Source organism: Erinaceus europaeus, chromosome 1 (assembly GCF_950295315.1).
Source record: "Erinaceus europaeus chromosome 1, mEriEur2.1, whole genome shotgun sequence".
In the NCBI taxonomy this organism is placed as follows: domain Eukaryota; kingdom Metazoa; phylum Chordata; class Mammalia; order Eulipotyphla; family Erinaceidae; genus Erinaceus; species Erinaceus europaeus.
Window position 1 is genome coordinate 8,304,682 of NC_080162.1, and position 72,089 is coordinate 8,376,770.

The 72,089-nt window shown below is 39.0% G+C and overlaps 1 pseudogene; it reads right to left on the reverse strand.

Moving 5' to 3' along the window:
• Nucleotides 1-27,360: 27,360 nt before the first annotated feature.
• On the reverse strand, nucleotides 27,361-31,657 carry LOC103113546 (small ribosomal subunit protein eS12-like; annotated as a pseudogene).
• Between the last annotated feature and the right edge of the window lie 40,432 nt (nucleotides 31,658-72,089).

A 72,089-nucleotide genomic window follows, 5' to 3' on the forward strand; every position in this document is an offset into this window, starting at 1 on the left:
AACCATCACCAAGCCTGCATGAAAGAGGTATTAAAAGACCTCTTATAAACAAGACATCACCATAATATATGCCATATATCAGAGCAAAAATTGTTGAATAATGGCACTACAATACATTCAATCCATAATATCAATAAATGCCCACGGCTTAAACTCACCAATCAAAAGGCTCAGAGTGGGAGGATGGATCAGAAAACATATCCCAACCATATGCTGCTTGCAAGAATCTCATCTGACTCAACAAGACAAACAGAGGCTTAAAATGAAAGGATGTAAAACTATCCTACAGGCTAATGAAACACAAAAAAGACAGGAATGGCCATTCTCATCTCTGACACAATAGATTTTAAATTAAATAACATAATAAAAGATAGGCGAGGCCATTACATAATGATTAGAGGATCAGTCAACCAAAAAGATTTAACAATTATTAACATCTATGCACCCAATGAGGGACCATCTAAATAAAGCAAACACCTATTGAAAAGACTACATAAACAATAATACAATAATAGAGGGAGGTTTTTAACACCCCACTCTCACACTTAGACACATCAACAAAGCAGAGAATCAAAAATGAAAGAAGAGAATTAAATGAAGAGATGGACAGCCTAGACCTTCTGGACATTTTCAGAGTTCTTCACCCCCCAAAACAGAAATACACATTCTTTTCAAATACACACAGCACATACTCAAGTATATACCACAGGTTAGGCTACAAAGACAGTATCAACAAATTCAAGAACATTGAAATCATCCCAAGTATCTTCTCAGACCACAGTGGAGTAAAGCTAACATTTAACAACAAACAGAAAATTACTAAAAGTCACATAATTTGGAAACTCAACAACATGCTGCTTAAGAACCGCTGGGTCAGAGAGTCACTCAAGCAAGAATTCAAACGTTCCTGGAAACAAGTGAAAATGAAGGCATAAACTATCAAAATATTTGGGACACAACTAAAGCAGTACTGAGAGGGAAGTTCATAACCATACAATCACATATTAGAGAACAAGAAAAAACTCAAATAAACTACATTACTGCACACCTTAAGGACTTAGAGGAAGAAGAACAAAGGAACCCTAATATAACCAGGACAGAAATCACTAAAATTAGAGCAGAAATAAAAAACAGAAAAAAATAAGCCATTCAAAAGATCAATGAAGCCAAATGTTGGTTAAACAAGACTGACAACCCCCTAGGACGACTCACTAAAAAAAAAAAAAAAAAAAAAAGGGAGAAGACTCAAATAAATAGAATTGTAAACAACAGAAGAAATATCACAACTGACACCACAGAAATCCAGAAAATCCTGTGAAACTTCTATGAAGAACTATACACCACCTAGCTAGAGAATCCGGAAGAAATGGAAGAATTTCCTAGAAACATATGCCATTCCAAAACTGAACCAAGAGAACTATGAAACCTAAATGCACCAATCACAGACAAAGAAATTGAAACAGTTATTAAGAATCTCCCCAAAAACAAAAGTCCTAGACCAAATGGCTTCACAAACAAATTCTACAAAACCTTCAGGAAACAGCTAATACCTATACTTCCAAAGCTTTTCCACAAGATAGAAGAAACAGGAACACTCCCTTCCACCTTCTATGAAGCCAACATCACCTTGATAGCAAAAGCAGATAGAGACAAAACAAAAAATGAAAACTACAGGCCAATATCTCTGATGAACATAGATGCCAAAATATTAAACAATATCTTGGCCAACCAGATACAGCGGCATATCAAAAAGATTGTTCATTATGACCAAGTGGGATTTATCCCAGGGATGCAAGGCTGGTTCAACATCTGTAAGTCAATCAATGTCATTCATCATATCAATAAGAGGAAAACTAAAACCACATGATTATCTCAATAGATGCAGAGAAAGCCTTTGATAAAATCCAACACCCATTCTTGCTCAAAACACTACAAAAAATGAGGATAGATGGGAAATTCCTCAAGATAGGGGAGTCCATATACAGCAAACCTACAACCAACATTATACTCAATGGACAGAAGCTTAAAGCATTCCACCCTCAGATCAGGGACTAGACAGGGCTATCTATTACCACCGTTACTCTTCAACATAGTATTGGAAGTTCTTGCCATAGCAATCAGGCAAGAGAAAGAAATCAAAGGAATAAAGAGTGGAAGGGAAGAAATCAAGCTCTCACTATTTGCAGATGATATGATAGTATACATAGAAAACCCCAAAGAATCCAGACAAAACTACTGGAAGTTATTAGGCAATATAGAAAGGTGTCAAGCTACAAAATCAATGTACACATTAAGTGGCTTTCTTTATGCAAACACTAAATCTGAAGAAGATGACATCCAGAAATCACTCCCATTCACTGCTGCAGCAAAACCAATAAAATACCTAGGAATAAAGTTGACCAAAGAAGTGAAAGACTTGCAGGGAGTCAGGCAATAGCACAGCAGGTTAAGTGCACATGGTGCAAAACACAAGGACCAGTGGAAGGATCCTGGTTTGAGCCTCCAGCTTCCCACCTGCAGGGGAGTCCCTTCACAGGTGGTGAAGCAGGTCTGAAGGTATCTGTCTTTTGCTCCCCCTCTTTGTCTCCCCTTCCTTTCTCCATTTCTCTCTGTCCTATCCACCAACAAAGACATTAATAACCACAACAATGTTAAACAACAAGGCTAACAAAAAGGAAAAATTAAAAAAAAATTAAAAAATACTTGTATACTGAAAATGATGAGTCACTATTCAAGGAAATAGAAACTGATACCAAGAAATGGAAAGACAACCCATGCTCATGGACTGGAATAATAAATATCATCAAAATGAATATTCTTCCCAGAGCCATATACAAATTTAACCCAATACCCAATTTAACCAATACCCAATTTAACCCAATACCAATACTAAGCTTCTTTAAGAGAATAGAACAAAAAATACAATCATTTATCTGGAACCAGAAAACACCTAAAATTACCAAAACCATCTTAAGGAAAAAAAAAAACAGAAATAGAGGCATCACACTCCCAGATCTCAAACTGTATTATAAGGCCATCATAATCAAAACAGCCTGGTACTGGAACAAAAATAGGCACACAGACCAGTGGAACAGAATTGAAATCCCATAACTAAACTCCCACACCTATAGACATCTAATCTTTGATAAGGGGGCTGAAAGTATTAAATGGAGGAAGGAGGCTCTCTTCAATAAATGGTGCTGGGAAAACTGGGTTGAAACATGCAGAAAAATGAAACTGAACCACCTTATCTCACCAGAAACAAAATATACAGAGAGCTCAGAAAACTTAGCAACAAAAAAATAAACGACTCCATTCAAAAATGGGCAGAAGATATGAACAGAATATTCACTACAGAAGAGAACCAAAAGTCTAACAAACATATGAAAAATTGCTCTAGGTCACTGATTGTCAGAGAAATGCAAATTAAGACAACATTGAGATATCACCTTACCCCTGTGAGAATGGCATACATCAAAAAGGATAGCAGCAACAAATGCTGGAGAGGCTGTGGGGACAGAGGAACCTTTCTATACTGCTGATGAATATGTCAATTGGTCCAGCCTCTGTGGAAAGCAGTCTGGAGAACTCTCACAAGGCTAGACATGTACCTTCCATATGACCCATTAATTCCTGTCTTGGGGATATACCCCAAGAACTCTATAATACCCAACCAAAAAGAAATGTGTATGCCTATGTTCATAGCAGCATAATTCATTATAGCAAAAACCTGGAAGCAATCCAGGTGCCCAAAAACAGATGAGTGGCTGAAAAAGTTGTGGTATATATACACAATGGAATACTTCGCAGCTATTAAGAACAATGAACCCACCTTCTCTGACCCATCTTGGATGGAACTAGAAGGAATTATGTTAAGTGAACTAAGTCAGAAAGATAAAGATGAGTGTGGGTTGATCCCACTCATCAACAGAAGTTGAGAAAGAATAACAGAAAGTGAAACTCAAAGCAGGATTTGACTGAATTTGAAGTAGGGCACCAAAATAAAAAACCTGGGTTGATGGTGACAGAGGATGTTCAGCTTCATGGGGTGGGCAGGGGAGAGAGGGGGGGATGGGATGAGTCACACAGTGTTTTGGTGGTGGGAATGGTGTTTATGTACACTCCTATCAATTTAATATGAGAGGGGAAAAATGATTGAATGTCTCAAACTTTTTAAATCACAGACTGAGGCTTTTTATTACATAGGCTGAGTCTTTGATATGTTGACTCTCTTTAAAGACCTGGGAGAACAGAAGCAACCGGTGGCACAGCTATATACAAATAATGTCAAAGGACATAAATTATGGTGATGTTGTGTATGATACAGAAAATCCTAACAAAGGGATATTTCAAAGTTAACCCAATTTACAATAATGTGATTATAGCAATAACTATCTATTGTCTTCTTATATCCTAAGACAGCAAGAACCTCGCACTTCCTCTATAGAGCCTATATTTCTTCAGTCCTGGAACCTCTAGGGTAGGGCTCACTTTCTTGCATGCTTCTCTCAAGTCATACCAAGTGATATTGCATCTGATGACACCAACCTAATCAAAGCAACAAGTGCCACCTCAGCATGCTTCACTTCAGACTGTGTCCAGAGACATAAGGCATGGAATGTCAACCCTTCACCCTTATTACTTGGGTGAGACCTTTCTTTTCATAGTATTCTCTAATTCTATTCCAGGAGGTTCACTTCCTAATAAAGTCCCAAAACCTAGGTATAGATTAGGTCCTGTAAGATAGAACATATGTTCACATATACCCATAAATTAGGGCAAAATAAATACCTGAAAGCAAAAATACACAATAGTCTGTAGTGAGTCAGTATCAAGTTCATAATGAAATAGTGTCTACTTAGACTTAGATACTCTCCTCACCTACTTCCTATTACGGTTCTCTCACTCACTCCAAAACCAACCTCATCAAAGCAAAGACTGCAAAACTTCAATAAGGGCAAGAAACTGGTATACTTAAAGATGACTCTTTAGTCACTATTTGGCCACCCCATCAGCTGGGGCCCTAGTCAGGGAGTCTTGAGTTTCCCAAACAGACATAATGGGCCTAGACTTCAAATAACTCCCCCTCTCCATTGTTACTGGTCATGCCTATCAGGAACAACACAATAGATCCCTTTGTGGGCCCCCATAGGACCTTGCCCTCAACTTGTTTCAACAATGGTAGAGAATGTTCCATCCTGTGAAGGTAGGCTGGACAATATACACTATGCTACACCTGAGGAAGATGGTTCTGGATATTGGGGCAGCTTGGAATGTTCCTACTTATGACCACAGAACGTGAGCTCAGATCTACATGTATGCAGATCACATAGGCTCCTAAACTGAATATGGGCCTCAGATTGCATCAAATTGATGGGGTTTACAATGAAAAATTTTTATACATCTTTCCCATATTTGGGAGCTACTCTCTTCCCTGATCCAACTTTCTTGTCCTTCTTCCAGCAATGACCTCATTTCCCCAGGCAATAATTAGGATCCACCTGCATATTATATATCAGGCTCAGGCAAAACAAACAAACAAACAAAAATCACTAGTATAGCCTTTTGAAATATAACTAAAATATTCCAAGAGCTATATACAGAACAGAGACCAACTGAGTTGGAGCTCAGTGGCTTAAAAGCCTCTTCTGTTCTTTTTCTTCTCTGTAGGCTATATGAGTCCAAGGGCTTTTCAACTATTAGTAGGCTTCTTAGCTTAATCACTGACTCCTGACCAAGAGATAAAGCAAAGTGAGGGAGAGATAATCCAGTATTTATGCAAAGAGACTCTCACAACTCCACTGCTAGGCCACTGAGGTATAGCTATTCTCCTGAGTTTCCTGGTTATCTCTCTGTCCCCTAGTGTCATCACAGGGCCTCCCTGCCGCTGCCCCAGATTCTGAGGGCAGTAGCAACGGAGACTCACAGTTGCATCTGGCGAGTCTTAGGGGGAGTCCTCTCCTCCTTTCAGCCATCTTTTTGTTGGTGAAACAGACTGTAGGTCATGTTTCAACTGGTAAATTGCTGGACTGTTACCAGTCATTAATCTCTCCCTAGGCTCCTCTCTGTGCATGAACCATACCTGTTTACACTCACCCCTGATTTGGTCCTATCTTGTGGTGGTCCCAGGTGGTCTCCTTTGGTATTCCTAGTTGACCTGGGAAAGGAGAGGAGAGGAGAGAAACACAGCTGCTGCTGCTCCGTACCCCTGCCTCCAAAGTTATCTTTTCTCCTTGGAGCAGACTATGATGAGTATTTGTTTCCTCCAAAATCCAGTGTAATGACTATATATTTATAACTGATGTAAAATATGCCCTAAAATCGAGACCTTCCCTTGATGTAAAATTTCACTGGGCAAATAGACTAGCTGTAGATGTGATTCAGAATTTAAATATATCTGTCTCTTTTGAAAGATAGTAAGAATTCATTATCATTGATTGCATGTTTATGCAAGCCAGCGTATTTATATGGAAATTGTAAAGATGGCCACAGTTAAGTCAAGTAACTAAATACTTAAGGAGATAAAAAACACAAAGCCAATAGAACAATAAAACAAATCTACACAGGCCAAAGGTGTGAGTGTTTGTGTGTGTGTGTGTGTAGGCATGTATTGATATGAAAATTAATATAGATGTCTGAATGTGTTCACTAGAAAATAGGAGTTAATCAATAAAGCAACTAATATAATTTTGAATAACCTACTCAACATTTTTTAAATTCATTTGACCAGAACACTGCTCAGCTTTGGCTTATGGTGATGCTAGGGAGTGAACCTCTGCCTGTAATGTCCCAGCCATAAAGTCTAGTGTGCCCACTGCTGGGCTATCTCCCCAACCCTCCGCACACCATGTTTGAATCTTCGAATTTATGAATCTGTGAATTTTTGAATCTTGGAATTTTTGAATCTGTGAATTTATAACCTCATCTTAAAAGTTGCATATCATCACGCATGGCACAAGTCATTAATACATTTTTTTTTAATTAGCCTCTCTCTATCTCTCTAAATCCAAACTTCCAAAGGCTATATGCATGTGCTTTCTGTAAAGCTTTAACATGAGTTCATCAAGATCCAGCTAATGTAAGGCAAATGAGATACAAATTAATTTTTTTTTTTCTTTTTGAGAGAGATGCAGAGAAAGAGACAGAGAAACACCAGAGCCCTGCTCAGCTCTGGCTTATGGTGACACAGGGGATTGAACATGAAACTTCAGAGCCTCAGACATGAGAGTTTCTTTGCATAACCATTATGCTATCTACCCCTGCCCCCAAATTCATTTCTTAATATTACATTATTGCCATTTGGGAAAGTTAAAAAGTTTCAAAGACGTTAGGTATATTATTTTCCCAATTTATTTTACTTTTTTGCAGAATAAAGAACTATAAGGGCCAAGAGGTGGAGCACCTCACTAAGTGGACATAGGACAAATTGCAAGGACCCACACAAGGATCCAGGTTCCAGCCCCAGACTCCCATCCTGTAGGGGAGAAACTTCATAAGCTGTGAAATGGATCTGTAGGTGTCTATCTTTCTCCTCTCTCAGTTTCTATCTGTTCCATCCAATTTTGTGTGTGTGTGTGTGTGTGTGTGTGTGTCCTTTAGGAGCAGCGGATTCATGGTGTGGGCATTGATAACCCTGGAGGAAAGAGAGTGTGTGTGAGAGAGAAAGGGAACTATAAACAGGTGTGGCAGATTTTCTAGTTTACAGAGTATCTTTTTTTTTTTTTTTTTCTTAAAGCTGGAGTTTTGTGTATGCATGACTTCACTATTCCTCCTAGGCTCATTTATTTTTTTAGTGGAGTTTTTGACTTGTTACTAAATTTATTTGCTTCTTAATTATTCATCCTTTCCTTGATGTGTGGTATGTAAATATATTTTCTTTTGACTGCCTCTAAGTTTTGGTGATGTTTCCTGTTATAAATATTTTTTAGTCATCTTGTGGGGTCTTTATGGTTTATAATATAGTTGTTGGTGAGTGGATACAATTCCTCATCTCCCCAAGTAGGTGTCTGCAATGCCCTCTCATCTAACAGAGGCCACTCTCCACTACCAAACTCTCCACTCCATCACTTTCCCCTCCTTCCCAAGAGGCTTTTGTTTTGGATACAGAACACTAAACCCAGTCCAAGTTTTACATTGCTTTTACCCTTTCTGCCCTTGTTTCTTAGGAGATTCTGGTAATTGTTTTTCTTTTTGGTTTATTTCAATATGATTCCTTCATGTTCCAAACAAGATGAAGCAAAAAAGGATGACTTTATCATTTTTAAAAGATGAAGAATATATATATATATATTCAAAACTTTCTCTAAGAAAAAGAGCATTTTATTATTATTTTCTTTTTATAGTTTTTAAAATTATGTATTTATTCATTATTAATGGATAGAGTCAGAAAAACTGACAAGGGAGGGTAAGATAGGAGAGAGATACCTACAGCTCTACCTCACTACTTGTGAAGCTGTCCCCCTGCAGGTGGCAATCAGGGGCTTGAACTCAGGTCCTTGTGCACTATATTTTATGTACACTTAACTAGGCGTGCCACCGCCTGTCCCCCCACTCAAATGTTCTTAGCCAATCATCTGTCATTTGGCATTTGAATTACTTCCAAGTTTGAGCTATTATGAATTGTGCTGCTATGAACACTGTTGCAGTTGTACAGAGATCTCTTTGGATAGATGTACGCCCAGGAGAGGAACACTCGGGTCATGGAGCAGGTCTGTTTCTAGATTTCTGAGAAGTCTTCAGACTATTTTCTATAAGTGTTTGACCAATTTACATTTCCAACAGCAATTTAGAAATGTTCCTGCCCCCCACCCCACCACAGCTACTTTTATTTTTTTTTAAATTCAATTAGAAAGCAAAAGAAAAAGAAAATAATTATGAAATGACTTCACCAAATATTGGAGCCTCTCCTAGTATCATGGAACTCATGTGCCAGGGCTCAAATCTGCCCTGTGCACATGGCAAAGGAGGCATGCTACCTATTGAGCTCTCTCTCCAGCCTAACATAATATCTTTTAAAAAAACACATTATTAACTTTATTTGTATTGGATAGAGACAGCCAGAAAATGAGATGAATGGGGAGATAGGGAGAGAGAGAGAGACACTTACAGCCTTGTTTCACCACTCGTGAAGATTTCCCTCTGCAGGTGAGGACTGGGGGCTTGAACCCAGGACCTTGCACACTGTAACATGTGTGTTTAACCAGGTGTGCCACCATCCATCCTCCTACTGGAATACCTTAATGAAAACTTTTCAACAGTAATTGCTGAGTTTCAATTTTGTCTTGTTTGAATTATCTATTCTCATATATAAGTAAATGTATTTCCTGTTGTGTAGTTACACTGTATTAGATGTATGTAGTGTGACTTTTACAACAACTGAGTAACACAATAACATATTTCTGTTATAATTTATTTCCAAATATTAAGTATATTAAAATATAAAGACTGTTTACTAAAATCTAGATGATTGCTCAATTACATACTTGAATTGAATTGCTAGAGGATAATGATTACCAGTGTAGATTTAACTTTACTAGACATTAAAGTACAGGGAGAGTTTGTGGACTCTGGGATTTAGAAGCAAACTAGGGCTTAGTGTCATATATGTTAAATATTGAGCTTAATATAGTGAACATTTCCTAGTATAGACTAAAAGTTCAGAAATATCAAGAAAATGTTCAAGAAAAATATCAAACAAATGCATAAGATCCAGTTATTCCACTTCTAGGTATTTGAAAAATTAAAACAACAACAACATGAAGGAATATATGTGCACCAGAGCTTTCTTCACAATTGCTTAGAGTTAGAAACAACCTAAGTGGCCATCCATAAATGAATGGATTATATTAATACTACTCAAAAAGTAGAAGAAATCTTGACACTTGGAATGTGATGGATGAGTTTAGAAAGTATTATGTTTAGTGAAGAAAGTCACACAGTGACAGATATCATATTATTTCACTTAGAATAAATAGAGAAAGAGATAAAATGAGAGGTCAACTAGGAATACCAAAGGAGGTCACCTGGGGCCACAAGGCAGGACTAGAATGACTTCAGAAACCCACCAAATCACTGGTGAGTGCAAATATATATGGCTTATGCACAGAGAAGAGCCTAGGAAGAGATTAAGTGGTAACAGTCTGGCTAGTTTACCGGTTGAGGCACCACCTCCAGTTTGTTTTACCAACAAAAAGACTGCTGAAGGGAGGAGAGGACTCCCCTAAAACTCATCAAATGCAGCTGTGAGTCTCCATTGCTACTGCCCTTAGAGGCTGGGGCAGCATGGGGAGGGCCTGTGCTGACACCGGGGGACAGAGAACTGACCAGGAAACTCAGGAGATGGACCTTGCTAGACCTTGGTGGTCTAGCAGTGGGGGTGTGTGGTGGGGGCCTTTCCATGTTGATCTCCTTATGAGAACATAGTGAATAGTTACCTTAGAATCTGCAGACTATAAACAGGACTTGTTTAGAAACTCACAGGGCCCAGCAGTGCTGCTCGGCTTGTCAGAGAAGCTGAATTGAGCCTGGCGCTTTGGATCCTTGGGGTCTCAGAGTCTATTTTCATAACCACTGTTCTATCTCTCCCCCACCCTGCTTTATCTCTTGGTCAGGAGTCAGTGATTAAGCTAAGAAGGTACTTATAGTTTAAAAGTCCGCAGGCTCCCATAGCCTACAGGGAAGAAAAAGAACAGAAAAAGCTATTACAGCCACTGTGCTCCAACTCAGGGAGTAAAATAATATTGAAACAACTGTTAATTTCCACAGCTGTGAACCCTTTAATTGCCATACTTGGACACAAGTCAATCCAGGCAAGAGTGATCAGTAATTTGAAAAGTACTGAGAGAGGGACCTCATAACATACTATATAGAATGGTTAAACAAACAAGAAATATTGGAGAAATGAACCAGGACAAGAGTCCAGATGAAAGCTCCCAAAGGTTGAACCACAAAATAATGAGGTCAACATCCAAATACTAGTTAAGGAAATAATCACAGGAGTGAGTAAAGAGTTTGAAAGAATTGTCATCAGAAATGCAGAAACAACAAATGAGACTCTGGAAGAAAACACTACTTATCTCACCAATTCCAGTTCAGTTTCTACTTGTGTTTTCTCTTCTGATCTTGTTTTTCAACTTCTGCCTGAGAGTGAGATCATCCCATATTCATCTTTCTGTTTCTGACTTATTTCAATTAACATGATTTTTTCAAGGTCCATCCAAGATCAGCTGAAAATGGTGAAGTCACCATTTTTTATAGCTGAGTAGTGTTCCATTGTGTATATAGACCACAACCTGCTTAACCACTCATCTGTTGTTGGACACCTGGGTTGCTTCCAGGTTTTGGCTATTACAAATTGTGCTGCTAAGAACATATGTGTACACAGATCTTTTTGGATGGGTGTGTTGGGTTCCTTAGGATATATCCCCAGGAGAGGAATTGCAGGATCACAGGGTAGGTCCATTTCTAGCCTTGTGAGAGTTCTCCAGACTGTTCTCCACAGAGGTTGGGCCAATTTACATTCCCACCAGCAGTGCAGGAGGGTTCCTTTGACTCTAAAAATTGTCCAGCATTTGCTGCTGTTACCTTTTCTGATGTACGACATTCTCACAGGAGTGAAGTGTTATCTCAGTTTTGTCTTTATTTGCATTTATCTGACAATCAAAGACTTGGAGCACTATTTCTTCCTCTGGTAATCCAAAAATGAGTATATTATTTCTTTTGATGTCATCCCATAGGTCTCTGTTGTTGTTTTCAGTATCTCTTAATCTCTTTCTGATATCTTTTACTTCTTTTTTAGTTGTCTCTAACTCATCCTTGATGTTACTAATTCTGTCTTCAGCCTCATTTATTCTATTCTCTCTCCCCTCTACTGTTTTCTGGAGTTCATCTATTTTGTTACCCTGTTCTGATACATTTTTAGCTTGTTCAGCTAGTTGTGTTCTTAGCTCAGCTATTTTGGCTTTCAGCTCTCTAAAATTAAAGAGAAAAGAAGATACACGCCATTGGCCTACAGACACAGGAAGAAATGATCCACTTCACTTATTATTAGAGAAATGCAAATTTTACACCTGAGAGAATGCCTTACATCAGTAAACCAGGAAATGACAGGTTTTGGAGAGGTTGTGCAGAAAAGGGAACTCTGCTACATTGCTGGTGGGAATGCAAACTAGTACAGCCCCTTTGGAAGACTGTATGGACAGTTTTTAAGCAAATAAAAATGGAATTGTCTTATGATCCAACAAAACTTCTCTTAGGCATTTATCCAGTAGACACTCAAACACTAATTCGATAAATGTACCCTGTGTTCATAGCTGCATTATTTACAATAGTCAAATAGTGGAAGTGGTCTAAATGCCCATCATCAGATGACTGGCTGAAGAAGTTACGGGATATATTTCCAAGAACCACTGCTCTGCAATCAAAAAACATGATATTGTGTCCTTTGGGACAAAATGGATGGAATCATAGGTGATGATGCTTAGCAAAGTAAGTAAAGTGATGAAAGACAACTACCAGATAGTTTCACTCATATGTGGAATATAGAGATTTTATTTATATGAACTTGCCAATAAAAACATTCAAGCAAACTGTAAAAAAAAAGAGTTAAAATGAATAAAGCTAAAGCAAGCTTTTAAAATATGAGAACAAAATGGTGATTGGCAAAAGGGAAGGACAGGTAGGAGGCTGTAAATCAGGGAACAAGGACCAGCTGTGTCATATGGGAAGTAGACTTCTGGTGGCAACAATAATGTGGCATGTACCAGTGTTGAGTTATTAGGCTATACATCTACACACTAGAGAATACTACACATAAGTGTTACTTCAATACAAATAATTACAGCACTGGGATTCCCTAGAGAATTAATAATCTGTTGGGGATGGACATAAGGCAGCTCACCCAATAGACCACCTACATATCTAAGTGAGGAGCCCAGGTGAGCCACCACATGCCAGCATTACACAAATCAGACCTAACTGGTACTTGGTAAATACTATCGAAATCCATTTTTGATCGTAAGTGTTTTTATATCTACTGACTTAAAAAAGAACTTTTATATTTCTATAAATATATATAATATTGGAATTAGCAAGAGGGCTTTCTATTTCACCAGCCACTTGACAGAATCAAGACTAAAGAAGGGTATGTGGACTTAAATAAATAACATGAAACCCTATGGCTAAAGGCAAAACCAATGCTAGGAATCAGATCCCCATTATATGTACTAGTGACTACAAAAATGTGCTTTCTCTGTAGTAGCATTCTACAAGGAAATACTAAAATCCAGCTCTCTTGTCCTTCATCTAAAATGAATAGAGTTGAGTTCTTTCTGTAATTTTAACCTTGTTATAAAAGACGTTATATTAACTCAAGTGGAAGTCTGTCAGCCTTGAGAGGAGAGCCTAAGTGAAACACATTCATTGCGACCACATTTGAGGTATTAATAGAAAAATCAGAACAGAGAGGTAGGGAATTTAAAAATCCATCATGTGGGGAAATTAGACTCAATGGGAAGGTGGGAACAATAAAAGCCTCTAAAAATCACTGAAAGAATAACAACAAAAGAAAGGCAATTTGGGGACTTGAGAAAACTTATTCTTTGGTAGCTAATTTGTAAAAATATAAAATTCAAAACAGATGGCGAGGAATAAATGTCTTTGCTTCCTTTTCTGCCTCAAGCTTGTCAAGACCTTTGACCAATTTCCATATTAAGATGAATTACTGCTGCAGTGTGTAGTTAAATTATACATATTCTTTAAAGTGGTAATATACTAGTGTTCTTTAAACATTGTTTAAATACATGTTTTTCTCAATCAAGTAATTTCTTTCAAAGCCTATACAAGTACTGTCAGAGTTGTATTTATGACATATTTCCAAAACTAAAAGCAAAGTGTTGTTGATGTCAGTACAAACAAAAAATAAGCAAGTAGATAAATAAATAAAAATTATGCATTGTATTTTCTGAATCTTATGTTTCTAGATTGTTGTTTCAGAATAGGCTCTAACCTCTGAGGGATAATATGCAGGTCTTAACAATGTTTGTGTCTGCATTTTATGAACGAAAAAATCTTTCTGTAGTAAAATAAAATAACAAATCCATAATTGAATCTTCTTTTTTTCATAATTGAATCTTTAAGGTTAGCATTTGGAGAAACAAGGAGATTTTCTGTTGTCTTCTAATTGCTTTATTTTTTTAATATTTGATGTTTTATTAATGCTATATAAGTTAAAAAGATGTACCCTAAAAAATTGGTTGGCTGGGGAAAATGAGAAATTGACGATGTTTAATAAGAGAATCAACATAATTATTATGTCAAATTAATCAACTATTTTTTTCTAACTGTTTTCTTGTTATTTAAGAATTCACCCTTTGGCCTGGGTACTCTGGATCTTCCAACAACAAAATGAATAAAAATTAGCCCAACTTTTTTTTTTTTTATCAAAGTTATCACTAAGACTTGGTGCTGGCACTAGAATTCACTGCTTCTGGTGGTCATTTAAAAACAATCTTATTTATATTTTATTAGTGATTCAATACTTATTGGCCAGGTTATAAGATTGTAGGGGTATAAATCCATAGTCTTCATCACCAGAGTTATGTGTTCCATATCCTCCACTGAAAAGTTCCCTATTCTTTATTCTTCTGGTTGTATGGACCAAAATTCTCTTTGGGGTGCAAAAGGTGGGAGCTCTGACTTCTGTAATGGCTTCTCCACTGGACATGGCTATTGGCAGGTAAATCCATACCCTCCACCTGTTTCTGTTTCAGCCTGTTTGGCTCTGGAGAGGTAAGGCTTTGGGACACATTGGTGATGTCATCTACTCAGGCAAGTCAGAATGGAATCCTAGTGGAACTTGGTGACTAAAGGTCAATAACCTGGAAATCAGGACAAAATATTTAATAAACAGGAACCATAAAGTAGGGATAGAGCAGTTGAAAGCAGGGACCTTAGGGCAGAAGGAAGTTAGGATGTCTTTTTAAGGAATATTTCCAAGATCCTATAGCTTAATATCTAGCATGGAGGTGGACAAGAAATATTGTTTGGGAAGATGGTGTCAGAGTTGGGAGTAGAATAAGGAAGCAGGAATAGGGTAGAGAATTACTCACAAACTGTTTACCACAATGATCTTTTTGGGGTGTCTCTCTCCTTCTCTGGCAGGGTGGCCTCCAGGGGAAAGGTAATGGGCTGGTTCTTTCTCACTCACGACAGGGGTGACATGAAGTAAAAGACACCAGGGGACTCTCAGTGTGCCTAGAATCTGAGTGCTAGAATCCCAGAATCCTAGAGTCCGTTTATTAGCAAAGTGGACATGAGTTAAATAGAAAAGCAATGAAGTTAATTATTCTTGAAATATGACAGGAATTACAGGTTTCTTAACAGTCAGCATGCCCCTAAGGTAGGGGGATGGTATGACATAACACAAGCAACTTAATTATCCAAAGGTATTTGAGAGAAGCATAGGGGTTAAACCTGTAGGGTGAGACAGAAAGAAGATGGATATCAAAAGGCCATATAGTTTGGCATTTCTCTTGTCTGGGGTCTGAGGTGTGTGATGAAGTGTGTGATAAGGTGTGTTCTTCTGTGATCAGAAGGTGACTTTGAATAAGTGAATCTGCGGCTATGTGGCCTGTGGTTAATGGAGGGAAGTACTGGGGTATCTGTGGGCCTGAGAGTCAAGAAGGAAAGAACCAAGTCTGAGTTTCCCCCCTTATGCTCACCTAGGTTGAGAGAGACTTACCAAGAGGTTATCTTCTCAGACCTCCATCCAAAGATGGGGGTGGTTCTCCCTAAGCTCTATCAGGCTTACACATGTTACCAACATGATCTAATATGGGGTCGATATCTAATCATATTTAGCACAGGAACTTATACAACTTCTGAGTTCCTGTCAGATTGAGCACACAGTTCATAGTCATAGCTAGGAACATTCTAGTCTGTACTCATTTTAGGGATCATCCTTCTTTGAGTGGCAGAGTAGGATGACCCAGTCTCCCTTCGGAGATACCCTTACTATTTCTTTTCTTTTTTCTTTTTAACTTTTTTCTTATCTTTATTTATTTATTGGATATAGACATTCAGAAATTGAGAGGAAGGGGAAGACAGAGAGGGAAAAAGAAAGAAAGACACCTGAAACCCTGTGTCACCACTTGTAAAGCTTTCCCCCTGCAGGTGAGGACCATGGGCTTGAACCTGGGTCCTTGCGCATTGCAGCATGTGTGCTCAACCAGGTGTGCCACCACCCTGCTTCCCCTGTTTTATTTCATAGTGAGAGTATGGTCCTGAAGAAACTTACAAAAGGGCTTATAATAATGTTCCCAATGGCTGTAGCAAATGATAGTAGAAAGATCTATCAGAAGTCTAGGCCTGTTGTTAAAATTCGGAGGCTCCAGCTGGCCGGGCTAGCTTCACGGGCAGGTAACAGAGACTACCAGAGACATATGGCTGGGCAGGGAAGCTGTATTTCTTTATTCAGGAACAACGATTCATAAACTAACCCAAACTAATCACCAAACAGAACTCTGCTGTCTCTTTGCCCCGCGACAGCGCCAAGCACTCTAGAACTCTGGAACTCTCTTGGGGTTCCTTGGGGCGGGGCCAAGCGGGCCCGCAAAACTAGCAGGACTGATCCAATTTTCTTGGCAGGGGGAGAGCTAGAACAACCCAATGTAAAGCATACAACAATTCCCCCTTTTCTTTTTAACTAAATGACCACAGTATCAGGGGTGTGGGGTGAACAGAAACCTCTATCATATAGGCATTTTTTTAAAAAAGAAACTGGCACAAACATGGAGAAACATGTAAGCGAGTACAAGAACCAGTGTGCTGCCAAGGGAAGGCCTGAGGGGGCCATTTTTTGCCTCTGTGGGAAAAACTTTATCAGCTTAAAAAAATTTCTTGCCTCTGGGGGGCGTTCTTGTCTCGACAGGCATTTGCATGGTGGTGGGGAACGGCCTAGAGTCCCAAAGGCAGCTGGCTGCAATTTACTTACTATGAAACAAAACTTGTTATTAGCATAACCACAGCACAATCTAAAATTTCTAATAGAGAAGGAATTTGAGACTTTTACATATCAACAACGTCTTTTAACCTTTTGTTACACCCATTCAAGATGGAGACACACCCTAGGTGTGCGCAGGAAAGAAAACCTCAGGCGTGAGAATAATTAGCATAGCCATTGTGTAATCTACCATTTCTAATAGAGAAGGTAATGGAGAGTTTTACATATCAACAAGTCTATTTAACCTTTTGTTTAGACCAACTTAGTTAAAATATATTGATTGTTAACTAATTTTTACCTCAGACTTTAAATGTAAGTTAATTTTATCTTTATGGGAATTACATTGAAAACCTTTTTCATTTAACTTTGACTAGTAAGAATTTAGCCTTAAAGTTACTGTTTACCAAACTTTAAACATACACATAAACATGGTCATTAATGCACAAGGAGAGAAACCTTTGTTACAAAGACATGTCATTTCAAACACGAATTTAGATATGTATTGTCTTAGTTGTTGGGGGGGGTGCGTTATCCAGTGGTGGTCTCTTGGGCAGCTTCATTTCAAGGAATTGCAGGTTGCAATCTCTGTACAAATCTCTGTGTACTCCAGCTTGTCTGCCTTCAGACCTGAGCTGAGGATCTCTGCCAGGATGTCCAGTTTCGGCAGGGAGCCCGGGAGGTTCGGGATCTGTCCAGAATTCATAGCATGAGGGCGGGCGGGCCAGCCTTGTAGATGGTGTGGGCCGAGGTGCCCAGGGGTGGCGACCATGATAGGCTGCCGCGGCCCTGCCCCATGGCCCTGTCATATCTGCTGCCCTGCTCGCAGTGGCCGAGCAGCGTGGAGGGATCCCACATCCAGTGCCCTGTGCCACGCGGTGGAGAGCCGGCTCCTGTGGGCTGGCCTGTGGGCTGGCCTGTGTGCTGGCATCAGGCTCTTGCATGCTGGCATGGGGCTCCTGCGTGTTGGCGTCGGGCTCCTGTGTGCTGACATCGGCCTCCTGCAGGCTGCGGGGCTGCGGGGCTGCGGGCGCCGTGCGTGGGGTTGTCTGGGCGCAGCTGGCTGGCTGGCTGTTCCACCAGGTGGAAAAGGCAGCTCCGCGCCTCGCCTCATGCCCACTGGCTCTTCCCGACTCCTCTGGCTGTTTTGAGTGCGCCCGAGCGAGTGGAAACCACAGAGTGGTCCAGAGATAAATGTTTCAGAAACAGCGAAACAGTCTCGTGAAGAAAGGGCAGAGGCCTTTGGAGATCTCTTCACAAGCAGAAGAGAAGGCCATAGTACATAGGTAGCCAAATTGTCTTCACTTATCTGAGAGACGCGCAGGTCAGGTCCACGTGGGCGCCATTTGTTGTTAAAATTCGGAGGCTCCAGCTGGCCGGGCTAGCTTCATGGGCGGGTAACAGATATAACCAGAGACATACGGTTGGGCAGAGTAGCTGTATTTCTTTATTCAGGAACAACGATTCATAAACTAACCCAAACTAATCACCAAACAGAACTCTGCTGCCTCTTTGCCCCGCGACGGCGCCAAGCACTCTCGAACTCTGGAACTCTCTCGGGGTTCCTTGGGGTGGGGCCAAGTGGGCCCGCGAAACTAGCAGGACTGATCCAATTTTCTTGGCAGAGGGAGAGCTAGAACAACCAAATGTAAAGCATACAACATAGGCCCATAACATCTATGGGGGTGGGTATCCAAGGATTCCCTGTCTAGAGCCTCAGATGATGAGGTAGCCTGATAGTGGCCAAGAGGCCATTGTTAAGTGAGCCAATCTCTTTCCTGTCAGGCTGTGATGTGGAGGAGAGAGAAAGGAGATCCGTAGCGGAGAGAGAAGACAATTCTTTATTCGCGTGGACACCTCAGAGTTGGGTGAGAGCCCAGCAGTTTGGGTCACATGGAGCTAGCAAAAATGGCTGCCTCCCGCTATGCACAGCACCCTTCCCTGCATCCATTCATTGAGGTGAAAAACGGGCAAGAGAGAGAGGTGGAAGCAGGAGAGCTTTATAGTTCATAACCCAGGAGTGACGAGTCGGGACAGGATTGGTTGGGAAAGGCAATCTGAGATCTCGTGGGAACTGGCAATAACCTGAGGGAACAACATGGTGGAACAGGCACTCCGAGACATTCCTTTACCAAACTTTTGTAGCCACTTTATCTGGCAAGCTTCCACTGACTCCGAGTTATTAAAGTGTTGAGTGTTATTTGTTGTATTCAATTTGGTATTAGGTTTATAAGATCTGTCCTCAAGATGGGGAGAAAATAGACCTAGGATTTTAGTGGGATCTTAGTTAGCCTCGAGGTTTTATGCATTTACTTGTTTGATGATTCTTACAAAGGTAGTCATAGGAAAATATTTACTCATCACTTGATATATAGTTTTTGTCAGTATAACTAATGGTCAGTTATACTGATGCTCTGTCAGAAGAGATTTTAAAAGATGGAATAATATATCTTTCTTTTATATAGTTAATTGAGTAGATAGAATGATTGAGAGAAGTGCAATCAGGAGTAGGAGAGGAGGGTGTTTAGGTCTAAGTAATAAATATATGATTACAGTATTTATGATACCTTATTTAGGCCTCATTCTACTAGAATGCCAGGCTTATTAGGTCTAACTCTAATCTTGAAGGAGTATTAAGTGCTTTTACTCTGAGGTATATAATTGGCCCCTTGCTTGTACACATGTACCTAGTACCATAGGCCCTAGTCTGTATATAGTATCTGTAACTGTGTTAGAAAACTTGCCATATGAAATGGAACTAAGCAGTTCCATATGTTAGGAAAGATCTCACCAGGTTAGAGGAGTTGAGAGGTTGACATCTCAGGTTTGGCATCTCTGGAGACAATTCGCAGCAACAAAGCAGTAGCAGAAAAACCTGGCATGGCAACACTGGGAATATTTGTTTAGTTAATGTCAGCAGAGGCAGTATAACAGGGTAAGGGTTCACAGAGAAGAAAAATCAGGAAGTATGAGCAGAGTCTTAGATGTTCTTGGACTAGAAGAAATAAGGATCTTAAAGAGAATAAAACAGAGTTGTAGTCTTAGAAAGTGTTTAAAATAGCAACAGTTAATTATTGCAACCAAGTTGGTTGGGAGCTTGTTTTCATTTGAAAATCCAGTGGTTATGATTTACCATAATATACTTGATCTCATTGTGCTTTCTGACATCTAAGGATACCTACTAATAACAGTATCGTAGATGCTGACCGGGCCAAATGGTTTTGATCTATCTGGCCTGAGGTTTTAGGTACATTAGTTATTTAAAAAATATGTATACAAATATATTGTTAGAGTTGATTAAAGAATTTAAGACCAGTGTTAGAAACTGATCATCTTACAAATCCAAGACACTAAAAACTTAGGCTTACCTATTTATCTGTCTAGTGGACATTCATTTACTTACAGCATAAGCCATTTGAAAGGATTTGTTGACATCATGTCCTAAAACTCTTTTTGCCATATTATTATGGTAATATTTATCAATTTATAGTTTTAAAGAACATTAACACTAATTTAACTTAGTTCATGTTTGAACACCAGAGCATAGTAACTTGAAGTAACTCTACCCAAATCCTTTTGTTTTGCACTGTATGCACATAACCTAGTGTGCTACCACCTGGCTCCCTATTCAAATCAACTAAAATATTAGGCCTATAATTAAAAAAAATAATAATTTATTTTCCCTTTTGTTGCCCTTGTTGTTTTATTGTTGTTGTAGTTGTTATTGTTGTTGTCATTGATGTCATCCTTGTCAGATAGGACAGAGAGGAATGGAGAAAGGAGGTGAAGACAGAGAGGGGGAGAGAAAGATAAACACCTACAGACCCACTTCATCATTTGTGAAGTGACTATCCTGCAGGTGGGTATCCTTAGGCCATGTGCGCTTATCTAGCTGCTCTACCACCCAGCACTCTAGCCCTATAATTTTTTAATCATTTTATTGGGGAGTTAATGGTTTACAATACAGTTGTTGGCACCTGGGTAAAATTTTCCATCTCCCCATGATAAGTGTCTAGCGCACAACCTCACCTCTCAACTTAAGTCCTTTTCTACCATCCTACCAGGACTCCAAACCTCTCCACTTTGTTACTTATCCTATTTACTGAGTCCTTTTGCTTGATAACATATACCACATCCACTATAGGTTTCCTTTTTTATTTTTCATTTCTGTCTTTGTTTCTTGAGATGTACCTCTAAATGAGATTATGTGGTATTTGGCTTCTTTTGTTGTTTGTTTTTTTAAATTAACGTGATTCCTTCAAGTTCCATCCAACATGAGGCAAAAAGAGATAACTTCATGCTTTTGGAAAACATGCAAATGAAGGTAATGGAATCATCACATATCACCATACCCAAAAATCAACTACAGCTGAGTTAAAGACATGGAAATTCAACCATCACATACACAGAAGAAAACACTGGCATAACTCTTCTTGATCTATGCCTCAGAAATGCCATTTTCACAGCTAAATAATTTCCCACTGTGTATATACACTACAAATTTCTTTGTCACTCAGATGACGTTAGATATTTTGTTGCTTCCAAGTTTGGGCTATTACCAATTGTGTTGCTGTGAAAGTAAATATACAGAGATCTCTCTTGATAGGTGTCTTTGTCTACTTTGGATAAATCTACAAGACAGGTGGCCCAGAAGGTGGCAGAATGGAAAAGGTGCTGGACTCGCAAGCTTGAGGTCCTGAGTTTGATCCCCAGCAGCACATGTACCAGAGTGGTGTCTGGTTCTTCCTTTCCCCTCCTCTCCCTTTCATAAATAAATAAATAAAATATTAAAAAAATAAATCTACAGATCTATAAGTGTCTATCTTTCTCCCACTTTCCATCTCCCTGTTCTGTTTCAGTTTCTCTCTGTTCTAATAATAATAATGATAATAATAACTACAATGATGATGATGATGATAAAAATAAATCTAGAAGACAAGTATTGCCAGATTATACATAGAACCAATTAATTTGGTTCTTCATTACTGAATATGATATTGGATGCTGGTTAATTGTACATATATTCCTTTTTTTTTTTTAGGAATCTCTGAGCTACCCATGCTCCTTTTTTTTTTTTTTTTTTTTTTTAACATTTTTAACATCAGGAAAGGATGTTGAATCTCATCAGATGCTTTCTGTGTATCTGTCCTGTGAATTTATCTAAAGAAACGCATCTCCACTTTTCTAACCACTGGACACGTGTGCCTGCACCTACTTGTGTCTAAGCGAGTTCCATCAGAAATCCTGTTTGCAACTGGTGAAGTTTTTGGTGATTTTTCATTGCTTTAAGTAATTGATCAGGGTAGTGAAGTGCAGCAGCTTCTACTTCCTGGCCATGTCTCTGGAGGTTGGCCAGAATTTCTTTCTCTAGCCGGCTCTGAGGACCTGAGCTTTAATTCTTGGCCAGGTGTTTTTGTTTTTTTAACCTTAAACACTGGTTAGTGTTTGCAGGTAGTTTACTATCCTGTTTTCTCTAAGCTCACAGGTTAGGAATCCAGACACATCTTCCTGCTACTGATAATATGTTGTGTAATACTACCAAATTGGTGCCAGCTGCCACCAAACACAGTTTTTCATCTTCAGAATCTCCTCTCACCCATTTTCCATCCACTGACCATGCAGGGTTCTATCCCCTGTGCCTAAGTGAGTTTCTGTAATTTGGTGAATCTTCAGGTGGTCTTCATTGCTTTAACCATATGATCAGGGATCAGGGCAGCAGTGAGGCAGCTACCACTCCATGGGACTCCTTTGGAAATCTCCCAGCACTTCCCTTTTAAAAGATATAATTTGTGTGTGTGTGTGTGTGTGTGTGTGTGTGTGTGTGTGTGTGTGTGTGAGAGAGAGAGAGAGAGAGAGAGAGAGAGAGAGAGAGAGAACCAGATAAACTAGCATATGCAATGCCAAATAGTGAACTCTAAATCTCACGTTTGTAAATTCAGTACTTTACCTATATCCTGCATTGATGTAAATATTTATTTACTCTCCTTCTTATTTAAACAACCATAAAGTTCTACCACTACAATAACATAACATTATATTGAAAGACACTAATGCATTTTTTTTATTACTTGATTTATATATTGGTAACACTCCTTGTCCTCCTAATAGTACTACTTAGCTGTTGCCCTCATATTGTCTGATTTCTCTTCTAGCCCATCTCAATCCAGAGCCAATTTCATGTAAAACAATATTCAAGTGTGCTTGTAATTCACTCTATAAATATCCTTACTCTATAGAACCCTGAGCCCAATTAAATTAATTTAATTCAATTAAATGTTATAGATTGATAAAAAGTTGATAATCTGTATCCCTGTAGACCTGAGCTCACATTCTGTGGTCATGAGTAGGAACGTTTCAAGCTGTCCCAATATCAGGACCCATCTTCCTCAGGTGTAGCATAGAGTATGTTGTCCCTTTGGAGGACATTCTCTATTGTTGTTGATCCAAGTTGAGGGCAAGGTCCTATGGGGGTCCACAAAGAGATCTATTGTATTGTTCCTGATAGAGATGACCTGTAACAATGAAGAGAGGGATTTATTCGAGGGAATAAATCTGTTTGGGAATCTCAGGACTGCCTAATTAGGGCTCCAGCTGACAGGGTGGACTGGTAGTAACTAAAGAGTCATCGTTCAAGTATGCCAGTCTCTTGCCCTTATTCAGCTTTTGTAGTCCTTGCTTGGATCAGGCTATCTTGGGCATGAGTGAGGGAAGTGTAATAGGAAGTAGGTGAGGAGGGTATCCACAAGGGTGCAGAGGTCACATAGGCTCCTAAGCTGAATATGGGCTACAGATAACATCAATTCGATGGGGTTACAGTTAACAATATTTGTACACCTTTCCCATATTTGGCAGCTACTCTCTTCCCTGATCCAGCTTTCTGGTCCTTTTTCCAGCCAAGACATCATTTCTCCAGACAATAACTTGGATCACCTGCATATCAGATTTCAGGCTCAGGGGAAAAAAGACAAAAAACTAGTATAGTCATAGGCCCTTTGGAATATAACTAAAATAGGCCTACTAGCTATCTACAAAATGGAGCCCCCCAAATCTTCATGTGCACTACTCCAGCCTTTAGGTTCATGACTAGTCAACAATTAGTTTGGCTTTATATGTTAACTCTCTTTTTAGTCACCAGGTTACATAGGCTATCATGATGCCAAACAGACTTCTCTGGACAGACAATCCCACCCAACGTGCCCTGGAGTTCCCTTTCCTCAAAACCCTGCCCCTCTAGGGAAAGAGACAGACTGGGAGTATGGATCGACCTGTCAGATGCCCATGTTCAGTGGAGAAACAATTACAGAAGCCAGACCTTCCACCTTCTGCATCCCACAATTACCTTGGGTCTATAACCCCAGAAGGTTAAAGAATAGGAAAGTTATCAAGGGAGGGCATGGGATATGGAATTCTGGTGGTAGGAATTGTGTGGAGTTATATCCCTCTTACCCTATGGTTTTGTCAGTGTTTCCTTTTTATAAATAAATAAAAAATAAAAAAGTTAATACTTAGGTATTACCATCTTTGCACTATACCTTATTTCAAGTGGGTCTTTTTCATGGATATGATCTCTACCTAAAACTAGTAAGATCTCAATTTTTCCATTAAAATAATCAGTAAGAGTCTTCACAGAGAATAATACATTACTTAGTCTAATAGACTACTTTTACACTTACTATTCAAAGTTATATGGATTCTCACTGAACTGATGGAATTTAATAATTTTAGCATATGTAGCTTAAAGATTGTAGAAGAGTATTTTAGGTTGGTTAGTCTTGAAAAACTGAAGTGGTGAAATATTAGTAACTGATAAAAGGCTTGGAAGAGCATTGAACACAATTTCTGTAAACAGCAAAGTAAAATAATGGTTAGGCACTAAGACTCCCATTTAAAACAACATATAGAAATGCTACCTCCTTTATACAACATGTGATCTTAAAATACTTACCTATGTTGAGGTTCTGTGATGCAAACATAGGCATGATGATCATATCTAATTACTAATATGAAGACATTTCCTTAAAATATTTCTACTTTTGTGACAAAAAGTCAGTTTCATTTGAAACTTATCCTGTAGCAATTCTGAATCAGATTTGAGAGTTGTCAAGTAAAACCTAAAGATATATTAACTATGTGGTCAGCCAAATATCTCATCTGGGTAATATAGCTTTGCTATAAGGCTATAAGGCACAACCCAGGTTTGAGCCTTGCCCATGCTGTGCCACTATAGTGTCTGTCCCTCCATGTCAATTTGTCTTTGGCTTTCTCTTTCAATCTGAAAAAAAAAAATGTTAGGAAATTATGCAGATGTGGTTGAGTTAGGCAGGGCCCACAACAATCCTATGCTAGTGTGGCCTGTCCCTTTATCTACTTACCAGTCTTCTGCTTTGTCTTATGAATGACTAAAGGCCTCCCCACCACGTTATCCCCTCAGGGTATTGGTAATTCCCACCAGCTAAAACCATAGCAAGTGTAGCTGAGGAAGTTCCCAGCATGCATTTTTCTTTTTTCTACCCTCTTTCCTAGCTATCTTCATCTGACTTGCCACTTCCGATTTTATCCCATAAAGCCCGCTTCTGTTCCTGGCTTTGTTCTCTTTCTCTTCCATGTCCTGATCTAGAGAAGGGCAGATGTGCAAAGCGGGAAGCAGCCATTGTGGTTTGGCGCCACGTGGCTTAACCCACTGTGCTCACACTGGACACTTGGGCATCCACATAAATAAAGATTTGCCACTCCTCCATGAGTTCCTGGTCTCTCCCCCAGGAAACAAGCCTGGCAAAATCATCATCATCATCATCATCATCATCATCATCATCATCATCATCATCATCTTACTCAGAGCAGTAAGCCTTTGGCAGAAACAATAACGAAAGCAAAAACACAAATACATGTGGCATAAGAATGTTTACATGAGACTCAATTAAAAGGCTCAGTGAGTCAAGGTAGGCATTATGCTTCCCTTATGTACAAGTGATCTTTTAAATTGTAGGTCACTGAACTATCTTAATTTCAAGAAAGATTGTAAATTATGACCACACTTAAGAGTATTTCCTCTTGTTATGGAGGAATAGTATTTATATGAAGTTGATATTTCATCTAAAACCAAAAAGGGCTTATAATATCTACATGTTACAAATAAAAAGCTACTGGCTTTGTAGAGGTTGGTTATATTTACATTCTGACTACAGCACTTACTAATTTTTTAATGTGGACAATTTATATCCTTTCTGAGTTTCCTTTTCATCTACAACACATGATAATAATTCTGACTTTGCTGGATTGTTTTGAGGGTTAAATGTAAATTAATTTCTGATTTATATGGTTGGTTCAGAGTGTTCTATAAATGATGGTTACTATTATAAATGTGATTTTAACAGTAAACCATAAGAAAGCTAGTATAGTATGGATTCTTCAAATCCCTCAAGACTGGTTGTAAAAATGACTTAAAGAAACATCTCCCATGGCAATAACTAGCACTTTGAAAAGCTTTGTTTTTCCATGGAGAACCATAGCCCAATTCAGTGTCTGTGCTTCTGTGTTCTTGCCAGTGAGGATAATATCCACAATGCATTGACTAACTCTAATGAACATTTTTATTATTAAGACACAAAATATTTCCCAACACAGCACATAAGGGCTTTGTGCTTATGTCAGCATTAGAGATGAGTTTCCAGGAAAGAATTAGACCTTCATTTTTATAGCAATCAAACTACCAAAGTAAAACTAAACAGAATTTTGTTAAGCTTTAACTGGAAATTAGACGGTCAAGTAGACCATCAAGAAGCATCCAACCCATTAATTACAAATGTTTATGACCTTTATTAACTGCATAATCACATACACATGTTTACTAGAAATATTTTTTTTGGGGGGCTTTTAGTGCCATCCAGAGGAACAAAGGCAAGGAAAGTATTCCTTTTTAAAAAGTTTCTTTATATTTTATTTATTTATCTTCCCTTTTTTTGCCCCTTTTTATTGTTGTTTTAGTTATTGTTGTTGTTAATGATGTCATTCCTGTTAGACAGGACAGAGAGGAATGGAGAGAGGAGAGGAAGAAAGAGAGGGGGAGAGAAAGACACCTGCAGACGTTTCACTGCTTGTGAAGCGACTCCCCTGCAGGTGGGGAACCAGGGGCTCGAACTGGGATCCTTATGCTGGTCCTTGTACTTGGTGCCACATGAGCTTAACCTGCTGTGCCACCACCTGACTTCCACAGAAATTATTTCTAATGTACAATCAATGCGTCTCCCACATGCACATCCAAAAGCTTTTCCTCAGTGACTTAAGTGATCAGCAAATCATATCAAAAAGCCTTTTTAAACACTTGACATAATACTATGCCTACTTCGTGTTATGCAGAGACTCCTGTTTTTCTTTCTTTCTTTCTTTTTTTAGAGGGTAACTTTATTATTATTATTATTATTTTTATCTCCTGTATTAGAAGTACTCCTCGATGTCATCTTTGGCCAGAGATTCTTTGCCATAGTCTTTAACTACTACACGACTGCAACCAATGAATTGATAAGATTTACTCTCTCTGTCAGTTTTACAGAGGCCCAACCATTCTCTATGTTTCTTATTGTCATCAACCTTAACTAGGTTGATTTGGTGTTCAGCAGAAAGAACCTCTATCAACTTGATTTACATAGGTTCATTACAGTTGGATGCAAGCACACAAACATGGGTTTGGTTCTTGTCTTAAGGCTTTTGTAGTTTTACAGATTCCAGGTGCTAGGCCATTGTGAATGAGGGTGGTCTTCAGCACCTCTTGTAAATCAGTATTAATGTCCGTTATGCCTCCAGCAGCATGCCTTCCTCGTCCATGGTGGTGGGTTAAGGGTGGAGCCAAATCTTGAATACTCCCGAGCCTCCCCCAAGACTCATCTTCACCATGATTCAGTGTAAATTTTTATTAATACAGTCAAGTTTTTTTGTGATTTAATATTGATTTACAAAAATTATAAGATAACAGGGGTATAATTCATAGTTCACACAACAGAGTTCTGTATCTCCCAAAGTTGCAAATATGTATTGACTATTATTTCTGCAACAGTCTTTCAAATATATATATATATATATATATATATATATATATATATATATATATATATATATACCCATTTTTTAATTGTCCTGCTTTCTCTCCCTTTGTAAGTCACACTTACACCTATTACTACTTCTGAATGTTCTTTCTCTTCTCTTTCTGGGTCCTTATGGAGCTGGAGTTCAAAGTTCTCAAGTCACCTTCCCCTGATATTGCTCCCAGTTTTAGTGGTTTGAACCAGAATTCTCTTTGGGGTGCAGCAGGTAGGAGTTCTGGCTTCTATAATTGCTTCTCTTTTGGACATGGTCATTGCCAGGTTGATCCCATAATGCCCAGCCTGTTTCCATCTTTCTCTAGTGGGCAGGACTCTGGAGATGTGAGGTTGCAAGACACATTGGTGATGTCATCTTCCCAGGGAGGTCAGGATGGAATCATAGTAGCATCTGCAACTATGACGTGATTCCAACATTCAGACAGCAAAATTTGTTGGTGCATTGGTAGAATATGTGGATTAATCTTACTTTAGTTGTAGAACTACTTATTCATATACATTAAAAAAGATAACCTCCCAAAGATAACCACCATTGTTCTCACAAGACTTACAAGCAGTTTGCTTGCTTCAGTTTTATTTGGATTTTTAAAATCTCTTTATTGAGGGATTAATGGTTTATAGTTGACAGTAAAATACAATAGTTTGAACATGCATAACATTTCCCAGTTTTCCACATAACAATTCAACCCCCACTAGGTTCTCCTCAGGATTTTTTCTTTTTTGGCAAGTTCATGTAAATCATATCTCTCCATACCACATATGAATGAAGCCATCTGGCATTTGTCTGTTATGCCTCTACTTATTTTGTGAAGTATAATCAACTCCAGTTCCATCCATTTTGTCCCAAAGGATACAATATCATCTTTTTTATTGTAAAGTAGTATGCCATGGAATGTATATCCAGTGATTTCTTTAGCCAGCCAACTGATAATAGCCTATCAAGCTGCTTCCACTCTTTGACTATGAACATAGGTATTGTTGTGGTGTTCCTGGTTCTATTATAATACTGATCATCTCATTAAAAATTGGAATTCCTTTGGTCCTTCTCCTCATGTGGGTCTCCTCTCCATAAATCTTATAAGGCAGACCTGGTAGTGCCAGATTCCTTCAGTTTTTGAATGCTTGCAAAAATCTTTATTTCTGCCTTATATTTGAAAAATAATTTAGCAGGATACCAAATTTGTGGCTGGTAATTCTTATCTTTTAATATTTTGAATATGCCATTCCATTCCCCTCCTTACTTCTAGGGCTTGTGATGAGAAATCTGATGAAAACCTGATGGTTCTGCCTTTGTATATGACTTTCTTGTTTTCCTTGGCAGGCAGCAATATTTTTTCCTTGACCCCTTGTTTTTGATAGTTTTACAATGATGTGTAAAGAGATAGATACTCATATCTCAAAGTATATTACTATTTTAATTTGATTGCTGAAGTGATTATGAGTGTTGTGTTCATGAATCTTTTAGTTATAATTAGCGCTGGTGGTTGATAAACTATAATTAAAGTTCTGACATTGATGAACCAGATTCTTTGATATAAAACATTTAATTATTTACACTAGACTATTTGTTAGGTCTAGAAACTGATTATGTAGGGTATTGAAGATAAAAGTACTAATACTGGCAGAGTAACTGCAAGAGAAATCTGTCTTCCTTCTTTTACCCATCAGATCACCTATCTCAGAAGTTTAAATGAAAAAAAAAGGAATAAGTAAGAGTTATCAAAATTTATGAATTGTATTATTGTTAAACTATGGCTCACACCTGTTAGGAGGGATATGTTTCAAATGCTAGTTCTTGGATTTTTTTTTTTTTTTTGCCTCAAGGTTTATCTCTGGGGCTCAGTGCCTGCACCATGAATCCACTGCTCCTAGAGGCTAGTTATTCCCTTTTGTTGCTCTTGTTTTACCGTTGTTGTTATTATTGTTGTAGTTGGATAGGACAGAAAGAAATTGAGAGAGGAGGGGAAGACAAAGAGGGTGAAAGAAAGACACCTGCAGACCTGCTTCACCACTTGTGAAGATTCCCCCTTGCAGGTGGGGAGCCGGGATCTAGAACCGGGATCCTTACAGTGGTCCTTTTGCTTCATGCCATGTGCGCTTAACCTGCTGCACTGCTGCCTGGCCCCTTATTGCAGTTTTAATTTTAGAGACTGGCCTCCAAAAGCAGCAAACCAGAACAAACAGCTATTTATGAAGGGAAATTATAAAGAACAAAAAGAAAGACAACCCATTATTCATTTTCCTGAATTTTAAAAGCCTAGTACTTCCTGATGCTTGAACTGAATAGTAATCTTATCCAAAGAAGTCTAGATTGTGTAGGTGGTTGATACCTATTGTAGCATCACAATGAGTTTGTTTATTTTATTTATTTATTCATTATTTTTGTCTCCAGGGTTATTTCTGGTGCTCAGGGACCAGCACTAAAAATCCACTGCTCTCAGTGGTAATTTGTTAATTTCCCCTATTTTATTCAGTTGAACAGAGGGGAATTGAGAGGAGAGAAGGAGATAGAAATGGAGAGACCTGCTTTACCACATGTGAACTGTGCCCACTGCAGGTGGGGAACACGGGCTAGAACCCAGGTCCTTGCACTCACAGTACTATGTGCTCTTCACTTGGTGCACTACAGCCTAGCCCCACATCACAGTGAATTTGTTATAGATACATAGCTAAACTCCATGGTCATTGATAACTCAATGTCTTTACCAAATTCTTTGTTTTCTTTCATCTCATAATATTAATATCTGAACTTACAGAACCCTTGATGCAATTTTTAAGTTCTTCTAGAATGGTATGTGAATTTATTTTTTTTTTTTGCCTCCAGAGTTATTGCTGGGGCTCAGTGCCTGCACCATGAATCCACGGCTCCTGTGCTGCGCTGGCTTCACAGGTGGGAGACAGACGACCAGGGACTCATGGCTGAGCTGGGAAACAGTATCTCTTTATTCATGTGAAATGCAGTGCAATCTAAACTAAGCTATCTCTAATCACAATCCTGTCCTTATATATATACTCGCCAAGTAGGGTGGAAACAGGATGTGAAACAGGATGTGACATAGAGAGGGTGCGTGAAAAGACAGTGGTGGAAATCAGGGTGACTATGAGAGGGGGCGGAGCAAAAAAACATCATGAACCAGTGGGGATTAAACCAATGCCCTGCAGGCAGGGTGGTGCTTAGTTAACAGTGGTTTATGTAAACAGAATTCAGTGTTAAGCAGGGGGGGATTAAACCAATGAAACAAAAGGGGTCTTATAAACAGAATTAGAAGCATACCAACCAACACTCCTGGAGGCTATTCCCCTCCCCTTTTGTTGCCCTTGTTGTTGTAGCCTTGTCGTGGTCATTATTGCTGTTGTTGATGTCATTCGTTGCTGGATAGGACAGAGAGAAATGGAGAGAGGAGGGGAGACAGAGAGGGGGAGAGAAAGACACCTGCAGACCTGCTTCACTGCCAGTGAAATGACTCCAGGGCATGTGAGGAACCTGGGGATCGAAACCTGATCCCTAATCCTTATGCTGGTCCTTGCACTTTGTTCCACGTTCCCTTAACCCACATCCACCCCCCATGCGCACTCTCCCCCCACCAAGCTCGTCTATCAGTCTCCCCTTGGCATGCCAGCCTAGTGGTGGAGCGAGATGTGGTCAGAGTACATTCCTTCCCATCAGCCTCGCAGTATCACCCACCCATCCCCCCTTCTGGTGGGCTTTGCCTTCCTTCTATTTCTATTTCCCTGTTCCTGCACCACCATCCACACCTTCTCATTGCCTTGCTCTCTTTTCCCTTATAAGGAGATACTGACCTCATTGGTCAGCTGGCTACTTCCCCTGCACAGCTACCCCTTTATAAACTTGTAACTGCCAAGTTCCTTTCTCTGCAACTGGACCCTGAAGAGGTTTGAGTATCGTCTGCTGCTACAATATGTTAATAGACCCCTTATAGTGAACTCACTCCTGCCTTGTTCCCCTGGAGGAACCCCCATACCCATATTTCATGCTAGTATGACAAGAATCCTCACCAGAATTTTTGTTGAACTTCCTGAGTAAAACAGATGTTTTTTTTTTTTTTTTGGTTTTTCTATAGAGAGAGCTTAATTAGTAGAATGCAAGATCACAGCTTCTGGCGAACCTTGTCTTGAGGCAATACCAGGTCTTTTTATTTGAGAAATCAGAGCACATAGCACAGTTATAATTAGAAATCTCTGACAACCTAGACTCAGGCAAGCATAACACTGCCTCTAAGTATGCATTCTTAATAATATTACTGTTTTAATAGCTGGCCATCATGTAACAAATGTTCTGTGCTCAGCATTCCTCTGTAGGTATATTTAAGAATGGATACAGAATGAGACCTCTGTCAGTAGATATCATTATAGAATTTCTTCTTTTTAAAATTTTTATTATTTATTTATTTATTTATTTATGAGAGATATTGGAGACTAGAGAAAGAACCAGACATTGATCTAGTACATGTGCTGCCAGGGATTGAATTTGAGACCTTCATCTACTGCGCCAACTCCTGGACCACAGAATTTCTTCTTCTTCTTTTTTAAGTCTTCCTTTTTTTAAATTAATTAATTTTTTAATATTTATTTATTTATTTATTCCCTTTTGTTGCCCTTGTTTTATTGTTGTAGTTATTGTTGTTGTCGTCATTGTTGGATAGGACAGAGAGAAATGGAGAGAGGAGAGGAAGACAGAGAGGAGGAGAGAAAGACAGACACCTGCAGACCTGCTTCACCACCTGTGAACCAACTGCCCCACAGGTGGGGAGCTGGGGAGCTGGGGGTTCCAACTGAGATCCTTATGACTATCCTTGCGCTTTGAGCCATATGCGCTTAACCCACTGCGCTACCGCCCGACTCCCAGAATTTCTTCTCTACTATATATATATATATACTATATATATATATATATATATATATATATATATATATATATATATATATATAGTGTGTGTGTGGATATAAGTATTCTTTTTTTTTTTTTTTAACCAGTGGACTGCTCAGCTCTGACTTGTGGTAGTGCAGGGAATTGAACCTGGGAACTTGGAGCCCCAAGCTTGAGAATTTCTTTGCATAACCATCATGCTATCATCCCTCCTTATATATTTTCTTTTAAACTAATTTATTGTTACTAGTGACAATATTGATTTACAAAATTATAAGATAACAGGGATATAATTCCACACCGTTCCCACCAACAGAGTTCTGTGTCCCCATTCCCTCCATGGGAATGGGGAGAAACTGCAGTAGTTCTCCCAAGGTTGCAGATATGAATTAACTATTATTTCCACAACTGTCTGTCTGTCTATCTGTCTCTATCTATCTCTATATATTTTTTGCTCATTTTTCCATGGTCCTGCCTTTTATTCCTTTCTAAGTCTCTGAATGTCCTTTCTTTTTTCCTCTTCTCTCTCCAGGTCTTGATAGAGTTGGAGTTCAGAGCCCTCTGGTCATCTTCCCCTATCATATCTTCCTCTCTGGAGTATATATCAAAATTCTTGTGTGTGTGTGTGTGTGTGTGTGTGTGTGTGTGTGTGTGTGTATGTGTGTGTGTATGTGTGGTGCAAAAGGTGGGAGTTCTAGCTTCTGCATTTGCTTCTCTGCTTGACACAGACACTTACATATCCCCAGCCTATTTCTGTTTTTCCTAGTGGGGTGGTGCTCTGGAGAGGTGGGGTTCTGGGGCACCTTGGTCTGGTTCTTTATCCAGGGAAGTCAGGATGGAATATGGTAGCATCTGGTGGCTGAAGAACTTGGTGGCTGAAGTCCAGTAAGCTAGAAAGCAGAACAACGTGTTTAATAAACAGAAACCTAAGAGTAGGAGCAGAGCAAATAAAATTAGGGTTCTTAGAGTGGAAAGAAGAAAGGAAATCTATTTTCAGTATGTCCCAAGTGGCCCATGACTTTAGTAATTTTTGCCTGAGTTTGATAGCTAACATGCAGGTGGACTGATACTGTCTGGGAAGATGATGTCAGAGTTGAGAACAGTGCTAGAAAGTTGGATTAGGGCAGAGTGTAGCTCTCAAACATGAGGAAATAGGGCCCAATTTATATATGTGCATATAAACATTCTTTGCTTCTGAAATTTACATTAATTCTCAGTATGTGTCATTGCCCATATAATCATGGATTACAATTAGTAACCAATAATTCACTTAGTAAAATAGTAAAATCTCAGCGATGTGTCATAGTTTTTTAAGTGATATGAATTTGTACCAATTTGGTCCATGATATTATTTCTGAAGAAAATACATTTTATGAACAGTGCTAGGAGAATTTGGTAAACCAAGGTATTTCTACTAGTTGAGAAAATGATTTCTTACATTTTGCTATTCTTAGTACATCATTTACTTCCTCACACCAAGATAAGAAGGTTGTGGCATGTGCTTACTTTGTATTTTAACATAACAGCTAATGACTTTTTCTGCTTTCAGAATTTCTTAAGTCATTAATTTTATCTCATCTTTTTTGTATGCCTTCCTTTCCTGCGTGCTAATTAAGTGTGTAAATTTCTGTTACAGCGACATCTCCTCACTAGTCCAAATTAATTCATTCTTCCCCTATCACACTTACACAGGCTTATCCTTTTCTGTTACAACTCTGACAGGTTGACAAAATACAGTGAGTTAGATCTTCATGTAGGCACTATTTAATCATGAGAGGTAGGCTTTAAAAAGTTCAGAAGTCTTTATTTTCTAGTTCTGTTGCAGCATAGATTACACCAGCAGAGTAAATTCCCAAGATTCAGGTCAGTACAAATGTGACTCTTTTTCATTTATACTGTATTCCAGCTTCACACTTTTACAAGGATGAGTGTAGTACTTTCATAACAAAGTTGATTCAATAAGTATGTGATTCCATTGCTATATCTAAAAAAAACAATTAAAGCAAACTCACTCTGCATTGTTTTAGAAATTTCTATACACTCACCCTATGTCCTGCCCTATAATGCATGCACTTTAAGCTCTACTGTCTACATTTTATAAAATAGCAATCAAAGATGAACCATAAACAATGCACAAGATTTCAGTTAAGCTGAAAAATAATCTTTGAAAAACTGCAGTAGTTCAATGATAAAGACAACTCTGTTGAATGTTTTACTGTTTTTATATCAGTAATCGAATGAAATGAATGGTCAGGAATGCTTGTCAGTTATTTTCCCTTAGAGGAAAATATATAAAATGTTGTAGAAGTTCTTGGTATTAAATCCACTGATACTAACCACTATGAACAAGCAGTAGACAATATACCAAATAATAATTAGCTATTGAACAATGCATAGAAGTAGAAAAATGCCACTTAGTTATGTATGCCTTCTAATGAAACCCTTTTACTTTCTATACATCTATTGTTGGGGTACCTGGTAACAATATTTATAGTTAGAAATAGCTCATAGTTTGGCTTGGCTTCAGTAAAGAACTACTAACTAGAAATAACTGAAGAGTACACGTTGTCTCTGTAACTACAGAGATAATTACAGAACGGAGGACAGATGTAGGGGACTGGGCAGTGGAACATGTAGTTGAGTGTGTACATTACAGTGCACAAAACCCCAGGTTCAAATATAAACTTTCATATATGCAAAGGTTAACCAGCAGAGAGCCCCCATGCTGTGTGTGCTTACTTTACAGCAGAAGATTTCTGTAGGTGGATAGCTTCCTATATTATTAAAAAACTTGGTTTATGATCTAGTTAGACCCATCCAAGAATAAGTTAAAAAGTAAAGCTGTTAGATTTAGCTCCAGGGAGAAATATTTATTCATACAGAAGGTCAGAACAGGGAGATGGTCAAAACACAGATGGTCATTTCAAGGGGAAAGTTAGACTACCCCAGACCCAGTAAACTTTCAAGGGAATATTAAGATGCCCCAAACCTAGGGAACTTTTAAAAGAATCCATCCATCCATCCATCCATCCATCCATCCATCCATCCATCCATCCATCCATCCATACTACTACTACAAATAATAATGTTGTTTGAGGTTATTCCTGACATTAATGAAAACAATTATACACAATGTCATCTGTATCCTTGATGCTAATTGAAACAACCTTACATGATGTCAACTATATCCTGGCAAAAAGTGTTTAAAATAAACCTCTGCAGAGAGACAGAGACACTTCTCTCCTGCACCTAAAGCAGTTGACATGTCACTCATTCATCTCCCTGACTCCCCCTTGCCTTCAGGGACTCTTAATTACTTTCCCTGGGTCTGGCTCCTGGCAAGAAAGAAATTAAGAGAGGAATGGAAGACAGAAAAAAATACCTGTAAACCCGCTTTACCACTTGTGAAGCGACCCCCCCCCCACACACACACACAGGTGGGGAGCTTGAATGTAGATTCTTAAATGCATCCTCAGCCTTTGCACCATGTGTACTTAACCCACTGCGTCTGACACCCTTAAAAAAAAACAACAAAAAACTAGAGCCCTGTTCAGTTCTGGCTTATGGTTGGTGTGGGGGATTGAACTGGAGACTCTGAAGCCTCCGGTGTGAGAAGACTCTCACATAACCATCATGCTGTTTACCCTCTCCCCATTTTAAATGTGGCTATTATTTATTGTTGTTGTTGCTTCATTCTTTATGTATTTTGGTTATTAACCCTTTGATACACTTGTAAACACCTTCCACTCAGGAGATTGTCCTTTTGTTTTCGTGATGGTGGCTATGAAGTTTTTCAGTTTGGTGTCACCTCACTGGCCTGAATAAAAATAAAATAAAAATAAAATAAAAGCCTAGTGCTTTTATTTTCCTTGATGGTAAAACTGGATCTACAAAGACATTTCTGAAGCTTTGTGTAGTATTCTTCTTTGTTATCTTCTGTGCATTTTATGGTTTCTCGTCTGACAGTCAAGAATGATAAAACTCTTGGCAGTACGAAAATTCTAATGATAAAGGAATGATGAAACTCACTTTTGGGATAGGATAATGTTATTAAGTATTATTTATTTTCAAGGATGAAAATTAGAACTACTAATAAGTTGTGTCAAAACGTGATAAAAAGTTATGTGTTCATTTAAAAATTAATTGATGTTAGTAAGTTAACTTGTATATGAAACAAGTATAATTCCATGTATAGTAATAATGTATAGCAACTTTTCATGTTTCCTTATAATCATACAAATCTATACATGTGACAGTATGTTTATGTAAAATCCTTATGTTTGCTATATTATATAGTATAATTGCAAGTACATATATTTTTATTTATTTTATATTTTGAGTAGAGACATCGAGAGATTGAGAGGTAAGGGAGAAAATGAGAGAGAGAGAGAGAAGGGGTTGGGGAGACCTGCAGAATGGTTTCACCACTATGTGCAATCAGTCAAGTGCATTAGCACCTGGCCCAGCATACACATATACACATATTCTGTATAGCATATGTAAAGCACAGGTTCCCTTCATAATATAATCAGTATTACAGAGATACATTTCAGGACACAGTGTATGATTCCTGAACTGGTATGCTTAGTCAGCATGTTATATCTTTACATAATGATAACTTTTTGTTTATTTTTGCCCATTAATGTTCTCCCTCATTTACTATGAGTGGTTGCTTTTGATCTGCCTTTTTCTTGCAACCGATTAGTTGTTGTTTTATATATATATATATATATATATATATATATATATATATATATATATATATAACCTTGTTAGATTTTGAAGCTTTAAGTTGCAAAAGAGTTTGTGGTTTAGGAAAAGCCTGCTCTCTAATCCTCCCAGAGCAGGAGAAACATTTTGGATTAAATTCAGAGAAAGCTCTGGGGCATATATAAAAATGAACTCTTATTGAATTTGAAATATGAAAATTGATTTTTTTGTATTGAAACGAGAATGAGAAGCAAAAGCTGTGTGCCATTTAAGTATTGAATTCTTTATGTATATGTACATGAGTTATTCTAGAACAAAATATATAGATAACACATTTGTTTAGAAATTTCAAAATAAATACTATTTTGTAAGTCTATTAATAATAGATGATTTGTACCTTTGATGACTTCATATTTGCTAGTTAATATAAAGTTAAAGAAAGCATTATTTAGCTAAAACTTCATGCTCATTCACTTAATTCAATGAAACTTGTCAGTCAAAATGCTATCATGCCAATATATCAAGCACAATCACTAATAATATTAATTTCTATGATTGAGAAAAACTTTTTTTTTTACTTCTCTATGGGTCTAGATAAAATTTCACTAGAAGTTACATATATCTCTAGTAAAAACCTATGGTTTCACAAAGTAGGAGATTATTAAGTATAGCCACTGTGCTAGAATTTTAAATGACAACATAGCAGTTTACAGTCCATACAATACAACATGTTACCTCCCATCAGAAAACTGTATTCTCAGTTGAACAACATTATGTTAGCACAAGAAAGTCTTTTTTTCTCTTCTGAAGTAACAAGCCAAGTTTCAGTAGAATTAACTCAATTTATTTAACATGTTCATCTTCTCACCTATATATTTTCTTTAAGTGTACTAAAATTTTTATTTTTGCTATATCATTATAAATGATGATTTAGAATGGTTTCACAGATGTGGCATAATTCACAGTAGTAGAGAACAGGATCTTTTGTTTTGTTTTTACTCTGAAGGGGGTAATGGTTTGACGAGTTATTATTTTTTATTGACAGAAAGTCAATTTATGAGACTACGTTCTCAAGGTACAGTCTTCTAGGTCTCTATAATGTCTACTGCTCCACCACAATCAACCAACACAGTACCAATATATAAGGATTCCTCCTCCACATGACTCAATTTTTTTAAATCTCTTATTAGTGATTTAAGAATGATTTACAAGATTGTAAGATAACAAGTGTAGAGTTCTAAACAGTGCCCACCACCAGAGTTCTGTGTCCTTTCACGTCCCTTGGAAATTTTCCTATTCTTTATTCCTCTCTGGGAGTATGGACTAAAAGATCTTTATGGGGTGCAGAAAGTGGGAATTCTGGCTTCTGTAATTTCTCTTCTACTGGACATGGACATTGGCAGGTGGATCCATACCCTCCAGCCAGTAAATACCCAGAATCGCCAAAACCATCTTGAGGAAAAGAAACAGAAATGGAAGCATCACACTCCCAGTTTTCAAACTATATTATAAGGTCATCTTCATCAAAACAGCCTGGTACTGGAACAAAAATAGGCACACAGAGCAGCGGAACAGAATTGAAAGCCCAGAACTAAACCCCTACACCTATGGACATCTAATCTTTGATAAGAGGGCCCAAAATATTAAATGGAGAAAGGAGGCTCTCTTCAATAAATACTGCCTAATGATTTTTGTGACAGTTTTCTACAAAACTAACAGCAACTTGCCATAGCAAGTTGTAGTTTCAGTGATTATGGAGTAAGAGGAATTCTAAATCTTCTTTTTGGCAATTTAAAGAGATAAACAAATGTAGGACTTTTACACACAAAATAAAGACATTGAATTTGTGAAATATATATATGTATATATAATGCATTGCTTAAAATAGGTATTTTTTTTTTGCATCTAGGGTTATCACTGGAGCTCAATGCCTACACCACAACACCACAAATCCACTGCTATTGGAAGCTTTTTTTTTTTTTTTACCTTTTGTTACCTTTGTTGTTTATTGTTCTTGTGGTTAATATTATTATTGTTCTTATTTATGTTATTATTGTTGGATAGGATAGAGAGAAATTGAGAGAGGAGGGGAAGACAGAGAGGGGAAGACAAAGATACACACCTGCAGATCTGCTTCACTGCTTGTGAAACGACCCTCCTGCAGGTGGGGAGCCAGGGCTCGAACTGGGATCCTTAAGCCGGTCTTTAGGCTTCATGCCATGTGTGATTAACCTGCTGTTCTACCACCTAACCCCCGTTAAAAATGCTTTATTGTTTGGTTTATTTGGTGAGATAAACTATGACCAAGGTCTATTGGAAAGACATTATCTTTAGTGTCTTAACTGGAATTCAATGTCCTTCCATATTTATTCTAATACAAATTCTCTTTAAATGTTAATATTTGCACTTTTATTATTGCCACCAGACTTATGGCTGGGTTTCAGTGTGCCTGCAGGAGGAATTCATTTCTCCTGGTGGTCATTTATTTTATTTTAATTTTCCTCTATGGATAGATACAGAAATTAAAAGGTAAGGGGGACTTAGAGAGGAGGAGACAAAAAGCTATTTGCATCACTGCCCACCCCCCTTGAAACTCTTCCCACTCAGTTAGGGACTTGAGGCTGGAAACCTGTGTGTAAAGTGTAACCTCTACAGGGGACACCACTGCCCAGCTCAGACAGTTATTGTTCCTAAAAAACTGTTTCAATATTGTAGTTCCCCAAATCAAAACTGACAGTGGTGCACATTCGCCATCTTTGATACATTCTCTCCCTATCTGCTGCATTAGCAATTTTTCGTTACAATTCACAATGTAAACCTAGCAACAACTTGTCTTGTCTACTTCCTTGAATTTAGCCACCTTTCCTCTCTGCCTGAAATACTCTTTCCACACCTCATACCACTCTGTATAATTCTATCTACCTTTGTAAGTTCAATGTCATTATTCTTTAAGATTTATCTGTTACACCTAGCTGATGTGAACATTTCTGTAATTTATAGTTTTAAGTGTGATATAGGCATGGACATTAAGTAACGTCACTGCTTTATTTGAAGCTTCCTTTTTGAATCTGGAAAATCAAATGTGGACATTTTGATGCAGAAAACCACGGAAGTTAGTATTCTTGAAACATTATTTGGTTCTGCAGAGATAGGAAAATTTTATATGTGTTCACAGATGCAGTCAGTTTTGCTAGACATTTGATGTGCTCTTTCTTTCTGAATGATAATATTTACTATCCCTATTAAGAGAATATAAAACTCACTGCTAGGTTATAATCATGATAACTTAAGGAAACTTTTTGATAACTATTATGATCAGTCATGCTCCTCTGTTGTGAGCAGTGTGGAGAACTCTCAGAAGGTTAGAAATGAACTTACCCTATGACCAGGCAATTCCCTTCCTGGAGATATAGCTTGAGGAATTAAACACACTCATTCAAAAAGATTTGTGTTACATATATATATCAGCACACTTTGTAGTAGTCCACAATAGGAAACAACCTAGATGTCCAACAATGGATGAGTGAATAAGGATGTCTTGGTATATCTATATAGATATACATATGTAGACATATATATGTATATATACACACACAGTGGAATACTACCCAGCTATTATAAATGATGAATTCACCTCATCTTGGATGGAGCTTGAAAGAATCATGTTAAGTGAGATAAGCAAGAAAGAAAAGGATGAACATGGGATGATCTCACTCATGAACAGATCTTAAGAAACAAGAACAGAAAGAGGAAACGCAAAGTGACACTGGGACTGACGGGATGACACCAAAAACAAAGGAATCTGGGGAAGGGGGACAAGGACAGTGGTGTTGGGGAAGGAGGACAAGGACAGTGGTGTTGGGGAAGGGGGCTTGGTACATGATGATGGAAAAGATCCTATTTGGGAGTGAAAGTGTTTCACAAAGACCTGTCATAGCAGGATGGGAAATTGAACCCATGTGCCAACAACAGTATTGTAAGCCATTAAGCTCCTAGTAAAAATTAAATGAAGATAGAAGTAATTCTGGCTTCTTTCTGAATGAATCTTTGTTGATAAATGCCTTAGAAGTTTCTACAGACTAATTATCTCATTAAAATACACGGTTCTATCTTCATTTGCAAGCTTCTATTTTGTCTTTGCTCTCCCTCTCCACCTCCGGTCTAAAAACCCTACCCTCACCCAAGATTCTTAGGTTGAAAGCAGCTTCCTTGCAGAGCTCACTCCAGGTGTTATCTCCAAGCCACCATCTTGGCTCCATCACAAGCTTCTTTTTTTAAAATTTTTTATTTATAGAAAGGAAACATTGACAAAACCATAGAATAGGAGAGGTACAACTTCACATAATTCCCACCACCAGACCTCCATACCCCATCCCTTCCCCTGATCGGCTTTCCTGTTCTTTAACCCTCTGGGAGTATGGACCCAAGGTCATTGTGGGGTGCAGAAGGTAGAAGGTCTGGCTTCTGTAATTGCTTCCCCAATGAACATGGGTATTGACAGGTCGATCCATATTTCCAGCCTATCTCTCTCTTTCCCTAGTGGGGAAGGGCTCTTGGGAAGCAGAGCTCCAGGACATATTGGTGGGGTTGTCTGTCCAGGGAAGTCTGGTCTCATCCTGCTAGCATCTGGAGCCTGGTGGCTGAAAAGAAAGTTAACATATGAAGGCAAACAAATTGTTGACTAATTATGGACATAAAGGCTGGGATAGTTCAGATGAAGTATTGGGGGGTCCTCCATTTTGTAGATAGCTAGTAGGCATATTTTAGTTATATTTCAGAGGGCTTGTAGCTATACTAGTGTTTTTGTTGTTGTTGTTTGTTTTGTTTTTGCCTGAGCCTGAAATTTGACATGCAGGTGGATCCAAGTTATTGTCTGGGGAGATGATGTCATGGCTGGAAAAAGGACCAGAAAGGTGGATCAGGGAAGAGAGTAGCTCCCTAATATGGGAAAGGGGTATAAATAGTGTTGACTGCGTCACAAGCTTCTATCTTGTACAGAAACATCCTGATGTTTCCTACTATAGCATGATTATTTCCAAAATTTAAAAACATCTATACATTTCTTAGTAAAGCAATTCCATAATGCTCTTATTTTAGTCAAAAAACATTTAAAAATACTTTATTCATCTATTAATTAATGAAAGAGATAGAAGGAGAAAGATAGAGAACCAGATATCACTGTGGTACATGTACTGGCAGGGATTGGACACAGGACCTCATGCTTAAAAATATAAAAGTTTGCCCACTGTACCACATCCCCAACAAGGGGGGTTTACTTTTAAAAACACACCCCATTATTTTTTATTAAAAGGAGAGATATCAGAGTTGAGCATCATCATTTTATGCTGTGCTAGAAATTGAACCAGTGGCCTTGCTCATGAAGACATGCACCCTGTTAATGACCCAACTCCTTCACTTCCTTCCACCAAATTATTTTTGAAAAGAAAATCACCAATGATTAACAGTGCATGCGGCACCTATAAGTGTAGTTATAGCTTAAAATAAATCACATTCGAAGAGAGTTACTAGGTTTTCAAAATTGATAGAGAAGACCCTTTAAATGTTAAAATCACCCTTTTTTTAATGGAAACATATATTTTGCTGAAGAATAAAGGCTTGTCTTAAAAAAATGTCTCTGGCTATTGTCAATGCTATTGAAGCACAACATAAAAATATAAAAATACAATTGAATCCAGATATCTTAAATACAGTTACTCACTAAGATCTGTGGCTTGCAGCTGATGCATGGATTCTCTGAAGAATTATCCCTTAACGTTACATATATTTGCATTTTAATTCCTAGACATTTATATCTCCGTAGCACTGCAGATATTTTCAGGGAACTTCTTTAAATGTTTCATGTACCAAAATGGTCATGAGTAAAATTCTCAATTCACTAATGACACCACTGCAGAAACAACCACAGAAATAGCACATGAGATTTGATTGTCTATGTTAACTTCTAAGATGAAAATTTCAGAGCAAATTAAAATTATAAATGCATATTTCTCACTCATTCTTCATGTAGTCGCAGGTAATCCACATTCTTCTTGAAACCCTGCAATCCCCAACTATTATAGTTTTAGAATAAATGGTCACAATGTCGGAGAGCCTGTGATTAGTGGTCTTTCCTTCTTTCTGCTTGATTCCCGTAGAGTTGTGGGTCACATACAACTAATAGAATGTGGCAGAACTCGCAATGCATTCCTACAATATTAAACTGATACTGTTTATATCAAAGGGATGTTTGAGGCCCCCGAGGTACCAGGTAGGAAATCTGTCAACCAAAGAGCATCACACTGTGATAAGGATGATTCACATGGAGTGAGCACATATAGTCGGCTTTGTGGTGAGCAGTCCTGATTTCTGAAGTCTCCTTAGATCTAGGTCAGGGGTGAGAATAGATAAATCTCTACCTGACTCCAGTGCCAAGATCCTGATTTACATTCAACTTAAAAAAAATTATTTATAAAATAGAAACACTGACAAGAGCATAGGATAAGAGGGGTACAACTCTACACAATTCCCACTACCAGATCTCCATATCCCATCCCCTCCCCTGATAGCTTTCCTATTATTTAACCCTCTGGGAGTATAGACCCAGGGTTATTGTGGGATGCAGAAGGTGGAAGGTCTGGCTTCTGTAATTGCTTCACAGCTGAACATGGGCGTTGGGCGTTGTCACTCCCTGCCTGCCTCTCTCCTTCCTTAGTGGGGCAGAGCTTTGGGGAAGCAGAGCTCCTTACTTTCTTCTTACCACCATGATTACTACAAAGGCTTGGTGACTGCATGATGAACCCACAGCTCCCAGCAGATATTTTTAATTTAATTTAATTTAATTTTATGCTTTATGTTATGTCATGCCATTTTATTTGTCAGATAGCATTTGAAAGAGGAGGGGGAGATAGAGAGAAAGAGGTGTACCTGAAACATCTGCTTCGAGACTCATGGAGCTTCCTGGGTACTCACATGTGGTGGGCATATGTGAGCTTACCTGTGTGTGCTACTGCCCAGCTCCTTTACATTCAACTTTTGTACATTCTCAGAAAACTTATGGGTCACAGACGGGGTATTTTCTTTTTGCCATTTCAAAATATTTAATCAATAGAACCAATTAATAAGCATATATTTTCTCTAGTTTAACAAAGTTTATAATAATGTGTTAAACAAAATTTAAGCAGGGGAGTCGGGATGTAGCTCAGCGGGTTAAGCACAGGTGGCGCAAAGCATAGGGACTGGCATAAGGATCCGGGTTCGAGCCCCCGGCTCTCCACCTGCAGGGGAGTCACTTCACAAGCAGTGAAGCAGGTCTGCAGGTGTCTATCATTCTCTCCCCCTCTCTGTCTTCCCCTCCTCTCTCCATTTCTCTCTGTCCTATCCAACAGTGATGACATCAATAACTACAACAAGAAAACAACAAGGACAACAAAAGGAAATAAATACATAAATATTAAAAAATACAATTTAATCAGAATAGCTCTTATTAAAAAGATCACATCTAAGGAGGATGGAAATGCAGGAGTACTGTGTCCGACCGAACTCTGCTATTCACACAGGGGTTTCAAGTTTTCTTCTTTTCATTTCTTCCTCCTCCCTCCCTCTCTTCTCCCTCCTCTTCCTCTTCCTTTTTTTTTTTTCTTGGCACCAAGATCACCACTGAGGTTCTGTGACTGCATAGATCCTCTGATCCCAGTGGTCATTTATTTTCTTTTTTTGATGAAGGGAGAGTAACAGAGAAGAAGGATGGGAAGAGAAACAGAAAGAGAGAGTGGGAGAAAGAGACAGAGAGAATAGACACCTGCAAATGACTCTGAGGACAGGACAAAGAAGGGTTAAGGGGATTTGCTGTCCTGGTGCATAATGATGAAAAAGGACTTAAGTTGGTGGTGAGTGTTTTGAAGATACCTTTCATAATGAGATGAGGAAATTTGCACATGCATCAACTGCACTATAAACTATTAATCCCTCCCCCTCCAAATTATTTTTTAAAAAAAAGAGAAACCTGCAGCTCTGCTCCATCATTTGTGAAGCTTCTTCCTTCGGATGTGGGGAAATGAGACTTGAACCTGGGCACTCCTACACTGGTAACATGCACTCAACTGAGTGAACCAACACCTGACTCCTAAGGGAGTTGTTTTATATTTCAATTATTCCTGGAAACTCAAATTCATAAAATAAGCTAAACTTAGTAAAGCAGAAGACAAAATAGTATTAATTGTTAGTAACGAACTTGGATAAATGAACCACCTGAAGGCAGCTGCCAAGATTTGTCATTCTTCTAAAGAAACCATTTTCTCTGTACTTTTCACAGTATATTAGGCTCAAGTGTGAAAACAAATTAAGCAATAGTTTTTGTGGCATACCTGAAAAGCATTATTATATATAATAGGTACTTAGTTCATGACTGGTGATTTTGGCAACACTGAGGTTGCCTTGTATAGGTGTATCATGATCAGCCTGAAGGAGCCCTTCTGTCTTACAGTTGTTCATTCACTAGGCATCTGTCTCTGCTAATTTTGCTAAGCAATGTAAAGAAAGAACTTAAGAATCATGTGGAACGTGTAAAGTGCCCAATTTAAAAGGAGATCAATCTCTATGTGCCTATGAAAAAACCAAGATAACATCTAATTTTGACACAAATTTTTTAAAAATATTTATTTTATTTATTTATTCTCTTCTGTTGCCCTTGTTTTTTTTTTATTGTTGTAGTTATTATTGTTGTCATTGTTGGATAGGACAGAGAGAAATGGAGAGAGGAGGGGAAGACAGAGAGGAGGAGAGAAAGACAGACACCTGCAGACCTGCTTCACCACCTGTGAAGCGACTCCCCTGCAGGTGGGGAGCCGGGGTTCGAACCGGGATCCTTATGCCGGTCCTTGCGCTTTGCGCCACCTGCGCTTAACCCGCTGCACTACAGCCCGACTTCCTTGACACAAATTTTAAAGAGATAATTTGTAATTGGTTAAGCACCTAAACAAATCTTGTCATTTCTTGCTGAAATCTAAAATCAATCGTCTCACTTATTCGAGTAATTTTTTGTGCCACATACAGTCCTTTGAGTACGTATTTAATCTGATTTTTAACTAAAATATTTACTTTCAACATTCACTCATATGAAAGATCTTGAGTTATGTTACAGCTAAATGTAGAGAGAGAAAAAAAAAAACAGAAATTGTTGGAATTATACAAATAAGGTTTTAGGACTGCCCAAATAGCTCACTCACTTGAACAATGTGTCACTTCACTGGCGGTGAGCTCCCAGGCTTGAGCTCCAGCACTGAAGCGTAGAAAGAAGCTCCTCTCTGAATGTCATTTTAGTACTTTGCTGGCCACACAGGCCATTATTCACTACTATGACGAATTGTGTCCTGCGGTTTGTATTTAACTTTTTTTTATGTCTGTGGATTTTTTCCTTCAAAGTTTAATAAATTTTTTTTCTTGGACTTGTCAAAAAATAAAAAAAATAAAAAGAAGAGAAAAGAAAGAAGCTCCTGTACTGTGGTCTGGGGCTTCCCATCCCCAACCCTGCCTCCCGCCTCCAGAGTTATCACTGGGGCTTGGTTATGGCACTACGAATGCACTAGGGATACAGTACTCCTGGAGGCTGTTTTTCCCATTTTGTTGCCCTGGTTGTGGTTGTTATTGTTGTGATAGCTGGTGTTGTTGTTGAACAGGAGCGAGAGAAATCAAGAGAGAAGAGGAAGACAGAGAGGAAGAAAGATACCTATAGACCTATAGACCTGCTTCACTGCTTGCGAAGCAACTCCCCTGCAGGCGGGGAGCTGGGGGCTCAAACCTGGATCCTTATGCAGGTCCTTGCACTTTGGGTGCTGTGTGAGCTTAACCCGCTGCACTACCGCCATATCCCCACCCCCTCATTCTGCCTTTCTGTCTTTATTAACAACAACAAAAGAAACAGAAACAAGCTTATAAGTGCTAAAATAACCAATTTTAGGTCAATGTAAAAACTCTCTCCTTGTCTTATATATTTTGTGATCAAAGAAAGATGAACGTAAGAAAAGAATATCGTATTAAAATATTGCAGATCTCGCCAAATGCAAGTAAATCAATTAGAACAAAATTAGTTTATTGTGATTTCTAAGGTGTAAATCCTGTGCTCCAAAACAGTGTGATTAGTGTTTGAACATTTTTACTTTCGGTATACAAAGGGATAATACAAATTATCCTTTTGATTCCAATTGTATTCAGTTATTGCTATTATTCTCCCTAGTGAACCAAAGTGATTTTTGATTATCTGTTTGCCATAACCAAGCAAACACTGTATGAATCTTGATGTATATAATTCTGTCCTCCACTGTTAACTATTATCACCTTTTTTCCTTACAGAAATATTCTTGGCTAAATCATGCTTGTTCTTTAAAACTGTTTAATTGACATCCAAACATATGATTAAAAATATCATTTGGATGTTGTGCATGTAAAAAGGTCACCTAGTCCTTCCTGAGTATAAATAGCCATCAGTCAGATCACACAATCTGGTCAACATGCTAAGAAGTCAGCAATCTGATGTAGCTACAGAGGAACTTAAAAGGGGCAAAACCTGGAGTTGGGCGGTAGTGCAGCAGGTTAACAGCAGGTGGCACATAGTGCAATGACCGGCATAAGGATCCTGGTTCAAGCCATGGCTCCCCACCTGCAGGGGAGTCACTTCACAAGTGGTGAAGCAGGTCTGCAGGTGTCTGTCTTTCTCTCCCCCTCTGTCTTCCCCTCCTTTCTCCATTTCTCTCTGTCCTATCCAAAGATGACAACAATAACTACAACAATAAAAAAAAAAAGAGAGAGAAAACGAGAGTCGGGTGTTGGCACACGTGGTTAAGTGCACATGTTACAGTGTGCAAGGACCCGGGTTCAAGCCCCCACCTACAGGGGGAAAGCTTTTTGAGTGGTGAAGCAGGGCTGTTGGTGTCTGTCTGTCTCTCTCCCTTTCTATCTCTCCCATCCTCTTGATGTCTGGCTGTCTCTATCCAATAAATAAATAAAGATAATTTAAAAAGAGAGAGACAGAGTCGGGAGGTAACATAGCCTGTTAAGCACACGTGGCGCCAAGTGCAAGGACAGGGGTAAGGATCCCCACCTGCAGAGGAGTCGCTTCACAGGCAGTGAAGCAGGTCTGCAAGTGTCTATCTTTCTCTCCCCTCTCTGTCTCCCCCCCTCCATTTCTCTCTGTCCTATCCAACAATGACGACATTAATAACAACAATAATAATTACAGAAGTAAAACAAGGGCAATAAAAGGGAATAAATAAATAAATATTTAAAGAGAGAGAGAGAAAAAAATAGTGGGGAGAGGATATGGATAGGTTCTGCATCAAAAGAGGGATCCAAGTGGCCAACACAATCTTCTTAAGTAATGTACTGCTATATCTGTTAGGCTGGAATTGTGCTCAATTATCTTCATATCTGTGTTCATTGGGGATACTGGTCTGTACTTTTATTTTGCGTTGCTAAGTGTGTTAAGTTCTTTATATCTCACAAAATGGGGCCTCATACATTCATGTGTGATTTCCTTTCTCTAGGTCACTTTTTTATTCCGAAGATAGAATAGATATAGAAAGACACCATACCACCAGAATCTCTCCAGTGCAGTAACACTTCACATTTAGTGCTAGAGCTCAAACCAAGACCAGGTAGATGACAAGAGAGGCACTACCAAAGTTAGATATCTCTTCAACACAGATATTTTAAATAATATTGATAATAATTCATCTGGGAAAATGCACTGCTTGCACACCTGAGGACCCAGGTTTGAACTCTGGGACTTAATATCTTGGAGTCGAATGGGACTTTGTCATCTGTATATAATCTACCTATCTATCTATCTATCATCCATCTATCATCTATCTATCATCTATCATCTCATTGAAAATAACTCTTTAAATTAGGCAAATACATAATGTGTATGGAATTGTCAAACAGGGGCACATAGCTCTGCTTATAAGCTCAAACCAACTCCTTTGGCTTCATTTGTTTAATGAAGAAAATATCTTTATTCACAAGCATACAAATCACCATTACAAATATGTTTTGGTGAAAGTTGTGAATCTCCCAATTTAAAGAAATTGTTCAGAATGTTTACATTAACTTCCAAAATATATAAATATATGCAACAATTACTTTCCAAGTGTTATTGTCAGATTAGCGAATAGAAACAGATTGCATTAAATTCTGAATTTATATTTAGTTTTAAATTATGTAAACTTGAAGAGCAATCATTGGAAGACATATTACCAGGGAGAAAATATTTGAAGCATTAAAAGTAAAATACGGGAAGAAGCTTGTTTGAATAGTGTCTATTGTCCTGTGGCATAGATATGATTAGACAATGTGGAATTAAGATGACTAGCAACGGCTGCCTCTTTACAGTTCTGCCAAAAAAATAATTGTGCTCCATCCACAATCTATTTTATTGACAAGGAAATACTTAATGGAGGTACTGTTCTAATGTCTGCACTCAAGTCATCAGTTTAAATGCTTCAGGGACCATTGATCCTTGCAGAAATATATCCAACATTATAGTCTTACTGCAGTGTCTGGAGTGTCTATCGACTGATCCAGCACTAATGTCCTTCTAACTTGTGTCCTTACTTATAACCCAGAATACAGTTACTGTTGTATATTTATCTCTAAGGTAATTTTTATTTCTACACTTGTTAGCAACATATTGCTTTGTTAGAAACTCACTGAAAAACATCATTAAAAGGGATCTATCTTTGTTTTGGTTTGGGCTTAGTTTTAGGACATTGTCACTCTGGCCCATTTTGTTCAGGTGGATAGGGAAGACAGAGACAGAGGAAGGGAGAAACAAAACATCCCACTGCTGTGGAGTACAGGTTCAAACCTGAGTCATGGACATGGCAAAATACACATCTTCTTCTGTGAGCTATTTCAAAGGAGACTTATTTAACAAGTCAGTTTTCAGAAACTCTGGTTTAAATCAGAAAAGTTTAACACCAAAAGAAAAAAAAAATCTTGTCAGTATTAAGTGGTAGGATCTCCAATGTTCCATTTTGGCAAGAAGTTTATATTTAACATGGAAAGTTTTATGTGTGTTTATAATTTTTAAGTTATTGAATAAAATACATGCCTACTATATTCTTTTTATATAAAATATTTATAAAATAAATATAAAATATTTATTTATTTATTCCTTTTTGTTGCCCTTGCTTTTTTGTTGTAGTTATTATTGGTGTTGATGTCATTGTTGTTGTTGCATAGGACAGAGAGAAATGGAGAGAGGAGAGGAAGACAGAGGGGGGAGAGAAAGATAGGCACCTGCAGATCTGCTTCACTGCTTGTGAAGCGACCCCCCTGCAGGTGAGGAGCTGGGGGCTGGAACTGAGACACTTATGCCGGTCCTTGCACTTTGTGCTACCTGCTCTTAACCCGCTGCTCTACTGCCTGACTCCCATGCCTACTATATTCTTTAGATTTTTGTGGTTAGATCTAGACAAAGAATAGTCTGAATTGCCCATTTAAATACTTTGGTTAATTTATTTTCAATATTATCTTTATTTATTGATTAGACAGAGACAGCCAGAAATTGAGTGGGAAAGGGGTGATAGAGAGGTAGAGAGAGAGAGGAACCTGCAACACTGTTTCACCACTTGCAAAGCTTTCCCCCTGTAGTGAGGACTGGGAGCTGGAACCTGGGTCCTTGCACACTGTAACATTTGCACTCAACTGGTGCAACAACACTCGGCCTCCAACATTTTGCATTCTATTACTTAGATATTATTTCATGATGTATTTTCACTGTTTTTATTCTACTGTCTAGATGCTAACCTTCCATGCTATACATATGGACTGAAATTTAACCATTCTATTTTCTTATAGGAAAAGTGAAGAATATGCCCTATTAGCATAATTATGTAAAAAAAAAAAACACAATGTCTGTGAGCAGAAATATTTAGAAAAATACATATATATATATGTTAGAATTTCAGGACCCTAAAAGTTTTCCCCTTTCTCTTTTGGTAAATTATAGTCACATTCAATTTGATTCTCTTCATCAAGAAGCTCTGATTTTTTTTTTAAGATAGAGATAAAGTAGACAAGAGAGATAGAGTGATAGAGAAGCAGGACTTCTTTCCATGATGTAAGGACTGGACTTGAACCTGGGTCACACACCTGCCAAAGTAGTACTCTATCCCAGTGCGCGATTTCACTGGTCCTGAAACCCTGATCCTTATGTAGTTTACCCATATGCTTTGGCTTTTCTCTTTCATATTTCACTAGGCCAAAGATCAGTGTTTTTCAGTTTATTTATCCTTAATGACATCCAGTTTTCTCAATGGACTCGTCAATTATAATCAGTGAGCTGTAGATCTCAGGCAAGATGAAGCTCTGTAAAATTAGACAGCCATGGTCAGTTATCATTCCTTGCAGTTAGGATTATGAAATGGTTAAGGGGTCCAGAGAGAGAATTTAGAGTCAAATATGTATCTTTTAAAAGTGTTCTGTCCCTTCTGCAGTGAAGGTATGTGTGCAGTCCTCCTTTTCAACTTGTGCTGACATTAATTAGTACTGACAAATGCTAAAGATAAATGCACTCGGTTGTTGGTCAAGTAATTCAATTCTGCTAAATGATGCTTATTTTTAGAGTTTTCTGCCTTATATTTCTACAATGCAGTGAGAGAACTATTCCTATAATGGAAAGGCAATCTCTGTATCTCCTGTAATGTCTACAGTGGACAGTGAAAGCTCCTTGGCTCCTCCGTGGTGCTGAGGTTTACAGTATTGAAAGTTTAGATTCACTAGCTGAGTCCATTAAGATCTTTGACATGAGGGAATCCGGTGGTAGCGCAGCGATTAAGCGCAGGTGGCATGAAGCTCAAGGGCTGGGGTAAGGATCCCGGTACTTGCCCCGGGCTCCCTACCTATAGGGGAGTCGCTTCATAGGCGGTGAAGCAGGTCTGCAGTTGTCTTATCTTTCTCTCCCCCCATCTGTCTTCCCCTCCTCTCTCCATTTCTATCTGTCCTATCCAACAACAGCGACAACAATAAAACAAGGGCAACAAAAGGGAATAAATAAATATTTTTTTAAAAAAAGATCTTTGACATAGTAAGAATAGAGTCCTCATAGTTTCTATGAATTACACTGATAACTAAAAGCCAAGATCAACAGTGCAAATAAGCCCTTCCATTTTCACAAAAACTATCACTACAAACACACACAGACAGTCATGACACAAACCTATAAATTATAATATATATAGACATATATATGTTGTTGCTACATAGATTGCCACACATTTATTTTAGAGCCACAAAACAAGCTTTTACTGTCTTGGCTTCTGTAGATCAGGGACAGGCAAACATATTGGATAAATCCTTCACATTGGGGTCTCTGATAGACTATAATCCATTTGGTGGAGGAACTACAGAAATTAAGTGTTCAGCTGAGAAAAAGCTCGTTTCCAGATTCCAATGACTGTTGACAGGGTTTAGTTCCAGAGAACTGTTACACCAACGATCCAAGTTCCTCACTGTCTTTTGGCTGGAAATGACCCAAAGTTTCATGTTTTGTGAGTTTCTCGTAACTTGTGAACTCAAGAAGCTAAAAAATAAACAATCATCATCCTCATCCACCCCCCCCCCCCAAAAAAAAAACCTGTTAGTAAGATAGAGTCACAGTTCTTTGTAGCATGGTCACAGATTGCTATACCACCAAGTTTGCCACATTCAGTTGGTTAATTTGTGGGCCCCCATAGGACCTTGCCCTCAACTTGGATCAACAATAGTAGAGAATGTTCCATCCTCCAAAAGGAGGATGGACAACATACTCTATGCTACACCTAAGGAAGATGGGTCCTGATATTGGGGCAGCTTGGAATGTTCCTACTGATGACCATAGAATGTGAGCTCAGATCTACAGGGATGCAGAGGTCACATAGGCTCCTAAGCTGAATATGGGCCCCAGTCCAAGCCAAACTGATGGGGTTTACAGTCAGCAATATTTATACAACTTTCCCATATTAGGGAGCTACTCTCTTCCGTGATCCAGCTTTCTGATCCTTTCCAGCCATGACATCATCTCCCCAGACAATAACTTGGATCCACCTGATTATCAGATTTCAGGCTCAGGGAAAACAAACAAACAAAAAACACTAGTATAGCCACAGGCCCTTTGGAATATAACTAAAATATGCCTAATAGCTATCTACAAAATGGAGGGATTCCCCCCCCCCAACTCTTCATCTGCACTATTCTAGCATTTAGGTCAATGATTATTCAACAATTTGTTTGGCCTTGTATGTTAACTTTCTTTTCAGCCACCAGGTTCCAGATGCCAGCATAATGCCTGCCGACCAGACTTCCCTGGACAGACCTCACCAATGTGTCCTGGAGCTCCGCTTTCCCAGAGCCCCACCCTACTAGGGAAAGAGAGAGACAGGCTGGGAATTTGGATTGACCTGTCAACACCCATGTTCATCTGGGAAGCAATTACAGAAGCCAGACCTTCCACCTTCTGCATCCCACAATGACCTTGAGTCCATATTTCCAGATGGTTAAAGAATAGGAAAGCTATCAGGGAAGGGGATGGGATACAGAGTTCTGGTGGTGGGAACTGTGTGGAGTTGTTCCCTTCTTATCCTATAGTTTTGTCAATGTTTCCTTTTTATAAATAAAGAAAATAACAATAAAAAGTAAAAGAAAGTTGCTTGGTTCAGCCCACACTCAAGGTGGGGGGTGTTGTTTAAACAAATGAACCATTGGAGGTGGAAATGCCTGGAGGAGGAGGTTTTCAACACTGACTTACACATTTGATAAAGAGGATTGGAGCGGTGGCGCATCTGGTGGAGCACACATGTTACAATGCACAAGGACCTGGGTTCAAGCCTATGGCCCCCATTTGCAGGGGGAATGCTTTGGGGGTGGTGAAGCAGTGCTGCAGATGTCTCTCTGTCTCTCTCCCTCTCTATCACCCTCCTCCTTATTGATTTCTGGCTGTTTCATTTCAATAAATAAATAAAGATAATAAAAAGAAAAGAAAAAGAGAATTTACTGTGAAGAACTGGTCAAAGCAGTTCTACAAATCAAACCTCATTACTACTCAGTGGTTGGGCTCCCCCCCCTTTATGTTTTTTACTGTGAGGTTTATGGCTTAGAGTACAACTGTTGACACCTAGATACAATGTCTCATTTTACCAAAACAGGTGTCTTCAAGATACTCTAACCCCACAATTAGGTCCATTATTGTGTTGAAGCAGATACATAGGTGGTATTTGGATATTAAAAAGATTTGGCAGACTATAGTAAAAAGTGTGTGATTAAAGACTAAGTTTTTATTCTACCATATTCTATTCTATTCTGTTCTGTTCTGTTCTGTTCCGTCCCGTCCCGTCCCGTCCCGTCCCATCCCATCCCATCCCATCCCATCCCATCCCATCCCATCCCATCCCATCCCATCCCATCCCATCCCATCCCATTCTATTCAGTCTTTTCTTATGCAGTACATTTTTCTTTGTGTTAAACACATGTGTATAGATATTGATCCAATAAGAGAGAGAGATGGAGTGTGTGTGTGTGTGTGTGTGTGTGTGTGTGTGTGTGTGTGCATGCTTTGTTTTTGCCAGAGCACTGCTGGTGTTCTGGGTGTTGATAGTGGCAGCAACTGAACCAGAACCCTCACATGTATGTCTTGTGCACTCCTGCTATGGTATTACTCAGCCTTTAAATACATGTGTGGTTTATAATGGGTAAAATAATCTTCATATTTCATAAGTGTCTTCTTTATGACCAGTTCAGTTGGAGGGAGCATGTGTACACATATTCTAATAATATTAGCTTTTTAAAAAATTTTTAATTTTTTTGTCCTAACTAGCTGAAGTGTCTGTCACCATTCTGGGCCTGACTTTTTAAAATGGGAATGTGGGGGCGGCAGTGATGGGGCAGGGGCAGGGCAATACCACAGTGGAGTGCCCTCCCATGTAGAAGGGGCCTGTATTGAGCCTGGTTCTGGCATAGGACAAAAGAGGTATCTTAACCATGGGAGGTATCTTGCTGGCCCTTAGTATGATTATCTTTAACTCAGATTATTTTATAAACTTGAGTCTATAATTTTTTAGTTTTGTAACCTCAGGCAAGAATCCTACCACCTCAAAACCTCAATTTCTTTACAAGAAAGTGAAGATGACAAGCACTGTGTCATAAGGTCTGTGTGAAGACGAAGACGAGGCGAAGCTATTGTGTGAGGTGGCTTCAAGAGTGTTTACATGCCTCAGGGAGAGTGTCTGTCCAGGAGGGTGATGGCTTTGCCATGCCTGTAATCCAGGCCCGCTGCTGGACCTGACAAAACTTCCTTGCTATGATGCCTATTCCCTCCTCATGTCCCCTCTCTGTTTCTCACTATCTGAAAAAAAAAAATAGCCCAGAGAAATAAAGCCCCAGTGACAACGATAACAGGAGAGTTTGTTTATATATGTTCCAGAAATCAATGCAAACCGTTCTATTCTTTTCAAAGAATAAGCTCTGTAACAAAGGTTCTGAATTTAATAGAAGAAAGGCAAACCACTCAAGGCATTTAGCTGAACTGCCCTGTTTAGTTTCTTATGAGTGACTTAAGTAGGGTTTTGGAAAATAATAAAAATAGAATGGTATATTTGTACTGGGGTTAATAAATGTTTGACACATTTACCTTCCAAACCTGCACTGCAAAATACACTTTGCTTTTTCAAACAAAAGGGTCTCAGAAATATTTTCTGCACGGAAGATTCAGAGTGGAGTACTTCCATAGGTGAATTAGTATCCATAACTCTGCATCATTGAGTGGGTTATTGAAATGGATTTTATTCCTGCTTTTTCCCCTTAAATTTGAAGTGAAGTTGGTGGTCAGTCCATGTTTTAGGGGCACAACTTTTTCTCTCGTCACCAAACTACAAATCCACATCCCTGTGTCATTTGACCACCCTCACTGACCCTCCCACTGAGGGGACGTCAGTTCTGTCAGAACATTAGACGTTGTTTTTGCTTGACTTTGACTTTTGCTGCTTTGCTTCTTTATAATACACAATTAAGTGAGAACGTTTGGTGTTTCCCCCTCTTTCTGGCTTCGTTTGCTAATAATTCCCACCTCCACCATCATCCATATTGTAGTAAAATGACAAGAGTTCATCGTTTTCTCCAGATGGATGTATTTCAGTTTGTGTTTGTCTGTGTGTTCACATCCTGTTGTTTAATTTTTATTACTGATTTAATATTGGCTTACAAAATTATATGACACTGGGGCCTGGTGGTGGCACACCTGGCTGAGCACACATATTACAGTGTGGAAGGACCTGGGTTCAAGTCCCTGGTCCTTCCTACCAGTAGGGGGAAAGCTTTGCAAATGATGAAACAGTGCTGGAGGTATCTCTCTGTCTCTCTCCCTTTTCCCTCTCAATTTCTCTCCATCTATGTCCAATAAATACATTAAGATTTTTTTTTATTATGAAGTGCTAAGGGTATAATTTCATACAGTTCCTACCCCAGAGTTCTGTGTCTCCTCCCCTCCATTGGAAACTGCAGTAGTTCTCTCAAGGTCTCAGATATGGGTTGATTTTATTTCTATCTAGGTCTATGTCTTTCCCTCTCTCTATATATATATAGAGTAGCACCATTTTAACATAAAATACACAGCAATTGTGAAGAACCTGGATATACTAGGTTAGGTACATCAAAATAAGGGGTTGGTAAGTATTCTGAAAAAAATGGCAAGGGCGTGCAATTATGGTGAGCTGAAGAAAATATTTTGATCAAGGTACCATTGCTAGGACCAATGAACTAGAAAGGATAAATAGATGAATGGAAAATAATATGTTGCCAATTATTTTTATAGTTGTTTCTATTCTTTTATTTTAATTTTTCCAAACCATCAAATTGGGGAAGTAATGGCTTACAGGGCCATTTTTTATTGTGGGCTCAAATATGTTATGTTTTTCATTTGTAATATTAGGTTACAAGATTACAAGATTGTAGTGTATATCTCCATACCATACAGCCACTAAAGTTCTGTATCCCCACACTTCTACCTCCCAAAATAACTATCGTAGTTCTCATAAGTCTTAGAAATAGTTTGCTTGTTTTGTTTTGTTGTTTTCAAGTTTATTTTGTATCATATCTCTTGATTCCATATATGCGTGAAACCACCTGGTATCTGTCTTTCATCACTTTACTTATTTTACTAATTATAATCACCTCCAGTCCTATCTATTTTGTCCCAAAGGACACAATATCATCTTTTTGGCTACAAAGTAGTATTCCATGAATTATATACTTCATAACTTCTTTAGCCAGTCATCTGTTGATGGGCATTTAAGCTGCTCCCACTCTTTGGCAGTTGTAAATAATTAAACAAAGTTTTCTAGAGAAGAGATATACATGGCCCACAGACACATGAAGAAATGCTCTACTCTACTTATCATTAGATAAATGCAAACTTAACTACACTGAGACTCCCTCCATCTCACATCAATAAGATCGTAAGGTAACTATATTCTTCTTTCTTTAAGGACTCTCCATGTAGTCTTCAGTGTAGTTTTAGAAGACTAGAAAACTGGATGGGGGTGAGGGGTGAGGGCTGGGTAGTGGAACAGTGGGTTAAGTGTACATGGGCTGAGAGTAACTCCCAAATATGGGAAAGGTATTTAAATACCGATAACTATAAGCATCAATGATCTGATCTGAGACCCATATTAAGTGCAGAAGCCTGTGTATCCCTATAGGTCTGAGCTCACATTCTTTGGTCATATCTTGGAACATTCTAGACTGCACTCACTTCAGAGAGTGGAGCAGTCCCTACCATTGTTGTTCCACATTGAGGGCCAGGTCCTCTAGGGTCCACGATGTTGTTCATGATAGAAATGACCAGAATTGGTCAAGACAGGGATCTTCCAGAGGTCGGAGTGACATGGCCATTTTAATAATAAAGTTTGTTTTTCCAATCCAGAAAACAATAAATGTTCTTCCATTTCTGTCTAACAATGTCCTATTACAGGAGAATTTTGGACACGAGTAGTTTCTTTTTTTTAATTTATTATTTTATTTAATAAAGGATAAATTAACAAAACCATAGGGTAGGAGGGGTACAACTCCACACAATTCCCACCACCCAATCTCCATATCCCACCCTCTCCCCTGATAGCTTTCCCACTCTCTATCCCTCTGGGAGCATGGACCCAGGGTCATTGTGGGTTGCAGAAGGTGGAAGGTCTGGCTTCTGTAATTGCTTCCCCGCTGAACATGGGCCTTGACTGGTCGGTCCATACTCCCAGTCTGTCTCTCTCTTTCCCTAGTAGGGTGTGTCTCTGAGGAAGCTGAGCTTCAGGACACATTGGTGGGGTCTTCAATCCAGGGAAGCCTGGCCGACATCCTGATGGCATCTGGAACCTGGTGGCTGAAAAGAGAGTTAACATACGAAGCCAAACAAATTGTTGAACAATCATGGACCCAAAGCTTGGAATAGTGGAGAGGAAGTGTTAGGGGGGTACTCACTGCAAACTCTAGTGCACTTCTGCTTTCAGGTATATATTTTGCAGTAGTTTATGGATACGTGTGAACATAAGCTCTCTCTCACAGAACCTGGTGTATATCTAGGTTTTGGGACTTTGTTAGAAAGTGAAACACCTGAGATGGAATTCGAGTAGTTTCTTATCACTCCTCAATATGTATCTGCATACCTACCACTTCTAGCACCAACCTGTCTCTCTTCACCATCCTGTCTTGAGTGCCCTGTGCCTTTCCCCGCTCTTTCCACCTAATTCAGAGTCTATTGCTTTTTTGCAATGCATATCACCCAATCCAAGTCTTACCCTGTGTTTACCTTTTCTTGCCTTGCTTCTTTATTTCAAATTTATTTTTTATCCAATCTATGTCTCCTGAAGTATTGACTATATTGTTATTTATAAGATCACAGGTTAATAGAAATATATTTTAACACTGTTCCCACCACCTAAATCCGTGTCCTCTTCCTCACTCCCCTACAGTGGACCTGAAAGCCCATCCCCTCTTTTACTTTGGTGCAATACTCCAAACCCAGTCCAAATCCTGCTTCATGTTTCCCCTGTTCTGCTTTCTCAACTTCTTTCTATGAGTAAGGTCATCCCATATCCTTCTCTTTCTGGCTTATTTTACTTAGCATGGTTCCTTCAAGTAAAGAAGGTGAATTCACCATTTTTAATAGCTGAGTAGTATTCCATTGTGTATGCATACCACAACTGCTATATAAATAGCACTGGTTTCTGGATTTCTTCTCCTGATTTAGTGTGTACATAAAGGAATGCCACCTAGTTTTGTATGTTAATTTTGTAGCCTGACACTTAGTTTTGTATGTTAATTTTGTAGCCTGACACTTAGTTTTGTAAGTTAATTTCGTAGCCTGACACCTAGTTTTGTATGTTAATTTTGTAGCCTGACACCTAGTTTTGTATGTTAATTTTGTAGCCTATCACCTAGTTTTGTATGTTAATTTTGTAGACTGACACCTAGTTTTGTATGCTAATTTTGTAGAGTGGCACCTTACTTCCAGCGTCTTAGGTTTTTCTATGTATTCTATCATATTATCTGCAACTAGTGACAGACTGACTTCTTTTCTTCCAATCTGTATCCCTTTAATTCCTTGCTCCCACATTGCTATTCCTGCCTTGCTTCTTAAGTACTACCTATAAGTAAGACCAGCCAGTATTTATATCCTTCTAACTAAGCTCACAAACACGATTCCTTCAAGTTCCACTCAAGATATGGAAAAGAAAACATTTCATCTTATTTTACCAGTGAATAGCACTCCATTGCAGCTATATGACACCATTTTCTTTAAAAATTCTCTTCTGAGGAACTTCATTGTTTATAGTGTAGTTGTTGACACATAGATACAGTTTCTTGTCTCCCCATGCTGGATGTTTGCAGAACATTCACATGACGATCTTCCACCATCATGTATCAGGACTCCCTCTTTCCACCTCTGCCTTCCCCTTCATCTCTGGAATCCTTTGCTTTGCTTTGCTTTGCTGCAGTAGACCTCACCTTGTCCAAGTTTCACTCTCTGTTGTTTGTTTCGATATAGCACCTTTAACGTCTTGAGTTTTCAACAAGAATCAGTAACCGTGATTGAGAGATTCTATGTATGTGCTATGTTGCTAAGTATTTTACACAAATCATTTCTTTGAATCCTACTCTATCCAATGGGATAATTACTGCAACTAACTTCTCCTTCCTTCCTTTCCACCTTCCTTCCTTCCTTCCTTCCTTCCTTCCTTCCTTCCTTCCTTCCTTCCTTCCTTCTTCCTTTCTCTTTTATATGCATACAATCTTTTAAGACTAAAACCACTTCTCAAATGTGTGGTGTGTGTTTGGCAAGGTATCCAGATACTGTGCCTGCTTTGTTTTTGTCATGAGCTCAACACAGTTTCACACAGTTTCCATGCTGTAGTGTCTGCCTGTCTGTTTATCTCTCTCACTCTCTCTGCCTCCCTGTTCCTTATAATCTGTAAACAAAATTAGCCTGTAGCATTGAAGCACTGGCAGCAACAACAAAAATAAGTAAAAGTAAAATATGATGCCTAATGCAAAAATCTGAAACAGAAAGGTCAAAGGACAATTGTAGGTCATACAATTAATAGTCAACTATAAAATGTTGGTCAGACTGGTGACCAATGAGATATGGTCGTACACTATAAGTAAAGTATTTTCAAAGCAAAAATAAAATTCATAGTGAAATACTTGAACTTTTAGTTATGCCAAAAGATTGTTTACAGCTATACACCAAGGAATATACTACCATGGTTGTTTTTATTTCAAGCCATTAGTTGCTCCTCCTTGAGATCAGTTAATGTTTTCAACTTGAGAGCTTACAGGCTTGCTCAGTGATGAGCTCATTAAGAACAGCGTTTTGAAATATGAGAATTAATCAGCATTTAGTTTTTTAATCCAAAAGAAAATTAATGTAAAAATGCATAGCAAACTGTAATGTCTTTTTCTAATTGATTTGTTGTTAAGTGCATTAATAATTTTTACCGAATATCACACAACTCATTATGGCTTGTGTAGGTTTGTACTACCTATCACATATTGATCAGGGTAGTTAATAAATATATTATTACGTAACAAGACCTAGCACCACTGATAATAAGAATGTTCAGAGAAAATGAAGACAGGAACATAAGATTACTCCTCCAAATCTCAATAGATGCAGTTGCGATCAGAGAAAAGTAGATCGATAGTAGGAGAGAGTAGAAATGCAAACCACCTTCTCTCTTGCTGGTAATGGTCTTCTTGATGCAGATTTTTTTCTTCTCTGAACTTAGAGGAACAAGTTAAGTGTGTAGAGTATACACTATTTCAGCTGTGGATGAAAGATGAATCAGGAATAAGTTCCTTAAACTACTGTGATAATTGTATTTAATACTCTTGTTTATTGTCTTAAGGAAGCAATAATTTACAAGACTAATTGTCACATAAGTACACTTTTCCATCTTACCACCAAAGGTGTCAGCATACCAGTTCCATTACCAACTTGGATCCTTCCCTAGTACTGTGTACTGGGTCCCCAAAACCCACTTAGTTCCTTTTCCCTGAAGTCCCGCAGTCCTTGGTCTTACTGCAGATGACTATACCTACTCCAAGTTTCACCTTCTGTTTTGCCTTTCTTTCCTTGTTCCTTACTTTTAAAAAAAAAATTATACATTTATTTATTTTCCTTTTTTGATTGTTGTTGTAGATATTATTATTGTTGTTATTGATGCCATCATTGTTAGATAGGACAGAGAGAAATGGAGGAGGGGAAGACAGAGAGGAGGAGAGAAAGATAGACACCTGCAGACCTGCTTCACCGCCTGTGACGTGACTCTCCTGCAGATGGGGAGCCAGGGGCTCGAATTGGGATCCTTAAGCCAGTCCTTGTGCTTTGCACCATGTGTGCTTAACCTGCAGCACTACTGCCTGACTCCCATTCCTTATTTTTCTTATTAGTGATTTAATATTGATTTGCAAAGTTACATGTCAACAGGGGTATAATTCTATACCATTCCAATCCCCAGAGGTCTGAATCCCCAATTCCTCCATTGCAAACCACCTTGGTTCATCCAAGGTTGCAGACCTGGGTTAAAAATCATATCTACAACTATCTATCTACACTTGTACATAATTGCCCTCTTTTTCTTCCAGGTCTAGTCCTCTTTTCCTCTCCAATACATTCAGGATCCTATTACTGCATCCAAATGTCCTCCCCCTTTTCCCCCTTTCTCTGGGGTCCAGATGGAGCAGGAGTTCAGAACCATCATATCCTCTTCCTCCTGTCACTTTAAGATCCCCAACATAGATGCAGTACAGATACCAAACCATAGGTGAGTGGTTAAGGAAACCGGGGCATATACTTATAATGCAATACTATCCAGCTCTTAAAAGAAGATGAAATAAACTCCTTTGCTTCATCTTTAGATAGAAGTTGAAAGAACCTTATTAAGTGAGATCTACCAGTGGAACCAGGAGATGCAGTAGATAAGGAGGTCAAGCCCGAGTCCCCTAGTTTGATCTGTCCTCTCCAATGTGCCAGAATGATGCTTTGATCCTCTCTCATAATTAAACAAGTAACTGCTTCCTTTTTAAAATTAATTTATTTATTTAAAAAAAGAGATATTAACAAAACTGTAGGATAGGAGGGGTACAACTCCACACAATTCCCACCACCAGATTTCTGTATCCCCTCCCCTCCTCTCCCTTGATAGTTTTCTTATTTTTTATCCCTCTGGGAGTATGGACCCAAGGTCCTTGTGGGATGCATTAGGTGGAAGGTCTGGCTTCTGTAATTGCTTCCCTGCTGGACGTGGGTATTGACAGCTCGATCCATACTCCCAGCCTATCTCTCTCTTTCCCTAGTGGGGAAGGGCTCTGGGGGAGCGGGACTCCAGGACACATTAGTGGGGTTATCTGTCCAGGGAAGTCTGGTCGGCATCATGTTAGCATCTGTAACCTGGTGGCTGAAAAGAGAGTTAACATACAAAGCTAAACAAATTGTTGAACAGTTATACTACTTTCTTTTTTTTAAATTTTTTAAATATTTATTTTATTTATTTATTCCTTTTTGTTGCCCTTGTTGTTTTATTGTTGTAGTTATTATTGTTGTTGTCATTGTTGGATAGGACAGAGAGAAATGGAGGAGGGGAAGACAGAGAGGAGGGGAAGACAGAGAGGAGGAGAGAAAGACAGACACCTGCAGACCTGCTTCACCGCCTGGGAAGCGACTCCCCTGCAGGTGGGGAGCCGGGTTTCGAACCGGGATCCTTATGCCAGTCCTTGTGCTTTATGCCACCTGCTCTTAACCCGCTGCGCTACAGCCCGACTCCCACTACTTTCTTTTTAAAAGTAAGATAAGCCAGGGCAAAGATAAATACCAGATGATATGACTGGAGACTAATTCAGTAACCTCATTTCTGTTTTTCCTAGACACATACATTTTTCCTTGCCATTTTATCTTATCTTATCTTATCATTTGCCACCAGGGTTATTACTAGGGCATGCGGTCAGCACAACAAATGTACCACTCTCTGTGGCTATTTTTTTTAAAAAAAACGTTTTCTCTCTTTTTTACTTGATAGGATAGAGAATCATTAAGAGGAGAAAGCAAAGAGGGAGTGAAACACCTGCAGGCCCTCTTCATCATTTGTGAAGCTCCCCACCTACAGGTTGGTGTTGAACAGCCCCCCTGCTCTGCTCCATCACTGATGCTGTGGTCTATTTACATAATCATTCTTTGCCTGAGACCTGCCCTGCCTGCAGTGTATTGGTTAATCCCACTGGTTAGAAATTTTGCAACAGCTGCTATGGAAGCTTGATACCTTTGTGTTCTTTTCTCCACCCCCTCTCCTAGCCATTTCCTTTATCCACTTAACACTTCCGGTTAAAGATATGTATAAAGGCGTTGTCTCTGATCAATAAAGGCATTGCATTCCTGCTCCACCATGAGTTCCTAGTCTCTCTCCTGCGTTGCTGAGTAAGCAGCAGCCCAGATTGGCTCCAGTTGAGTTCTCTCCAACCCAGAGAGCACGTGCCCAGGAAGAAACACCCCTCACACTAGCCCGGCAGGTGGGGACTAGCAGCTTGAACCAGCAGGATCCTTCTTCTTCTAGCGTTTGCCCTTCTTCCATAGCCAGTCAACAGCATCAGGTTGAAAGCTGTCAGGAGCTGCTTGTTGCTGGCTTTGAAAGTGACTGGGATCCATGTGGATTCAGTCGGCTAGGAAGGATCGTCAGTTTCCCCAATGAATGGGTACTCACGGGATGCACCACGAGAAGGTCGATCCAATGCATCCCAAAATTTAAAGTTCTGTTACCTGTAAACTGAGACATAAAAGCAAAAAATCAAAACAAACTTTCTTTATAAATTGTTATCATCTTCCAAATCTGTTTGAGTAATGGAGATGAATTCAAGTTGCTTTTCCTTTCCTGAAACTATGTGTTAGTTACACAATAAAAAAAAATTTTCTCTTACAGAGAAATTCCTATCACCCACCCAAGCTGGTTTCCGCCAAGGAAGATCTACCTGCTAACAAGTCCTGCCCCTCTCAACTTACATTGAAAATGGATTCCGGAAGAATTTAAAGACGGGTGCTGTCTTTGTTGATCTCACAGCAGCCTATGACACCATCTGGCACCATGGTCTCCTAGTCAAGATCTCAAGATGCCTGCCTCCATGGGTGGCCAACACTATATCGTTTCTTCTCCAAAACAGAAGATTCCGGGTGCATCTGGGTGACAAGTCTAGCAGATGGAGACTTGTCTCAAGTGGCCTTCCCCAGGGCTCTGTTCTGGCTCCTACGCTATTTAATATTTACATCAATGACCTCCCAGAAACTTCTTCAAGGAAGTTCATCTATGCTGATGACATCTGCTGTGCAACTCAGGCATCCAAGTTTGACATCCTCGAGCAAATACTCATGAAAGACATTTCTCTGATATCTGATTACTGTAAAAAATGGTGACTAATCCCTAGCACTTCAAAAACGGTATCATCTGTTTTCCATCTACACCATGCCTCGGCCTCGCTTGAGCTTAATGTTCAGCTTGGCGATACGAGAATCCGGCATGAAGCACAGCCAGTCTATCTTGGCGTTACTCTCGATCACACCCTGTCATTTCACCAACATCTCATAAAAACTGCAGCAAAGGTGAGCGCGAGGAATAACATCATTGCAAGACTGGCCAGCTCCTCATGGGGCGCGAGTGCTTCCACACTACGATCATCCTCTCTGGCGTTATGCTATTCCACTGCAGAATACTGTGCCCCAGTATGGTTCCGTAGCCCCCATGTCCACTTGGTTGATTCCAAATTATATTCCTCCATGAGGATAATTTCTGGAACCATCTGTTCCACCCCGGTTCCATGGCTGCCAGTTCTTAGCAACATCGCCCCGCCAGATATTCGTCGGGATGCGGCATCATCTAAGTTCATTTCCCACGTCTACGCTCGACCGGACCTGCCAATATACGCGGATATCTTCGCCCACCCTGTCCAACGCTTGACGTCTTGTCATCCAATCTGGTCCCCTACGCCTACACTGAACTTCTCTGTTCCAGACTCTTGGAAACAGAGTTGGCAGTCAGCTGAGGTAAAGAACAAACACCTCATCACAGACCCCTGCAAGCATCAACCCGGCTTTGACCTAGCACGTTATGAATGGGCCCTCCTCAATAGCTATCGAAGAGGCCATGGCTGGTGCACCGCTATGTTCCATCGCTGGGGAGCCAGAGACGACCCGAACTGCCCCTGCGGCTCCAGACAGACTATGACCCACATAGTCAACGACTGCCACCTCTCCAGATTCAAAGGAGGTCTCGAAAATTTACATCAGGCTCAACCTGACGCTTTTGACTGGCTACGGAAGAAGGGCAAACGCTAGAAGAAGTTACACAATAGATTTTCCACTTATCTTCTGATTGAAACTGGGTTAAAAGTCTCCCCTGGGGACCAGGTGGTGGTACACCTGGTTGAGCACATATGTTATTGTGTGTGAGGTCCCAGGTTCGAGCCCCTGGTCCCCACCTGCAGGGAGGAAAGCTTCATAAGTGGTGAAGCAGAGCTGCAGGGGTCTGTCTCTCTCCTTATCTTCCCCTTCCTTCTTGATTTCTGGCTGTCTCTATCCAATAAATAAATAAAAATAAAGATTATTAATTTTTTTTAAAGTCCCCCCTGCGAATCTCTAAAACTGTTTCAGTAATTGAACTACCTATATTTTCTGTCCCTACTCTAAGACATACTAAAGTATCCTCAACACAGTATTGATCTCAGATAATTACAAAGAAAACCTTGGACTTTGGAATCATTGAGATAATAAGCATATTATCAATGACATTGGCAAGTATCAGAATCAATGGCTGTTTATATTAAACCATCTTCTCTTTTCATAAGACCATAAAGAGTAGACAGTTTAGAAAAAAATAAATTCAGACAAATATTTATGAATGTTTGAATTCAGGAAAAGATTTGCCCTTATCAAGTCTTCTTCTTCATTTGTTGGATGATATGTAGATTTCCTTTACATTGGAGCCTTGTACTCTGTCAGCATCCCATAAAAATGTATTTTCCATGGACATTTTTAATATTTCTGTTTCTTTATTCTTGCTCGAGATTCTCCTTCTCAAATGTGCATAAAACTTAAACCTTGGGGTTTGAGACTTCACCTGGACAGGTGTCTTAATAGACTGCTTTTTTCATTTCTCCATACATATGCCACATGTATGGATATATGTGTATGTTTTTCAGCTTTACGACCAATAGCAACAGAAAGAATAAGGGAAAGATGCCATAACACCTAAGCGATGGGGTAAAAATTAGTCTATTCATGGGCCCTTTGGAATATAACTGAAATAGGCCTACTAGCCGATTCCAAAATTGGAGATCCCAAATCTTCGTCTGCAACATTCCAGCCTTTAGTTTCATGATTAATCAACTATTTGTTCTGCTTTATATGTTGACTCTCTTTTCAGCCATCAGGTTCCAGATGCTTGCATGATGCCAACTCTATTCCCCTGGGCAGATGACCCCACCAATGTGTCTTGGAGTCCCGCTTCCCCAGAGTCCTGCCCCACTAGGGAAAGAGAGAGACAGACTGGGAGTATGGATCCACGTGCTAATGCCCATGTTCAGTGGGGAAGCAGTTGAAGAAGCCAGACCTTCCACCTTATGCATCCCATAATATCCCTTGGTCCATACTCCCAGAGGGATAAACAATAGGAAAGCTATCAGGGGAGGGGATGGGATACGGAGTTCTGGTGGTGGGAATTGTGTGGAGTTGTACCCCTCTTAGCCTATGGTTTAGTCAGTGCTTCCTTTTTTGCCAGTCCCTGTTTGGGTGTCAGATGCCAGGCTAGCTTCACGGGACGCAGATGACCAGGGACTCATGGCTGAGCTGGGAAGCAGTGCAATGTTTATTGAGAAAAGAATCTGCATTTATAGTTTCCAGGAAGGAAGTGGTAGGGTGGAAAACAGGCTGTGACTAGGAGAGGGGGTGGAGCGAAAAAGAGTACAAAATAGTGGGGATTAAAAGGTGGAAAACAGGGTGTGACTAGGAGAGGGGGCAAAGCGAAAAGAGAGTGTGAACCAATGGTGATTAAACCAGTGGCCTGCAGACAGGGCGGATGTCAGACAAAACAATGATTATGTAAATAGGCCAACACTTTTTTATAAATAAAAAATAAAGAAAAGAAAAAAAAACAGGTTCATGTGAGTTCTTTGACATTGAAAATACTTTTGCGGATCGGGCAGTGGCATACCTAGTGAAGCGCACACACTACAGTGTGCAAAGATCTGGGTTTGAGCCCCTGGTCCCCAAGTGCAGGGGGAAAAGCTTCATGAATGGTAAAGCAGTTTTGCAAGTGTCTCTCTGTCTCTTTCCCTCACAATATCCCTCTCCTCTTTCAGATTCTCTCTATATAATAACAAATATATAGAAGATTTTAAAAAGAAAGAAAAAATACTTTTAAAAAGGGAGTCGGACAGTAGCACAGTGGGTTTAGTGCACATGGTGCAAAGTACAAGGGCCCGCTTATGATTAGAGCCCCAGGCTCCCCACCTGCAGGAGGTTGTTTTTCAAGCTGTGAAGCAGGTCTGTAGGTGTTGATCTTTCTCTCCTCTCTGTCTTCCCCTCCTCTCTCCATTTCTCTCTGTCCTATCCAACAATGACAACAGCTATGACAACAATAGCAACTACAACAAGCACAACAACAGGGGCAACAATATGGGAAAAATGGCCTCCAGGAGCAGTGGATTCATAGCGCAGGCACCGAGTCCCAGCAACTACCCTGGAAGCACAAAAAAAATGATAGTTCGCTGGTATCATTCACTCCACTAGCTTTGTCATGGACAAGACTCAGGTCGCAACCCAGTCCCCACCACAGGGAAGGAATAGTTAGTCTCACACTGTGCCTGTTTCTGTCTTACTATCTGAAACTATTCTGAATCAGGGAAGCTACAACTACAACAAAAAAGAAACAAATTGCATAGACAATTAGATTAGTAGAAGATATCTCACTCTGATAATTAGAATGCAATATAAAACAACTTAGTGATATGCATTTAATAGTATAAAACACTTCTTTTTTGTTAAGCATTTAGCATTGTCAGATAAGGTTTATCAGGATTTACTGCAGCTGTGAGTGATCATCTGGTATTTGTCCTACTTCTGGCTTATCACAACATTATTCCTTTGAATTCCATCCTGGATGTATTAAAAGAGATCATCATATCATTTCATTTTGGGGGGGTAAGTAGTAGTCTGTTGTGTATAGATATAATTATCTTCAGTCCCCCCCCCCCATTGTAGGAGTTTAGTGTATAGATTTATAAGAGTTTATTGCACAGTGTCACTGGCTTGCTTGACCACAAGTCTGTAGTCATTGAAAGGTGACGTGGGAATGGACAGTGGCTTCTCCACTTGAACACACATCTTACCATGTGCAAGGATTCAGGTTCAAGGTCTCCATCTGCTCCTGCAGGAAGGAGAGAAGGGAGTTTCATGAGCTAGGAAACAAACCAATTTCATCTTGAGCCTGTCAACCTGTTTTTCACAACAGATACATGTTGCTTAACTATTTATTCTCCTGGTATTTATATTCCCTTTCTCATTTCTGCTACTTGTGCTTTCTAGCTGAACCAAAAATCAATGCCTGGAAATTGTCACTAAGATCTGACCATAAAATCAATTCTTCCAAACTGTCTTTTTTGATTTTTTTTTTCAGATCGTTCTAGGATTTGGTACTAGAGACAGGGTGTATTATCTTTTATCTTTTTCTGTTTTTCTTTTAAGTTTTAATTTAATTAATTTATTTGTTTATTTATTTATTGGATAGAGACAGCCAGAAATTAAGAGGGAAGGGGGTGGTAGAGAGGAAGAGAGACAGAGACACCTGCAATATTGCTTCACCACTCGTAAAGCTTTACCCCTGCAGGTGGGGACCGGGGTCTCAAACCTGGGTCCTTTCATATTGTCAGTTGTGTGCTCAACCAGGTGCACCACCACCTGGCCCCAATTATCTTTTTTCTCATTGTGGGGTCGCCATTTAAACTGTAAGCCCTAATTAAGAGAAGCACTGAAACTTACAAGGTCTTCATAGAACGGTTTTCAGAAAATAATAGTAAAAGATTAAAATAAAGAAAATGATATTAAAAAATAAGATAAAGAAAGCTGTAAAAAGAAATTTCAAACCTTTCCTATTCAACTAACTCATCTTCTCTAAGACATACTGACTTAGGCAGTTGTGTAAGATATACAGAAATTGTTTCCATTTCTGCTTAAAAAGCTCATTGTAATTGTTCTCTATGACGCACCTGCATTGTCACACACACTGCTATAGTTACTGAAGCAACCTTTCTCAGAAATAAATCTAATATACTTTCAACCAGCATTTGCCGGGGAGCCAGGGGCTCGAACCAGGATCCTTAAGCATGTCCTTGCTCATGCTGCGCTACTGTTAGGCTCCCTTTATTTATTTACTGGATAGAGATAGCCAGAAATTGAGAAGAAAGGGGGTGATAGGGAGATTAACAGACAGATACCTGCAACACTGTTTCACCACTTGCAAAGCTTTTCCCCCTGCAGATGGGTACTAAGGGTTGGATACTGGGTCTTTGTTTTTTGTAACATGTTGTTGCATTGTCTTTAACTAGAATTTAGAGAAAAAACAAAAAGAAAGAAAAGGAAGCAGAGGATACCTAAGATAATATTGAATTCAACAGTATGAAATGGATAAAAAGAAACTTATTCCAGGCGATATAAGAACCATTATATTTCTTTTAGGTATTGAGGGTTGTAATGAAATTCTTAGTGAAAAAGAAAACAATATAAATGCCAAAATTTCCTACATTAACTTTTATGGTTAAATGGAAAATAGGGAACATTTTTTAAATGACTCACTTATTTATTGAGATATAACCAAAGCTTTATACTCCACACATGCATTGCCTCGGATCAAACCTTAAATGTCATGCTTGAGGGTCCAGCATTTATCCACTGTGCCACTTCCCATATTTCAATAGGACCTCTCTTTAATAACATTATCACTATGATATTAATAAATTAATTTAATTATTCTCAAAAATATCAAATTGAGAAAATATTTCAATTAGAAGATTCCTCCATTGATAACATCATCATATCTCCTTGGGATCTAGTGTCTGATATGACTAGAGTAAGTTGAGCAGCCTTTTAGAATATTCCCTAAATATGGTTTGATTCTCTCTACTTTATTATATATTCTTATTAGTGACTCAATAATGAATAACAAGATTTTAAGATAACAGGGGTTCAACTTCACAAAGTTCCCACCACCAGACTCCCGTGTCCCTTGCCCTCTATTGGGAGCTTCTCTTATTCTTTTTTTTTTTCAATTTATATCATATTTATTTATTTATTTGTTTGTTTATTTTCCCTTTTGTTGCCCTGGTTGTTTTGTTGTTGTAGTTATTATTGATGTTGTTGTTGTTGGATAGGACAGAGAGAAATGGAGAGAGGAGGGGAAGACACAGAGGAGGAGAGAAAGATAGATACCTGCAGACCTGCTTCACCACCTGTGAAGTGACTCCCCTGTAGGTGGGGAGACTGGGCTTGAACTGGGAATCTTCTGCCAGTCCTTGCGCTTCACACCACTTGAGCTTAACCCGCTGCGCTACTGCCCAACTCCCATAATTTTTATTTATAAAATGGAAATATTGACAAGATCATAGGATAACAGGGGTACAATTCCACACAATTCCCACCACTAGAATTCCATATCTCATACCTTCCCTGGATAGGTTACCTATTCACTATCCTTTTGGGAGCATTGACCCAGGGTCATTATGGGATGCAGAAGGTAGAAGCTCTGGTTTCTGTAATTGCTTCCCACTAAACATGGCCATTAACAGGTCAATCCACACT